This window comes from Brachionichthys hirsutus, unplaced genomic scaffold (assembly GCF_040956055.1).
Source record: "Brachionichthys hirsutus isolate HB-005 unplaced genomic scaffold, CSIRO-AGI_Bhir_v1 contig_862, whole genome shotgun sequence".
NCBI lineage: Eukaryota > Metazoa > Chordata > Actinopteri > Lophiiformes > Brachionichthyidae > Brachionichthys > Brachionichthys hirsutus.
The window spans coordinates 43,767-104,714 of NW_027180378.1; the positions used below are offsets into that span (position 1 = coordinate 43,767).

Consider the following 60,948-nt stretch of genomic DNA (forward strand, 5'->3'; position numbering starts at 1 on the left):
CCTCGGCTTTCTCTTGGATTCAGCGTTGCGTAGCCAAATGGTCGGCTGGGCTAAACCAAACAATGCATTCTCACTCCGTTCACTCTCCTGTGCTCGTTTCGATGCACACAGAAGCACGATTTCTCCTGACCAAAAAAAGAAAAAAAGAAAAAATGACTGAAATGTCTTGCGGAATTTGACCTAAATATTGTTTGATGTCGAGAAGTATAGTGAGCTAGTTCAATTTGACAATATTCCAGCTGATTCAGCTCGCACGTATTTGCATTTTGAAACAAAGATGGCACGTTGTGTTGTGCCAAAGTGTGAAACAATACTGATATCTGTATAAAAGCTATGTAGCTACAGATTTGATTTTGGCTACAATCCAAGTCACGTGTGATGCTACATTTCACTGAAAGGACAATACTAGTCGAAGATTGGATGTTTGTGTATTTCTCACCAAAGATCTGTGTGTGTTTTTCTTTTTTACTTTAAAATATGTAAATAAATCCTCACATATTGATATTATTTGTTCGTAATAGCTGTGTCTCTAGAGGTTTAAAATCTGACTTTAAAAAATTGTTAGAACCCTGACATACGTTTACTAAATTGATTTATATGTAAGTTTATTTTCATAAAACGTAACGGATCAATGCATAAATAAATAAAATCTGATCAATTTTAAGTCCTCTGCTTTGTTGGCTCTAAACACCTTTTTGCTCCTTAGTAAAACGGATTAATTCCGGGTTTTTTTTTGGTCTGGGATTTCCATTTTTTGTTCAGAAAATAGCCTTCTGTAGCGTGAACGCCTTTATTGAAGATGTTTCATTTTTCTGTGCCTGCCTCTGCTCTTGCCCTCATAATCTCAATGAGGAATATGACTAACAAGGTCGAAGCACCGCTGACAGAATGCTGCTCTAATAATGGCTATTGGCTATGATGTTTCATTCATGTATGCAAGCACAGTGTCTTACATAAAAACTGAACTTGTTCAGGCTTGGAAGGAACCTATTTTGTAGTATATTTTGGAACTACTTTGCATTAATGGACTTTTAGCATCACGACAGTCAAACACCAGATGCCAAAAAAAACATCCATCAAATCGTAATTCCACCTCCTCCATTTATCAGTGTTGGACAGACCTTCTGGGTTGGATTATCCACCTGATCTACACAGACAGCATTGTGGAGCAGCGGTACACAGCTAAAAAATCGTGACTGCAGCCATTGGCGTCTTTTTCAAGTGTATATGACATGCTGATTGTGAAAGAATGTAAGTTGTGACGTGCTAGAAAGATGTGCTAAAGGTCGGATGGCACTGATTAACTGGAATGTCCAGTTTTGCCGTTTATTTGTAATTTACATTAAATTGAGTTTTTTTGTTGTTGTCAGTGGTTTATAAAACATTAACAGTATTAGATTTACAGCATTTTTGTCCAAGTGAGATATTTTCAATTCGAGACTTATTTGTTGACCGGTGTAAATTGTCTGAAATCATGAATGCATTTGTTTTTTGTCCTCTTTCAGGATATTCTCCTTCATCTCTCTTTAAGACCGGCTGGCTCCTTCTTCCCTGCACAAGGCAAACCAACCAACATGAGTATTATTCAAGACAAATTAGGAAATGAGTTTTTGCGCAACGGTAGCATGGACCCCAACTTTGCACCAGGTATGCTTATGTTCAGCCACCTGCCGCCTGTTACCAGCTTTACGAGGCTGGCCTCCCAGTCTGTCATGGGTGAGATTCCTCAGGAGATGATCCTGAAGAAAGAGCGCGACTCGCCCCCAGAACACCAGGGCGCCGTCGCCGCCAACACAGGGGGCTTCCTTCATAGCATGGGCATTAAACAGGAGCGGCTCAGCGAACTGGATTACCGTATGCCCCTCTACGGTATAGCTGGAGGAGTAGGGGTGAGCTGTGCTGCAGGGGGCGTGGGGAAGAGCGGCACTGACATGCCGGACATGTCTTACGGCAACCACCATCAGAATCACCAGAGCATGCTTCTGCATGACCTCAGCCTCAGCAACGTCCGGTCCCTTGGAGAACCGGTGAGAGGAGCGTGGTGGTTCTAAATATCGTTTCTTTTGATAAATTGAGATTTTGTTTAATGTATTCATTTGACGCTTTTTTTTCCCCCTTTTCTGCTTAAGCATGAATTGCAATGTGTAAGCTTTTTATTTATAGACATTGTGTTTGTCTGTAGATACCTGGTAGACCAGGTAAAGAGACAAAGGAGCCCTCGGGAAGAAGAGGGCGAAGAAGCAATGGGGATGGGCAGGGAGGCAAAGCGCGAAGGAAACGCAATGATACTGCAAAGGTTAATCCCTTATCTGTTTTCATCATCTTTCCCAGTACCTGAGAAAAATCTGTCTCAGTAGAAAAACGTGCGCTTTTTGAAGATAAATATATTTCAAGCCTGAGCTGCGTGTGATGTGGACAAGTCAGCAGTGTTGAATTTTCTCTCCTGGTCCTCTTGTAGGCGATGATGTTGGATGCAGATGGAGCCTGCATGTCCCCCAGCTCAAAACCACATATCTGTGAGCACTGCAGTGCTGCCTTCCGCAGCTCCTACCACTTGCGCAGGCATGTGCTCATCCACACAGGTAGGAGACTTTCGCTGCTTTTTTTTGATTCGTACCGATCGCCCTGAGAGACGGGGCTTTTTATGGTGCCAGTCGATGGCCAGAACCAGGCATGACTCAGTTATTACTCATGTATTTCCAGACGTCTTAGTCATTCTCTTTGCTGGGAATTCCTCGTGTGGTTCTTGAAAGTTGATCTCATAAAAGATTCAAAGAAAATTCATTTGTTCTATGAGCCGAGGCATCGACAGGCTATTACTGGTTATAGAGACTTGACACTAGATTGTGTGTGTGTGTGTGTGTGTGTGTGTGAGGGTTAGGGTTATTAACCCTTGTGTTAATTTAAGTACATAAACACGGGTTCTTCAACATCTGCTGTGTTTTCTGTCTTATTTTGTGCATCCTGTGTTCGACCCAACATGGTCTCATTGTCATTGAACACGGTTATGTGACAAGATGGGCGTTATTTAATGCGGGGGGGTGGATGGTTGTACTCTTGATTGCACAGGGGAGAGGCCTTTCCGCTGCAGTCAGTGTAACATGAGCTTCATACAGAAGTACCTGCTCCAGCGACACGAGAAGATCCACAGCGGTGAGTTTCTGGACTTGTATTTATCGTATCACCTGCATGTCACCTCAAGTTCTAACCTGGATGCTCCTGTCTCGCGTAGGAGAGAAGCCCTTCAGTTGTGACCAGTGTAACATGCGTTTCATCCAGAAGTACCACATGGAACGACACAAAAGGACACACAGTGGCGAGAAGCCATACCGCTGCGATACCTGCCAACAAGTGAGCCACGTGTATTCTGTTTTAGTACCTTGCCCCCTTACTTTTAGCTGTAAAGATCTTACTTTGAAGAGCATTTACGATTTAAGTTACCCTTATCTATCAGTACATAACGGAATAGTCTGCTTGCGTCTCTAGAGTCATTGGACAGAATTCTGTTAATGTTCTCACATGAAATTCACTCGGTGTATCGTCTTACTTCCTTTCTGCTTCCTCCTTCCTGTGGAAACTAAGCCTTTGCACCCTTTTTTTCCCCCCATCCTTCTGTCCAGTTTTTCTCAAGAACAGACCGGTTACTGAAGCACAAACGGACTTGTGGAGAAGCCATAAAGAAAGGCCTGGACCCAAGCATGCTGGAGCTCAGCGAAGCAGAGCTCGGCCATGGCAGCTATTCACTCACTCAGGGAAACTCCACCACCTCCGGACGCAAGAGGGCCAAGTCCAAAAATAACGAGGGTGGCGAACGCAAGAGGAAGAAGAATGCCTCTGCGACATTGGCCGCAGCCTCGCCCTCTGGGGAAATGGTCCGTGATCTGGGCCTACAGGACTTCAGCATGGAGCACCCCACAGGTTCTGGCCCCGCCTTGCAGGGACGTAATCCCAAATTGGTCTTTAAAAAGGCTGGTCGTAAGTGCCAGGACAAGGGCCTACTTTCTCTGGAAGATGGTGTCAATGGACAAAAAGGGTTGGCCCAGAAACCTGACCCCATGGATCATGTGGAGGGTTCTGGTCTTGATAATTTAGGTCTACTCCAAAGCACTGGAAACAACAAGCAGGGGCCGACCACCAGCAACTATGACGATGCAATGCAGTTTGTGAAAAAGCGGCGCTACCTCCATGCAGTTAATGACTATGGAGCCGGCTCACTGCACATGGCATCCCAGGGCGGCGGTGCCATTCAGGGCTCCCTTGGGCCAGAACCCACTCTGGCCATGCTGGACACCTCACCTTTAGAACTAAAGCACGACAAGTCGGGCATTCCAGACGAGGTGTTACAAAGCCTGCTAGACCATTATAGCCATAAACCAGAGGGGACACATCACCACGACGTGACCTTTGACCTGTCGGACCATCCGCATCACGTGGACCTACAGCCAGCGGCCCCTGTTACGCCTGAGCTGGAGGATGACTCGCCCAATGGCGGCGACAAGACGGCAGTGATGAGCGAGTACTCAAAGTTCCTGCTGCAGGCGCTGGAGCGCACCAGCCATAGCGGACCCTTCCCCAGCCTTGGCCCCACCGGTCCGTTTCCACTCCTGTCCAGCAGCTCCAGTCCTACAGGTCCCATGTTCTCTGACAAGCACGCGTATACTTCATCCCCACTGGATTGTGGCTACCCCCCTACAGTTTCTTCCCCTCTTTCCATCGTGGCCCCTTCGTCAACCTCCTCATCCTCTTCCAAGTCCCACTACGGTATGCTCGTTGGCTCCCCCTCCCAGGCAGGCTACCATCTCAGCTTAGAATCTACAACTCACCAGCAGCTGACTCCATCTCAGGAGCTGACAGAGCAACTGGAGAAGCAGCACTCGCCCGGCGCCTTCAACCTACCTCCCCAGGATCTGACTGTCTCGGCAGAAGGCTCCAAGGGGCAGCAGCCCAAGGTGGGAGGGAACGCCGCGCCCACCAACGGCTCAAGCTACCCAGACCTGTCCCCACTGAATCCCCCTAAAGAAACCACCTATCAGATTGAGAACTTCGCTCAGGCCTTTGGCTCCCAGTTCAAGTCAGGGCGGCGGACCCCTCTGAGCTACGGCAGCGATCCTGGATCAGAGGTTGACCACCGGATACGGACTCCAGTGTCAGAATTCTCAGGGTATACCAGTTTGTTAGCTGACGTCAGTGAGCCAGTGAGCACAGGATCAAAAAACCCGACACGCCAAAGTTTCAGATAAGGGTCGAACGAGGTGATTTCTGGAATCGGTTGTTGCGTTGCTGTCCATATGGTCCCTGTACCATCCTGATTTTGTTCTTGTAGCATTTTTTTTAACACTGCCATTAAATATTGACACAAAATGACCAGGGAGGGTCTTACATGGCCTCAAATGCAATTTTTAAAAAATATTTTCATTTATATTATGTATTTAGTCACTCAATTTTTTATTTTTTTTATATGGGTAGTGGTTTTGATATGAACGTGCCGTAGATTGAAATGTAATTTAAGACATTTATAGGGTAGCTATAAACTTGCTTGATTTCTTTGCTCTCTTTTTTCTGGACTGTGTTTTACCAATCAACATACCATTGTAAAGTAATAATGTATAATGTTGATAATTTCAATAATAACATTTGTGGCAGGGAAAGGCCCAGAATTCAAATGGCAAAAAAAATAAATATATTGTCTGTTACAAGAAACTTATTAACTCAGGAAAATAGGCAAAATTGTGTAATGAGACTTTGTATTATGAGATGCAATTAGCACAGTTTTTACAGGTGTACATTGAGCCTACAGAGCTTTGATTTTGTTTTTGTGTTGTGTTTTTAACTCGGAACGGCAAATTACAATACACGATCATGTTTGGTTTCTGCTGCGCGTAGCTTCGTTGAGATTATGGACGGTACTGTTGTGTCAACGTGAAGACATCCACATCTTTCCTGAGAGCCACGCGTAGACGAGGTATTTATACATTATTGCGGCGTTCAGGCCACGGCACGCACACAATTTATTCTGAAGGGAAGGGGCTGTTTGAACGGAACAGACTCGTTTGTCCACTTGAAGTTGTGAGTCGGTGAAGCCGGTCTAACCACGCACTCATCTGGTTTGTGCTCGCTTGTAGAAAAGACACAATTTAGACAACAATGCGACCCGTGGCTGATTGTGTTGTATCAAACTGCAATGACGTCAGTCTGCAAGATTCATCAACTGTTGCTGCACTAATGTGTCTTTAAACAAATCGCCACTCCTTGCTGTTCTTTTGTGTCAGTGGAACCAAACAAGCACTTTTTAAAATAAAAACTACAACAAATCATTGGAAATGAAAAGCAACCCATTCAATTTGCATATGTAATAAGTGGTTATTATTGTTAATGGTTATTCATGTTTTAAAAGGAGAAAACTGTGAACAGGGATTTGGTGGGTGGGTGGGCGGGATGGGAAGGTTTAGAGGGAAGAAGTGAAAGGCTGGATTATAAAATGGGATTTGTTCGGCATGATCAAGGGCAACTAAATGTTTGTTTGTTTTTTGATGGAATGGTTAGAATTCCATTCAAGGTGGGGAGTTCTTTCTGAAGGTTCCTCATGTGATGTAAAAAGACAATTTGCCATAATTTTGTTATACAATATTTTAGAGTACCTCTTTGTATTTAAGTGTTTTGAGTGACGGGCTGACATGCTGGAACCCCTTTGTCTTTAGACCCCAGGTTATGTTGGATGCATACCCAAACCCTTTTATTTATTCTCCACTAACTGCAACGCAAGTCTGTAACACATTTTTCTGCAAGTGATCAGGTGTTTTAAATCCTACTGTTATTGGTATGTGCAAGGAAATGTGTCCATAATTCAGCTAAGAAACAGAAAAGTAAAGTTAAACCTGCAACCCCTCCCCAAAATGCAGCTGTGCACTCACAAGAACAAACAATGGCCTTCTTTGTCTTCCATGGCTAAAGCCATTCTATCCCGGCAGCCAGGGTTGATATTTAATTTAGTTGATTTCCTGTGAACCGTACCCCCCCCCCCCCCCCCCCCTTCCTTTTCCCATGTCTGTGAGCTCCACAGCTAAGAGACTTTGATGCTGCTCAGATCACAGGGAACAAAGACTGACCAGCCGCCTCGCTCCAAACAGACACTATGCTTTTAAAAGAGACGAAAAGTAGAGACGGAGAGAAAAAAAGACAATAAGATTGACCTAAATATACCTCATATCAATAAAGCGTAAGAAAGCAGGGACATGCGTTTCATGTATGTAGTGGAAATATTTGTAGTATAGGTTTGACATGTTGTATAATCATTTGACACTGCCTGTGTTTACAATAATAGAACAAGTGACTCGTCAAAATGCAAATGTATGTTTTTGTTTTCTGTAAAAACAGCCACACCAAGCAGTGTTGCATTCTAGATGCCTCAGAACGTTCATGTTTCTCATGTTATATCCCTTATTTTTGTTACTTGCCATAATGTGTTTGATATGATCTCTAGAAGGATATTGTTTACAAAAATGTACAAAAACACTAAAATTGTGTGTCAAGGTTTTTTTTTTTCTCTCCAGTATGCATGTTAAAGATTTTTGTATGGCTTTTTTTCCCCCTGACAGTCACCTCAATACCAAATTTTGTAGCAGAAGCCTCCCCGATTCCTTTGTCTTATTTGTTCTAGACTCCTTGTGATATGATTTCCCAGGCTGTACCTGTTATTGAGATGATGAATGGATTAGAGAAGCCAATAAAACCTTTTGTTACAAAAATAAAAGTGCATGTGTGGGGTTTTTATCTCAATAGCAGAGCTGAAAATCAGATGACCTGATCACTAAATATAATACCAGGTAAGTCACCTTTCTAAATTGTCTCTTTCACTGTTTCTGACAGGGGCAGCAAACAAAAAAAAATCTTGTTTATTTGTAGAATTAATGAGTCAATAAAGTCTCACTTTTGTCCTGTGTTTTAGAGTTAAAATACATATAAAAGTAAAAGTAGGCTACTGGCCATCTAATATATTTTTTATTGCTTTATAACCTGTTTAGTAACCATGATACGTTATTCAATCTAAATTGCCCTTCTACGAACTGAGGAACAGAGAGAATTTGTAGTGGCATTAGAAATGCTCAAGTGAATTGCTTCAAAGGTTGGCAGGTTAAATATTATATACTTTGACATGTAAACTATGTCTTCCTGTTGTACCGTATGACAAATGAAATCTAGATTTGAGCCTCTCTAAAGCTTTCATCCTAACAGCGACAGACTGATGCATTAAAACACTAGGGTGGCAGTAGCTCAGGCTACAGGTGACATCACCTTACAGTGGCACAGACCCTAAAATGATCAAATGAGACCCTGCCACCAGAAGATGGGGTTGTTACACTGACTAACTGCAGTAGCAAAAACTAGTTCCTCAAAATGTTTTTGCATGTCATACAAGCAGCCCACAATGTACTGTAAAGGTAATCTTTATCCGTTATATGGAATAAATATGAATACACGTTGGATTAATTAATATAGGTTCTTCCCTTCTACGTGTGCACCATCCTTTTCAGTTGAATCCAAATATGTGAGTTGCTTACACAAATTAGTCTAAAATGATGACGAAAAAATAAAATAAAATCCTTCCTCTTTGTGTTCAGGAAAATGTAATTAATTCCTGCATTCACCCCTTAATCCTGATGCATTCCAAGATTTAATGGGTTCTTCTCTGCCAGATAATACAATAGAGCTGAATTTGAATCTGCCAAAAAGGAGCATATAAAGAATGGAGAATAGTGAATTAATAAGAATCCAGTAATACACCTGATTCTGAAGTGAGAAACTCTACATAACTACTGAGGAATGCATAAAAACTAAAATCTGCTACACTTGATGTGTTTATTTTCTTGTTAACAGTTTTTTGGGGGGGATACATAAATGGATGAATGAACCATTATGCGGAAGCAGACGTTTTGTTCCTTCTTTTCATACTCTGTTTGGTTTGTTCCTTTTCTTGATAAAGCTTTGGAGACATCATGTCATCTGTTTTATTAGCTGCCTTTTCTTCCTCCACCCCCTCATTAACTTTTTATGTTGACAGAGCAGGGTGGAGTTGAGTTGAGGATGGCCATAACCGTGTGTGACTTTGGACCGACAGTCAACAAAGGGAACGAGAAGCAGTTATTGCTCAGTGATCTACGCTGGTACTCCTAAAAGCAATGTGTTCATAAAACCTACTTGTAAAAAGAATGCTTTAAAATGTTAAGCTTTTATACTCTGTTTTTTTTTTTTTTTTTTTTTTAGATGAGCACATACTAGTGAGCTATTTCAACTACACTGAAAAAAAAAGACATTTGTCACACTGATTTATACGTAACTGCATGATATGTACTCTATGGGTGGCGATGCATGATAACTCAGAGTTTACCTTCCTGTGTCAGTTCTTTTCAACCACGCTTCCTTATTATTCTATTTTTATCTCATATTTTATGATGTCTTTTAACCAAAGGTCATATTATTATATTGTCCCACCCAGTTCTATTTGCCACAAGACTTCCAGGACAGAACTTTAGTCATGGTTTAAATTGGCCTTTGAAATGATGCCTAAGTACTTCTGTTTTATGTGTTTACAGCTATAGAGATAAGTTCAGCCCCCCCCAAAAAAAAAAAAATATGTGCATGACATCACTTACCAGAGATGTTGATCTGATTTTGAACCCTGATAATGATGTCTGTCAGTACACCTCCCCGATATATCACATCCACCTACGTAAATATAGTATAATGTACTGTATGTCATTATGTTTATTGGTCTTCATATGGTATCATTAACTCCTGACGAAGTCTGCAAACAAACAGTTTAGCGCCTTAGACTCTGTTATCCGTTTTCTTGGAAACCAACTAATGTGAGCTCAGGCTCAGGCATTCAAACACTTATGAGTACAAAGGCAATTAATAGAATAAAATAATCATCATCTCCGGGCCAGTTCCTTTGGGGTTTATATTTAATCATTGAGCATGTAAGGCTTGGATTGTGGTATCATTTAATGATATTTTCAGGGCAATTTGATTATTCGCTATGTGGCTGATTAATCTTTTCACACTACAGCCTCCCCTGTTATAGCTTGGATTGGTCAACTCTCAGAATGTTCTCTGGACATAAACTAGCTGCCAATCTATGGGTGATAAACAGACTTTACTGGGTGGGAAATGTGGGTTACTTAGTGACACTCTGCTGCTTTCGGAGGAGTGGCTTATAAAAATTGTCATTGCACGACAACTGAGCCTTCATTATCCAGGTCTTCAGGGCACTAAAGCCTCATACACGAATATTCCTCTTTGATGTTCTTTCTTGGGACGGTTTTTCAGTAAATGACCTTCCGATGGCTCTACAATTAAAGCACCTCTTTGTCCTGTGGCTTGTTGCAGCCTGTCTTGGTAAGTTACCGAAGTGTTTGTTAAAATTAAATTCTAACCATGAAAAAAAACTCATCATTATTAAATTCTGTTAACTAGGATGCTTATAGGTCCAATTAACAGCATAACTTCATAACAACGTTTTATTTTTAAATCTGATGTATTGATTTATTATTAAAAGAAAACTTTTTTGTATGTTAAAACTCAGCCTTTTAGACAGTCAGAATATGAGTGTACATTATATTTTGACTATTAGTTCACCATATATCAGGTAATAAACAAAAGTTCATTCTGCTGGCATATATTTCCATCAAAGCATATTATTTGATCATTAAATACTGACAATCATATACTTTACCTGAATACGTCTTATAACGAATAATTTCCTTTCTCTCATGTAATCAGTCCTTCTCTCAGCCAGACATTAGAAACTGTGGAGCTCATTTCAGTAGAGTTGTTCTCCTTCATGTCTGTTGGTCTTTAACATTTTCAGCTTCAGGAAAAACAGCAGAAACAATTCCAGCGACAACAACAGTTCCGACTGAAGGAACAACAACAGAAACAATTACAGTGACAACAGCAGTTCCGACTGAAGGAACAACAACAGAAACAATTACAGTGACAACAGCAGTTCCGACTGAAGGAACAACAACAGAAACAATTACAGTGACAACAGCAGTTCCGACTGAAGGGACAACAACAGAAACAATTACGGTGACAACAGCAGTTCCGACTGAAGGGACAACAACAGAAACAATTACAGTGACAACAGCAGTTCCGACTGATGGGACAACAACAGAAACAATTACAGTGACAACAGCAGTTCCGACTGATGGGACAACAACAGAAACAATTCCAGCGACAACAACAGTTCCGACTGAAGGAACAACAACAGAAACAATTACAGTGACAACAGCAGTTCCGACTGAAGGAACAACAACAGAAACAATTACAGTGACAACAGCAGTTCCGACTGAAGGGACAACAACAGAAACAATTACAGTGACAACAGCAGTTCCAACTGAAGGGACAACAACAGAAACAATTACAGTGACAACAGCACTTCCGACTGAAGGGACAACAACAGAAACAATTACAGTGACAACAGCAGTTCCGACTGAAGGGACAACAACAGAAACAATTACAGTGACAACAGCAGTTCCGACTGATGGGACAACAACAGAAACAATTACAGTGACAACAGCACTTCCGACTGAAGGGACAACAACAGCAGTTGTTCCAACAACAGCTGGAACAACCAGCGGAAGTTCAAGTGCACCTTCTTCAACACCTTCAGGTAATTCCACTTAAGGTCAACTTTTTTTTTCCTTATTTCAGAGATGCCCACACAATGTTGTAATTACATATTCTGTTGCATAATTTCTTCACTTTGACCTAAAAGATCCTTGCGGAGCAAATCAGTGTAGCCGCGGGAGCACCTGCCAGCCACGTGCTAATCAAACCTTTGTGTGCTTGTGCCTGCCTGGTGATTTCTACAATAACATTAGCAAAAGCTGCGAAAATGGTGAGTACTGATGTTTAAGTGCATGCCACCACTATGTAACTGTTACTTCATGGAACTTTGTGAATATAGTTATAACTGTACTGTCAGGCCAGTCACCCTTGTAAGCGCTTTTAGAGGATCAGTGCTAAAAGCATAATACCTACAGTATATAGAATATAATTAAGAATTTAAATAAATGTTTGAAATGGCCTGTTATCACATCATATTTTTCTGTTTTAGCCAAAGTATTTCCTGGACAGCTAACCCTGCCTAAATCAAAACATTCTGACAAAATATACGACAAAACATCAATAGAATTTTTGGAGGTTTCAAAACTTATTGAAGATGTGGTAAGAACTCATGTTTCTCTTGTTATTAGTGTGTCTTGATTTTCATTTCATTTCATACTGCTTGTATATTTACACCGTAGCGTTTGATGCCTCATCGCCTTCATTGACTGTGATATTTAATGCTGATTTTCACCTTTTACTTTTTCAACAAATCTTTGACTCCACATCGAGCTGTGGTTTCCTACTGCAAACATAGAGTTTACAATCCTGCTCTGTAATGCACAAATTAGAAAAGAAAAAATATTTGTGCTTATTTCGTTCACTGGAAACAACGATAGCAGATATGTGTAATTGTAAAACTACCTAGTGCTGTACCTATTTTTCAAACATTCCTGTATTAAGTTTTAGCCAAGGAGTATCCCAGTAAAATAAATGCATTTTCTTTCCAAAACAGCTATTGGCTATTTTTTCCAACCCTGATTACCTTGACTCTACATTGTTGGAACTCAGGTGAGTCTCTGGGTGACAATGTGCTTAACATTCTTATGTCTCTGTCTTAAATTATACTTCCTCCACATATCCGATTTACAATAAAAAAAATATTATTTGAGCTATTTTTTTTCTTATACAGGCCCATGAAGAGCAAAGATCGGTCAAGCTCAGAAAATTGGATCAGTGCAACTGTAGAGATCGTATTCAAAGCATCCGCTTCCATCAAAACAGTGGATGTTGAGGCGAAAATTGAGGAATATATTCGCTTAAATTGTTCTGAGTGTATTCTGTCAAATGGCAGTTTTTCAAGTAAGAATATTTCTGTATATTTTGTGCCGCTGCGTTCATTGCTTAACCATGTTTTTTCCCCTCATTCAAGATGTAAGCCTGTGCAACATGGAGGCCTGTGATGAGAAAACTATGCAATGCAACTCAGAAGATGGATCTTTTAACTGCACCTGTTTGGACACCTATGCTAAAACGAACTTCAGCAGCAGAATATGCACGTGTAAGAGTGTTTAACCTGTATGTGTGTGTGTGTGTGTGCGTGTGTGTGCCTGTGTCAATCCGCACGTCAAATTAATAACCTCAAACCTTTCTCCTTTTCTAGCTTGTCCCAGTGGCCAACGAGCTGTGGATTTTGAATGTGTTGGGTAAGTGCTTAAATTTCATCACATATATTCAGAAAAATATCTATCAATCAATGTATTAATTAAAAACTAAACAACATTTCATGTGAATCATCACGGGGAGGGAAAAGCTGTGGGTATTGACGATAAATGTGTGTCGGTAAACATGTTGGATATTAACAAAAATTGGAAGTTGAACATCGTCTTGTCTTTCAGTTGTCCGTACGGTTATTCTGGTTTCAACTGCATGGAATGTGAGTATAGATCATGTGTTTGACAGTGACGGCGACAAAAATAAAACTATAAAATGCATAATGGTCATAGTTTTTCTAAAGAGTATACGAGCTCTTAAGATTAAGATACTGTATAATGCTTTTCATCAGGCAAGTATAAATTACAATATTCTTCATCTTCAATCCAATTTCTGCTCATATACAACATCCTAATATAATTTTGATATACATTATGTTCTGGCAAAAATATAATCCTAATGACAGTAAAAGTTTAAAGACAACGTGTAAGACTAAAGTGTTTGTTAAGTGTGCCGTTCAACCTAATTACTTATTCAGGCCTATTGATTTAATAAATAACATTAAGCTATGGACTGCAGTGGATTTTTATGCTTGCCGTAATTCAGGAAGTAGGTCGGCTTAAATATTTCTAAGGCAATTTTAACTGTGTTATTGTCTTTGTTAGCCTGGAAGCTGGCGGTTCTAGTCGTTGGCACCATCTTTGGGATACTGGTGCTCCTCATAATCATTATTTTGCCTATAGTGGTGTGCAGGTGAGTTTCTCGTCTGTTCCCCAATACACTTACAATTTAATATTGCCTGTGCCAAGTATTTGCAATGTTTCCCTGCTTGTTAGTGTCACACATTCATCTTTATGCCCGGTATATTTAACCTAAATCCTTTTTAAAAATACATGTAGACGATATAACAGTATCGACAGTCACATGAGGTACCTTCTTTTCAGGATTTCAAAGAAGAGCAAAAATGCAGATGAAGTTCCATTGGTTAGTAACCGTGTCTCCAATGGCCACGCAGCCTTGGCTGACGCCTTGAACAAGACTGGCGTGCCTCGAATCCCACGAGCTGCAACCACCATCAGCTGGGACAATAAGAACAATCTGGAGATGACTCAGAGCAATGACCAACAAAACTACCTTCCTGTAAGAAACCATCTGTGTTTGATGTGCAGTGAGATTAAGTTTAAGAAGCATCAGTAGATTCGGGATGAAAATGAAATGAAAATTACACTTTTTTGGCCATTATGACACAAGGAAACGTCTTTTCATTCTAGCGAATATACGAAGACGAAGATGACATGACACCATATGCTCGATCCAAGAGCGGCCTCCCTAGTCAACGATCGATCAACCCATATGCCCAGGATCCATCCGAGATGAACTCTGCGTCAAGTAACGGCCAAAGCAACCCTTACTACACGCACGACAATGGAGGACGATTCTAATAACAGGAATCCACAAAGGACACTACCAGAACCAGAATTTACTGGAGACACCTCAATTACCATTAATAATGCTTACATCTGCACACCATTAATATGATATGATAATCAAAGGCATGAAAAAAGTACTAATTATTTGCTATTTACTGTTCTAGAAAGTAACCCTTAATGCTCACACTTTAAATTCATCTCTGACCAATAATAAGCTGTCATGAAACATATCTGTTTTGCTTTGACTAATCCTTGTGAAAGGTTTATTTATGAGACATCCTGTAAATCTTTTGAAATTTGGTTTTTCATACAATCTCTGATGTTCTGCAGCATCAAATCAAACTGGATCCACTTGTAATATGTAATATACAGTTCTCGGATCTGAAAACAATTTTGATTTTACGTTTCTTTATTTTTTTGTTCATGGGAAAAATCAAAAAAAATTGAACATTTATATAATCAGTGTCATGTCAATAGGCTAGTGTGTAATTTGAGTGAAAATAGGAATTTTCCCACGAGGAATAATTAACACTGGTAATCCTTCTACTTTTAATGAGGATGAAGTCCAGATATGAGGATGTTATGTTTCCATGCCAGTTAATGTCTTGATTATATGTAAAATGATTTTAGTTTATAAAGAATTACACTTATTTGTGAATGAGGTGACAATCTTTTATTATATTGAGTTACTGCATTCAATGAGTACCGATAATTGGTGTTTAAAAAAATCTACATTTATGACCACTTTCACATTTTATTGAAAATAAGATGGTACTTGAAGCTGAATTTAAAAAATAATGCTTAAATAAATGAAATACTATACCACTTATTGTATTGTATTTTCCTCTAACACACACAATATCATATAATTCATTCATTCATCTTCCAAACCGCTTCGTCCGTTATCGGGTCACGGGTCATGCTGGAGCCTATCCCAGCAGTCAATGGGTGAGAAGCGGGATACACCGCGGACGCGTCAACAGTGCATGTTTTTGGAGGTGGGAGGAAACCGGAGAACCCGGATAAAACGCACATGGACACACACAAAGTCCACACAGATGGGATTCGAACCCAGTACTTGCTGTGAGGCAACAGCTTATTATCTATTACAACTTATTGGTGATTTGACCACCACAAGCAAAGTACAATCAAGTTCCATTATATTCCACAGAAGGCAGATATTTCAATCACCAATTTCTCCAAAATTCAGCAATCGATACCAAAACCATCTTGAAATAAAGACTTGCACCATTACAGTTGACTTTAGTCTCAGCTCTTTCCCTCTGCTGTGAGAGAATTCAGTAAAGACCATGTCGTAATATTTCACCAATAGTATTTTCTTTTCAATTAAATGTTGAATTTTAATTCTGAACTTTAAGTGTGAATTTATGCAGCCAGAAGATGGAGCTGTGATACTGGCAATATAAAAGCAGTTCCCGGATATTTTTCGTACAACTGGTCGTACAACTGGCTTCATCAGTGAGCGCTGGGGTGACAAAGGTGAACATGCTGGCAAAATTTGTTTGTTTTGTCACTGACTTCACGCTCTTGATCTTAATGGCTGTGTAAAAAATGTGCCTCAAATGCAGAAAGGTTGTTATTGTGGTGCACTGTTCCATGGTATTTTGCATTTGTATGAAATTATGTACTTTTCTTCATAAAACACACATTGTAGACACATTAAACTCAGGTTTGTTTGTCTCCTATATTGTAATTGTAATATATATTTATATATTTAATCCTTTGTCACATTTACAATGAAATAATCCATTTTGAATAATGAGTTGTTGTTTACTACATCTGATTCTAATTGCATATTTTTGAAGGCAATTCACATTTGGTCAAATTTATATGATCCAGCTACTGAACGCTTTCGTTTATCCTTTTTCGCCTCTTATCGTGATACAAAGTGGATTTTGGAATCAAGATTCAAGTGACAGACAAGGCTTACTTTGAACTTGTCGGCATAGATAAGACACTGTTGCCTTATCTATGCTAACACGTCTCAAGGCAGTATAATCTGTAAATGAATATAATCAGCGTTTCAGACAAAACATTATCCTTGTGAAAGTCATCTTATGCTGTATAAAGTAAAGGTTATTCATTAATATTTAAAAACTTAAATTGTGGATTTTAATTATGCCTTTCCATGATTTTAATTCAAGAGATTGACACACAACTTGAAACCTCTCGGTTCAGCTCCTTCTTCACCACGACGCACCAACACAACTGCACCGATCCGTGTGTAGTGATTGAATTTCAAGCCAAAAAGATGATTACACTGAAGTGGTGATAAAGTTCGGTTGTGCAATTTAAGCTGCCCAAACAGGATCTCCGTCACATGGCAATAATGTAATTCTAGGGGTGGTCATGGGACGATACCTCATCTAAACTGTGAAATAATTTTAACATTTCAAATATAAACATCAATGAATGGAATGTTTAAAACACAGAGTATTATTATCTAATTCTTATTTGCTTGCAGCAGGATTGTATGATCTATCATGCTTCATATGTCATAATGTCATTTGACCCACCCTTTGTTATACGTCGCCTAGATACGCAAAACAATCATATAAGTGGGTTGAGTCACTCTCTGTAACAGTCATTTTAGATTTTTGTTAGCGGTTTAATTTGCTTCAATAGACACTTCTGTGTATACATTACCATTTTTAATTAGACCAGTGAAGAATTAATGTTATAAAAGTTCTTATGGTTTTATGATAACTGGTTGAACTTCTATCAATTAATTTATTCACTTGTGTAATGCTTGACCTTTCTGTTCATTACATCATGCAATGTTCAAAAGGGTGTAGGAAGAAGCCAGGCTTATTTAAATCCTACCCCTCTTTTACAGCATTTATAAATATTAGCACTCAGCCTAATTTAACAAAAATAAATAAAACAATGATTACATCATGATTCCTAAAGACAAGAAATTAACCAATCATTTCACAAAGATACAAGTCTAAGATATGTTGTTTGTATATGCTTTTTTTAATTCATTTATATGCACACACCTTTTAAGCTTCACTTCTAGCCCATTCCATAAATTTACTCCGCTTGTCAAAACTCATTTGTTGAATTGTTGTTCTTATTTTTATTTTCTGTGAGCTAAATAACAAAGAAAACAAGAAAAATGCACTTCATTATACTGTCAATAGTGTGCCGTACTTGCATAATTTTAAGAGCAGTTTGATGATTCAGTTTTTGTCAAAATTATTTTACACACCACTTCCCAAAGATTGGCAAAACACTGGAAAACAAGCTGATCCAGTTCTTTTATCATAGATCTCGTAGTGAATTTTTTTTAATGTTTTTTCATGTTTATAGTCATGATAGCTATTCCTGTCTTAGCCTGGACAGACCTGCTCTTAGCTCTGAGATTTAGAAAAAAGAAAAAGATCTAGACAATTGATAATTGACGTGAATGATTTGACTTGACTTTCCATATTGGGAATGTACTTTAACACAATGTACCACCCTGTGACTCGTGGCTAATGATTAAAACAACTTATGACCTCTGAGGAAACATCATCCAAAGTTTCAGGGCAATAAAGACTTGTAGCTGGGATCTTTGACTGGCATTCGTTCTTGCGCTGACTTGCGCTCCTTTGGTTCTTTTCCAATGGCTCAAAAATTCAAACTCTTCTTTGTGCTGTGGTTGGTCGCAGTCAGCTTTGGTAAGTTCATATTAAATTTCAAACAAAATGATCATTTGTTAGTTTTTAAGCTATTTATTTATTTTTTCACATATTTTACATTGCTCGTATCTTCAATCTGAAATCACTGGATTTTGTTTTAAAAATGTTGCCACCCAAATCAAATCTATTATTAATACAGCTAATGTGTAAATAGTATATAAGTAAATGGTATTAAAAAGTATTAGCTATAACAGTAATTATTTTCAGCAATTGTCTTGCGATTCATGTTTTAATCAACTGATACCTTTAGTGGTGGGATATGAGACACTCCCGAAGTAAACCTAAACATTTGTTTTGAATATTAACAGAATTGTGTGTCCATTTCACAGCAGCAGCCTTTTGTTGTTACGGCTATTTAATTACTATTTGAATCTCTGTATGCATCTTTTTCATAATGTTATAACATATGAATTCCAGAGCCGTTTGAAGGGCCCAAAAATAAATGCTTTTAGTGAATTTAAGTGACAGTTAAATTTAGCTCAGAGGTTGATGGCCATCATTATCAACCAGATTGTAACTTTTAGTACGTATTAGTCATTTCCAAAACAAAACAAAAGATCTGAAATTATTGGAATTCCCCTTTTAGATGTAATTTTTATGTGAATGTCTTTAGTATCGTAGTTGAGTAGTAAGGAAAATGCTGCATTAACTCATTTATTTTCATTGAACAACAGGTTCATCTAACTCATCAACAAACGAAAAAATCCCACATCCTTCTACCACGACCACTACGCTGACACCAACAACCGAAAAAACCACACATCCCTCTACCACGACCACTACGCTGACACCAACAACCGAAAAAACCACACATCCCTCTACCACGACCACTACGCTGACACCAACAACCGAAAAAACCACACATCCCTCTACCACGACCACTACGCTGACACCAACAACCGAAAAAACCACACATCCCTCTACCACGACCACTACGCTGACACCAACAACCGAAAAAACCACACATCCCTCTACCACGGCCACTACGCTGACACCAACAACCGAAACAACCACACATCCCTCTACCACGACCACTACGCTGACACCAACAACCGAAAAAACCACACATCCCTCTACCACGACCACTACGCTGACACCAACAACCGAAAAAACCACACATCCCTCTACCACGACCACTACGCTGACACCAACAACCGAAAAAACCACACATCCCTCTACCACGACCACTACGCTGACACCAACAACCGAAACAACCACACATCCCTCTACCACGGACACTACGCTGACAACAACAACCGAAACAACCACACATCCCTCTACCACGACCACTACGCTAACACCAACAACCGAAACAACCACACATCCCTCTACCACGGACACTACGCTGACAACAACAACCGAAACAACCACACATCCCTCTACCACAGCCACTACGCTGACAACAACAACCGAAACAACCACACATCCCTCTACCACGACCACTACGCTGACACCAACAACCGAAACAACCACACATCCCTCTACCACGGACACTACGCTGACGACAACAACCGAAACAACCACACATCCCTCTACCACGGCCACTACGCTGACAACAACAACCAAAACAACCACACATCCCTCTACCACGACCACTACGCTGACACCAACAACCGAAACAACCACACATCCCTCTACCACGGACACTACGCTGACAACAACAACCGAAACAACCACACATCCCTCTACCACGACCACTACGCTGACAACAACAACCGAAACAACCACACATCCCTCTACCACGACCACTACACTGACACCAACAACCGAAACAACCACACATCCCTCTACCACGGACACTACGCTGACAACAACAACCGAAACAACCACACATCCCTCTACCACGACCACTACGCTGACACCAACAACCGAAACAACCACACATCCCTCTACCACGGACACTACGCTGACAACAACAACCGAAACAACCACACATCCCTCTACCACGGCCACTACGCTGACAACAACAACCGAAACAACCACACATCCCTCTACCACGACCACTACGCTGACACCAACAACCGAAACAACCACACATCCCTCTACCACGGACACTACGCTGACAACAACAACCGAAACAACCACACATCCCTCTACCACGACCACTACGCTGACACCAACAACCGAAACAACCACACATCCCTCTACCACGGACACTACGCTGACAACAACAACCGAAACAACCACACATCCCTCTACCACAGCCACTACGCTGACAACAACAACCGAAACAACCACACATCCCTCTACCACGACCACTACGCTGACACCAACAACCGAAACAACCACACATCCCTCTACCACGGACACTACGCTGACGACAACAACCGAAACAACCACACATCCCTCTACCACGACCACTACGCTGACACCAACAACCGAAACAACCACACATCCCTCTACCACGGACACTACGCTGACAACAACAACCGAAACAACCACACATCCCTCTACCACGGACACTACGCTGACAACAACAACCGAAACAACCACACATCCCTCTACCACGGCCACTACACTGACAACATCCACCAAAACAATTGCTACGTCCAGCCCATCTCCAACCCCATCAGGTAACTCCGCCTCCATTCATTGATCTCCTATTTGTCCCGTGTTTCATTTTTTATACACACCGATGGACATGCTTATCGTGTTGTGTATTTTTCTCCCGTTGACGCTGAAGACCCTTGTTTGCAAAACCAGTGTGGCCATGGCAGCACCTGTCAGCCTCGCGCCGATTACACCTTTGTGTGCTTGTGCCTCCCCGGCGAATTCTACAACGACATGAGTAAAAGTTGTGAGAAAGGTGAGAAAACTAGCTATAACACTGGTACTCACAGATTCCTCGCTAATAAAGGCGAGAAGACTAACATTGAAATACATTTTTAAAATGGAGTACATACAACCTTTCTGCTGTTTTTTTGTTTTCCCCCCCCTTTTTTAGCCAAAGTTTTCCCCGGACATCTAAACCTGCCTGAATTATCCTATAATGTTAACATGAGCATCAAGTCATCCAAACAATTTTTAGAGACTTCACAAAAAATTGTTGCTGTGGTAAGCGTGTCATGTCTCTCGTCTTTCTGTGTTGTCTCTTATTCATTTTTGTAAATAAGGGATAAATGTAGAAATGAACACATTGCATTTATATTTGATGTTATATGCAATATTTGTCACCCATCTTCCCCTTGATTAGGTGTGAAAATAGTTAATACTGATCTCCACACTTGCATTATTACTTAGATCTATCAAAGCAAAAAATTATCCTCGCAAAAAACTTTTCTGCATCCCCAGTAAATATTGTTTTCTTTCTGAAACACAGCTATTCGAAGTTTTTAATGAAACACCTGATTACTATGGATCGGAAGTTGTGGAACTGAGGTGAGTCTGTATTGTAGAGTATTAACTACAATATATTCCATTTGCTGACAATATAAGAAACATTTAATGTGATCTTTTTTTCTTTATATAGAGAGAGTACAACAAATGCTCGGTCAAGGTCAAAAAATAATGTCAATGCAACTGTAGAGATCCTATTCGATGCAACCTCTTCCATCAAAACAGCAGAAGTTAAAGCTACGATTGTCTCATTTGTTGAGAATAACTGTACTAATTGTCTGCTGGAAGGCACACATTTTTCTAGTAAGTTTATCTAGCATGACCACATTCCAAATCTTAATGGAATATATGATAAATGTATTGTATGCACAACTGAATATGTTTCTTTCCATCATACATAAAGACACTTCCTTGTGTGCTATGGAGGCTTGTGATAAGAAAACTATGGAGTGCCATCCAGAAGATGGATCTTTTCAATGCGCCTGTTTGGAAGCTTATGCTAAAGCGAACTTCAGCAGCAGAATGTGCATTGGTAGGAGTTTTAATTCAGTGTGCGTGTGTGTGTGTGTGAGTGTGTGTGTGTGTATTATGTAAACTGCAGCAAATCTCAAACTTTTCTCCTTTCTCAGCTTGTCCCAGTGGCCAACAAGCTGTGAATTACAAATGCGAAGAGTAAGTGCTCAAATAGCATCACATCTTCTGAAACAGTTTGCATTACATCTGGGCAGTAATTATGTTTCAACTTCATAGAGCTCACAACAGGGAGGGAAAAGCTGCGTGCATAGTTAGTGTAAACGTGTGCTGTTGGAGAGCTTGGGTATTTATCAAAATGTGTAATCAATTTGTCCTTGTTTTTCAGCTGTTATTTTGGTTATTCTGGTTTCAATTGCAAGGACTGTGAGTATATATATAAATATATGTGTTTTCACACATACCTATTGTATCACTCAATCTGTCAATGCCTTTCACTTGTTTTCATTCAGGATGCACGTCTGCACGTCTACATTTAAATCATATGCTAAATGTATGTTTCTGACCGCTGCTATATATACAGCAGATCGAATTAATGTAATTGTTAAAATACCTGAGTCAAGACGTAAAGGATTTGCTCACACATTTGTGATTCAAGAGATATTTGAAGCGGGGGGGGGTACTAAATTAATGGCATAGAATATTTGATGGTAACGGGGTCAACATTGTGCGCTTGTAACTGAGAGTCTTTTCATTGGGCTTTCTTAGCATGGAAGCTGACTGTTGTAGTCATTGGCTCCATCTTTGGGGGATTTCTGCTCATCGCCATGATTCTTTTGCCTCTAATGGCACGCAGGTGAGTTTCTCATCTATTTATTAACCGATTTCCAACCACTCATCATTACCTCTGTAAAGATTCAGCCTCAGATATCTACGTTTTTGGTTTAGATTAAAAACAAATTGTAAGACAGCCAGGTGTTTTTACCAAACAGGCAAAATTTGAATCAAAACATCTAATCTAACTGTAATAAATTAATAATATAAAGCAAATCAAAAAAGAGTAACAGTCAACAGCAACAATAATTTGTTCTTTTTGTTTTATAGATCCTTAAAGAAGAGGTCCCAGAAGAAGGAAAATGTAGATATTGGGAAGCCTCATGTCACCCACTCTCTTCCTGAGCCAACATTTGTTAACAGCTTGGCCAAAAACCAGGGAGCTGGGATACCTAAGATTCCCAGAGCAACAATGAAAAGCAACTTGGACCGCAATGGCCACCTGGAGATGACGCCGACAAACAGCTGGCAAAACCTGGTCCCTATCGGAAAGAAGCCAGTAAATGTCCCTTTGTGCATTTGACTTATTAGTTTAGGGAACTTAAGTTGAAGAAATACATTTAATTTTTATTTTAATTTATCTTGGTTAGAAGATTAGAAATGGCTTTGCAATTCATTCACAAATAAATTATCTTTCATTTGCAGCAATTGTACGAAGATGAAGACTACGTAGTACCAATTGCTCAGACTCGACCCCAGGACAACATCAATGCTAGGACTCCCCCAAGCAACCCCTATGCCCAGAGTCGACCCCAGATCAAGCCAAGCCAAGGCTGGACCAACCCTCACTATGCGGATGATGATGGAAGACGATATAATTATTAAGGAATCAAACTTTACACTGTAAATTTACAGTAAATGACTGGCAGCAGATTGCTGTATTTTTGTAATAACAGCACAATACTATAATCAAAGTTTTGTCATTGAATTCCTGTATACTTACAGAATGTTAAATGTATTTACATCTATGCATCCTAGATTTTTACGTTCTTTGTATGGCACTTTACTGGCACCTTTTCATTTGGAGCTATAGCCAACGCAAGCGTACAGTGCAGGGACAGGGAATCAAACCACCTGTCTTTAATAATAATGGAAAAATGTAATAGTTGTTGTTTAAAATGTAATAGTAAAATAAAATATTTGTTTTTGATGAGTAACAATACATGTTCAAATTTCATTCACCAGCTCCAAATACGTTACATTAATGTTTTATTATAATTTATGTAAAATAGTTATTGCATTGAAATCTGAAATTATTGAGTGTACTTTGTGTATTTATGATCATAGTTTTGATATTTGATACCAGGCTATTTCAAAAAATAAATAGGTGCAAATATGTCTGATTGTATACATCCGGCTTTCCAGGAAACAAATATCACATTTATGATGTATCAAATATGAATATTCTTGAAGTACCAAATGTCGATGTACATTTTACACAGAATTGCACAATTCAGAATAATGGCAGGTTACTCGATAACATTTTGTAATGGTCACTTTTGTTGGTAATTAAATTAGACAGTCAAAAGATAAATGTGTAAACTACTTTATTTTGTTCATAAACTGGTGCTGTTTGTGGATAAAAACAGATTGTAAAATGTTCTAAAGAAGCAGCATGATGACAATTATTTAATTATTTAATAGCAGTAAAGCAACCCAGTATCACGGGCAAATTGTGAAATATACACGCCGGTCGTATCTGTGTCGCCCGTGTCAGTTATATTTCACAATTTGCCCGTGATACTGGGTTGCGTGACCCGGGATGATTGTGGGGGTTCAATCTGACGAGCCGCTTGAAATCTGCAGTAAGTGGAACAAGAACAATTTATATCCTTTTGGTGATGATCCAGAAGAGATCCTGGATTCTGGATCACGTTGAAATTCACGTTAACATTACAGTCAATGGAGCTTCAAAGTATGTTCCTCAATATCTCGGTTGATTATTGACTGATGTTTATGGAATTTGACACGGTCATGAAGGGTGGGGATCTCTATTTTACCACCGTATTTACGTAATCTGGATTGGATCCAGAATGGAATCAGTAAAAAATATTTAATTTTAACATTGAAAATTCCATTTACGGATGAAAGAATCTGTTAAAAATCAACTCCGATTCACCGAATGAGCCGCTCGGCGGAGGTCTGTGTTCTCTGAGTGCTTTTCTATAGTTAAGTTATTGCTTTTATATGCATATTCTCTTCATCATCATCATCATGTTTCTGAAAAACTAATGTCGACACTAATTCCTCCTGAACCTTCCTCTAGTAAAATGGAAAATCCTAAAATGACATCAGTGCATCTGTGCAGACAACAAAGCCTGAAATGGACAAGGTAGAGGGGAATAGTTTGTTTTATGACATTGTTGCATAATCGGCTTCTACGTCTATCTGAGCAAATTATTCTGAGTGGAGATTAAATTGTTTTTGGGCATTGGCTAGCTCATCTCATCCCTTTTCTGGGAAGAGGCAAAGGAAAGGAAAGCTGTGGATTCAGCTGAAAGGTGTGATTTAGTATACGAGTATTTTCCTACAAAAACAATCAGAATGCTTGACTGTGTGTGTGTGTGTGTGTGTGTGTGCGTATGTGTGTGTGTCTATTAATAATTTATTAAATTATGCAATAATTTATTAAATTATGATTTTAATAAATGTAAATGTTTTCCGATCTTTCCCGACTTTACCACTGAGCATTTTCGTTTTGTTGACTGGTTTAACATTAAACCACTTTCATCGCTTCTTTCTTGTGGTCATTCAAGGTTGAAAACCCAGCATATCCCATAGAAGTCACAACCTCTGCTCAGCCAGCTACATCAAACGCCAAAGTACCATAAAAACACGTGTCAACATGTTGCTGAAGGGATAAAGCTCAACGTCTGAAAGCGATAATCACAATTTTGAGAATTTGCAGCTGAATCTATTTAGCAGCGAATTGGAAGCAGTGATATTTTGTGTATTTGTTGTTGAATTATTTTTTTCACCCTTAGCAATGTGAACCCATTGGAGATGACATTTTTACAGCTTTTTTACAGGGGGGGGGGGGGGGGGCACACAATAGGCCGGGGGATTGTAAAGGGAGCTGGTGACTGGTCCAGAATGATTCCTAGTTCCTGTTTTCATGGAACTGGTGTCCGACTAGGTGTCTCTGATCCTAAGACAAAGCATGCATTGGTACAACGCACGCATGCGGCGCTACATACGTGCACACTGTGCTTCCTTCAGGAGCCGTCGGAAAGATGCAAACCATGAATAACCAAGTTGGTGTTCTGCCCGTGGATGTTCTCCAGGTTCTCTGGGTTCCTCCCACCTCCAAAAATATGCAATTTAAGTGAATTGATCGTAGTGTATGAGCGTGTGCGTGATACCATCCGCTGACGCTGGCGATGAATTCGGGGTGTGCCCCCCCCCCCCCCCCCATAGTAAGTTTTGATAGGCTCCAGCAACACCCGTGACCCTGCAGTTCATATTATGACACAAGTCATGCTTCACATCATGTGAATCAGCTTTGGTGTGTCAGAATTTTAACTACTTTTTATTTGCAATGCTTTCATATCAGAAATAGTCTTTCACATTTTTTGCACAAACAATATTGTAGTTTGAAATTTATTTTGTGCCATTTTAAGTTGATACCTAATAGACAACAACTGTCAGGGGATAACATTACAAAAAATGTGCTGGTAGGCAATTTATGACTTCCTAACTCCCAGGAAACACTCAATATTTTTTAAATGGCTTCCAAATGATATGTTTAACACAAAGTCCCTCAGCAAGACAGCTGCAAGAGATTACATTTGTTCAATACTTTGGAAATGCACCACACGCATTTGTAAATCTATATTTATGGCACGTTTGTGTTGATATTAATTGAAGATAATCAAGAAACGTTGATGAGATTTTTTTGTGTGTGCAAATTTCGTATTACAAAAACTTCGTATGAAAGAAAATATGAAAGTAACGCATTTCTTTGTTGTTTTTTTAATCGGCGAGTTTTAGATGTGGAAAATTACGAGGCTTTCCTGAACGCAGCAGAGAGAGAGAGCGGACTGAGCGGCTGAGGGGGAAGGGGAGGCTTTCTGAGACATTAATTGGGTGAAACGGGAAATAAAACCTTCGTGTGTGGCAGAACCGAAGACGGAGATAAATACGGAAATTAAAAAAAGAAGGAGAGAGAGAGAGAGAGAGAGAGGAGAGGTGTAACAGCTTCCGTGTCGCGTTACAGAGGGACAGCACGTCAGAGACGCGCGCGCTAGCAGGAAGCGCCGAGGTGAGGTGATTTAAACTCTGCAGCTCTTTATCGCGTTGTTTCTTTATGTCTGAGAGTTTTAGCCCGTGTTTTTTTGAACACGGGCTAAAACGCGTTTCACGCGCGTGCTCATTTCGTTCTTTTAAGGTTTTCGCAAAGCAATGTGGGATCTGAGGTTGATGTATGCAAATTAAGGCTGAGCCTCACCTGTGGTTGCCCCGCCCCCCCCCCCCCTCGTGTCCCTCACACATCATCACAGACTTCATTAATAATTAAATGTCAGAACATCGCCCTGCTTTATAGGGCGGGATGCTGAATGTATTCATCCAGAAATGTACTTGATTAAAACGTGGCCAAGCTATTTAAGGGATTAAACGAATGAACATTCTTTACAGCCTCTTAAATTTGGCCCCTGACCAGCAAAGATGGGCAGAAATAAATATCATATTTCTGTGATGTTGCAGCCTTTAAAACTCGGAACGCAGAACACCTGTATCGCGATGCCTGAAGTGTCAGACGGTGTCTCATATCACAATATTAATAACGTAGTGATTTAATTACCTTCCCTCCTGACCAGCAGGTTGATTCTCAGTGCTGGGTCAACAGAATGATCCACTCAAGAACGATGCAGACTGAGTTCATTTAGAGTCCATCCACCATTTCCGCTGTGTACTGTGTACTTTCACTATTTTCTCAGTGAGTAATCCAGTTTGCAGGACAGAGTACTTGTTTTTACCTTTTGTATAAGCGGATAGGGCGCGTTTAATTTGAGATGGGGAAACTAGTTTGTGCTGTGGATTATCTAAATATGTACTTTTTCCCCCCCAAACATGGTGAAATCTGTCATATCTAAATATATGATGTCAGCGATGTGAATGGATACATGCACACACACGCACACACACACACACACACACACACACACACACACACACACACACACACACAGAGGAGGGCAGATGGCGTCAGCAGTGTGTCGGCGACCTCGCCCCACTCTGTCTTCCTCTTGGGACCCCTCCAACAGCAAATGAGTCTGGCAAACAGGTGGTGTGTGTGTGTGCGTGCGCGTGTGCGCGCGCATGTGTGTGTAAGAGAGGGGCTGGAGAGACATAAAGTCATCCACAGTGAGACGTTACTCTCCTCATGTTCAAAAGCAGCACAGTGTGTACCTGAGGGCCGCCACTGGTCTGCAGGCTGCAGACTGAGAAGCTATGGCTAGCGTTAGCATGCTAATATTTGTTTATCACTGCAACTTTTAAAATCTGAATAAAATACTTATTTTTTTGTATATAAATGCAGATTAAATATTCAGAATGTGTTTTTTTTCTATTCTCAGCAACATTTTTCACCAAAAAAAACAAAACCAGGGGAGGAACATTTCCAGCTTTGTTTCCCTCCCTCATCTGCTCCTTCCTGCCTTCTCTGAATGATTGAATCCCTGCCCACCATGTCTGCAAGCACAGGTATGGCAACGCAACACTTTATATACAGTACCTGCATAGACATTGTGCAAATATTGTTGAAAATGCAATATTTTTAATTTTTTAAAACCCTGATGTGCAATAAAATGATTTTCTTTCGTTGATCTGATGCATTTCTAATGATTCATTGCTTTCGTGGTCCATGTTAAACCGTTTTTAATGATGAGCTGTTGTTTTTTCCTGATCTTTAGGGCTGCATGAGACTCTGGCGCTGCTTACCGCTCAGCTGCACCCTGATGCCAACCATAAAGAGGACGCCGTCTTCCTCAGAAGTGTCTTTAGCGAGAAGAGCCTCAGTTACCTCATGAAGGTACAAGAGTTCGTGCCATATTTGACCTCGTGCCATATTTGACCTTTGCACAAACACGAACGAACGCAAGCCTTGCTAAAGCGTGCAGCACAATGTGTCTGTATCTAATGACGTCTTGCTCCCCAGATCCACGACAAGCTGAGGCAGTATGAGAAGCAGAGTCCGGCTCCAGTTCTACACAGCGCCTCCTGTCTTGCAGATGACGTAGGCGCCGTCTTTCCTCAATAATGTTAAACACCAAGTAGACGTTCATTTTTTATTCAGCTATGGCAAGTCTTGTGAAGTAGATTCGGATGAACGTTTGGGAATGCTTTTGTGTTTTTGAATCTGTTCTGTAGCTGGCTGAAGAGCTTCAGAACGGAGCGCTGAAGGAAGCGGAGAGGGAACTGCTTCGCTTGCTGAGCACTCCTCACCTCAAGGTACACACACTTTGTACGGTTGCTCTTCTTCTTTTACAAGCTCTTAAAATACCTGCCCGTCTGTGCGCCGGCCCATGAAGGCGGTGCTGTCGGCCCACGACACGGTGGCTCAGAAGAACTTTGACCCGGTGCTGCCGCCGCTGCCGGACGATCTGGACGACGACCTGGAGGAAGAGTCTGTGAAGATTGTCCGCCTGGTGAAGAACAAGGAGCCGCTGGTGAGGCTAAATAATAGCTGCTTAGCTTTCTGGTGCGGTTTACCACGTTTAAAATCGTGTGGCAATTAAATGGTCTAAATAAATATTTTTATATTTTAGAAAAAAGAATTTGGGGGGGCTGGATGAGATCATTACAATATCCTAGCCAGGCTGGGTGTTTCCCCTATTGCTAGCCTTTATGCTAAGCTAAGATAACCACACACCCTTTTTAAATTAAGCATACAGATAGATGTCGAACTTCAGCTCTATTGTGTTTGGAAATGCAATGTTGATCTTTTCCACCAGGGAGCGACCATCAGGAGAGATGAGGCAACCGGAGCCGTCATCGTGGCCAGAATCATGAAGGGGGGGGCAGCCGACCGCAGTGGTGAGACGAGCAGCGCTCGCCCAGATCGCTTGTTATGTTACTGGGGGAGAAAAAGGCAAGATGATGAAATGGCCCAGCTGCAGCAAGATGATTAGACCAAAGTGAAAGCATCTGTTTCATGTTGACGTCGAATCGTAACCTTACGCTCCAAATGGACCTTCCTGTCTCGATTCATACACGGAGGAGAGGGATTACGTCGTGTAACCTCATGAGATGAAATCCTTCAGATTAGTGCCAAAAGATTTCATATTTTGAGATTACAAACGAGGCTGTTTGCCATGGAGATATTATTGACTTCGTGCCAATGGAAATTAATTTTTTATCCATATATTGTACTTCATAAACCAAAAATACTGTTAGTTGTACTTCCTTTACTGTAAATGTCACTGCATTTGTGTTTTTCTTGGCTAGTAAACTTGCTTTCAGCACATTTGTGGGTATGTGTTACGTTTGTGTCTCCAGGTCTGGTGCATGTCGGGGATGAGCTTCGAGAGGTCAATGGAAATCGGATAACCCACAAGAGGCCCGACGAAATTAGCCAGATTCTGGTAAAGGAAAAAAAAACCGTGTCGTACTCGAGACGCTGCAGGATTAAATCCCCGATCGTCATGGTGATCATGCTCTGATGTCTTTCATCAGTCCCAGTCACAAGGCTCCATCACGCTGAAGATTATCCCAGCTGTTGCAGAAGAAGACAAGCTGAAGGAAAGCAGGGTGAGGAAACTTTATCCAAACTTTATCTAGCCCATGTTTCAGAGGCGATAACGACCAAACTGGGAAAGGATGTGTCGTTTATTTATTTATTAGATCCAATACTCGATTGAGATCTCCTCTGCCGATGATATTCCTGCTCCCTGAAGGTTTACCTTCGGGCTTTGTTTGACTACACACCCTACGAGGACAAGGCCACCCCGTGTCAGGAGGCAGGACTGCCATTTAAGAGGAGAGACATTCTTCAGGTTGTTAGCCAGGAGGATGCCACCTGGTGGCAGGCCAAGAGAGTGGCTGACTGTAACCTGCGAGCTGCCCTAATCCCGTCCACACAGTTCCAGGAGAGGTAGCCACCATCGACTCCGTTGTCAAATTGTAACAGTGTGTGGGATTTGAAAATGAAAAAATAATGATTGCGTTCTATATTTTTCCCCAGACGCCTGAGATACAGGATGAAAATGGGTCCTTTTCCTGCCCCCATGTCCCCAAAAGCTCCTCCATGTAAGCCCATTTGACTTCTGCAGTCTAAAATACAGGATACGCATAAATGCACAATGAGCTTAGACCTGCAGATGCAGCGTGTATTGGCTTACATCTCATTTGGCCAAGGAGATAAAGAAAGAGAGATTATGGAAAGGGAACAGGGGATTTAAGGTTAACCTCTAAAAAGAAATAATCCATCGCCTTATAATACAATGAAATAAAACGAGGTGGCTTGAAAAACAAGACCCTCGACGTAGTAGAAATGCTGCAGAATGTTGGGAAATGTTTCAGCACTTTAAATTAGTTTTATTTTTATAGACGATCAAATAGAAATTCAGATGTCTATAAGTAATTTTACTTGTTAAACCTGTGAAGTATTTCCATGCGCTGTCTCCCTGTGACCATTGCAATAAATAAAAAGAGTTTGACAGCAAGAACTCTTTCAGAGTAAATATACTTCAGAATCATGATAGTGGTAACATTACAGTATCGCTGTACTCTGTTGCTCCTTTATAATTTTGTGTGTTATTCCTTGCAATGCTAACCTCAGATGATTGTGCTGAAAGAGGTATGTATTCAAAAAACATGTTAGAAATCAGAATTTCTAAATCAAATTAATTTGGCTCTCCACCTAAAACTTCATAAATTAATTTTGGTTCCCTAATTTGCCGATTTTTTTTTACCTTTTTATATCCCCAAATCTTAGTTGTTACTGCATTTACACTTCCTCTACTTACCCTGCCTTCTCTCCCCGCATGTCGTCCTGCAGAAGACGTTGACGGTACGCTGAATGGGAAAGACATAGGTGAGCAGGCGCCGTCAATGCGTGGACACAGCAGCATCTCATTCCTGCTCGAGCCGCGTGTTCATCCATCCCTTCTTTCTTACGAGGCTTTCTAAAATGAATGCTTTGGTTTGGTGAGGAAAAGTTGCTTTCAAACGCAGACACCAAATCACATAAAAGTTGAGTTTGTTCCTTGATCTGAATCTGATCTCGTCACTGGTCAGATCGCTGCACTCTGCCCGGCTTACATTTGCATGTTTTCCCACAGCTGGCCTGCGCAAAAACGTCCACCTCAGGAAAGATGGGCAAAGTTCACCAGGAGAGCCTCGTACTCCGGATGCCAATCGCACTGCGTTCCTGATTTATGAAGAAGTAACACAATATCTTCCCCGCCCCGGCGAAAGGCCTCGCCTCATTGTGCTGATCGGTATGGCAACAGTGGGAGTCGGGGGGGGGGGGGGCTGCCACGTTAAAAATAAAAATACTGCAGAGGGTAGAATCAGTCCTCATCACATGATCGGTGATTATGTGTTCACAGGTTCCCTGGGAGCTCGGATCAGTGAGCTCAAACAGAAGGCGATTGCAGAAAACCCTCGGTCTTTCGGTTTGGCCGTACCGCGTAAGTTTTTGTGCCTTGACCTAATTTTTTGTGTGACTTTTGTACCCTCTTTGTTGTATTTGTGATTAAAACGCTGTGGCAGTCACCGGAGGGATCCAGTAGTAGACGTAATCCTGGACATACAAGATTTAAATTCAGGGTAGCTGCATTTGTTTTGTTTTTTTTTAAAAGAAGACATTTGCTTTAATGAAATGAGACGAAGCACCGTCAAGCGTTTCCTACAAGTTGACTTTATTCTCGATCTACCATTCCCTGCATGCCCGAGAACCTCCACATATATCTGATAATCAGTTCAAGTAAACACACAACACTTGCAATATTTATGTACATATTTTATAACTGGTATAAAATCATAGACACCACTCGAGCCAGGAAGTGCCATGAGAAAGAAGGAGTCGAGTACCACTTCATCTCCAAAGCAGCATTCGAGGCCGACGTTCAGAACGGCAAGTGAGTGTTGGGACGGCCTCCGCTCTGTTCATGAGCGTCTCTTTGTGATTCTGTCTGATGAACTCATGACGGTGTTGTATCTCAGATTTATTGAGTCTGGGGAGTACAACGATAACTTTTACGGCACCAGTTTGGAGTCCATCCACAGAGCTCTGAATCAAAACAAGGTCTGTCTGGTGGATCTACAACCAGAGGTCAGTGTCCCGGCTCTTTACGTCCATCACCTGACGGGTACGAAGGCTTTCATTTAATGCAGCCATGTCTTGGTTTCTTGTTCAGGACGGACACACGGTCAGAATAGTTATAAAAGGAGGATTTCAAATAATCCATCACTTCCTTTCTTGGTTCTGCTGCCATAAATCCATTTACAAGGATTACAGAAACAGAGATTATTGCAAATCATTTTACTGGTCTCAAAGACCCAGACAATTAGTGCCGATGCCTTGCATATGAAATTTAATAGTCAAGATCAACATGACAAAAAATCCTAACTCAGTCTAGATTTAGCCAACAAGTCAGGATTTAGCTGAACTGATGCTTCTGTCTCCTGATTTCTGGATCAGGTTGAATCTTGATGGAACCGTATTAGTGTTCCGGCTGACTGAATGCATTTATTCTCCGCATGCAGGCACTGAAGACTCTACGGACAGCAGAGTTCAAACCTTATATCATCTTTGTAAGGCCTCACATTTATGATCAAAGGAAACTACTCTGCTCGTCTTCCTCCCTCAGCTTAGGGGTGACGGTGAGATGAATGAACATCACGAGTATGATTTTTAAACAAGTTATAAGAACTGTAAATTATTAAATGCGTTTTTCTTTCGACCCTGCGCCGTTCTGAATCTCTCCTTTGCGCCAACCAGGAGGAGGACCTGCAGGAAATGAAACATTCAGCTGAGAAGATGGACGAGTGTAATGGCCACTGGGTGGACTACGTTCTGGTGAAGAAGGACCCAGCCAGTGCCTTGGCTGAGCTCTTGGTCATCCTGGAGAGGGTGCAGATGGAGCCTCAGTGGGTGCCTGTGTCCTGGGCGAGGCGCTAACCCGGTTGGCTGTACCGGACTGACTCAGCGGACAGAAGATCGCAGGAAGCCTGAGTGTATAACCGCTCTGCCAGGTTTGTAGTACGAGACTCCTGAAGCAGAGATCCGTTACGAGACGTCGGCTGTAACGGCGACGACGACGTAAAGTGCCAAATCCAGAATTAAATACGACTGAGAAAGAAAACAAATGAGCCTTTCTGTAGTATTTCGGGAAACCATTTACTGCAATAACGATAAACAAAAGGAAAATATACATGTTTGTACTGTGCGTGGGAAAACACCTTTACTTCCACAGCTTTTTGATTGACATGTTCTTCTCGCTGTCTTTCTGCATCACCTGAAGAAGAGGACACAAGTCTTAATAAGCAGGTAAAGGTAAAATAAAATCACTGCGTACCGTCACAATGTGAGCACTTGGGATTAGAGGAATCACTTCACAACTAGATGAGATTCAGTCGTGTCTGAAATCTCTAAAGTGTAACTGAGTACAGGGATGAGGCGGAACACGGGTTACACAAACCTTTGCCACGGCCATCTCAAAGTCCTCCTGGGTGACGTGAACTCTCCTTTCTCTCAGAGCATACATTCCCGCCTCTGTGCAAACACCCTGAAAGATACACCAGAGTCCGGTCAGCCGTTTTCTCTCTTTACCGACTGCTCCAACTCGATGGCTTGATTCTCACCTTGACCTCGGCACCAGAAGCTCCAGGCATCAACTCGGCAATCTTCCTCAAATTAATGCCACGCGTCAGGTTCATCTTCCTGGAGTGGATTTTCAGGATGTCCAGACGGGCCTATCGACGTAGATTTAATATCTTCAGATACAAAACAAAAATGCATTTAATGCTGGTATTTCTCAAAGCCCTACCTCTTCGTTCGGAGGAGGGAACTCAATCTTCCTGTCAATCCTGCCTGGCCTGAGCAGAGCAGAGTCCAGGATGTCAATACGGTTGGTGGCCATGATGACCTAAAGGAGTCAAGTTTAGACAAATGAAAGAACGATGCGTAGGTCATTGAGCATTTAGTTCATTGTGTGTGAATAAACCCGTTTCGCAATACCTTGATGTTCTTTGTGGCCTCAAAGCCGTCCAGCTGATTCAGCAGCTCCAGCATCGTCCTCTGCACCTCACTGTCGCCGCCCGAGCCTCCCTCCAGGCGGGACGACCCGATGGAGTCAATCTCATCCATGAAGATGATGGATGGAGCGTGCTCCCTGGCCATGACGAACAGCTCGCGCACCATGCGGGCGCCTGGAACGAGAGCGGGACGCGTCTCGAGTTACACAGCCAGGTATTTGTATTCAGGAAGAAGAGATATCAATACGAATGTTGTATGGAGAGGAGACTGAAGCATTCACCCTCTCCAATGAACTTCTGGACCAGCTCGGAACCAGACACCCTGATGAAGGTACAGTCGGTGTGATGGGCCACAGCTCTGGCCAACAGAGTCTTGCCTGTACCGGGAGGACCGTACAGCAGCACGCCCTGCACAGACAAAACGCATCGGTATCTGCCGCATGATGACGGGCACGCTTTAAATCTGAGCGGAGTCTCCCACCTTGGGCTGCGCGATGCCTAAAGCCTCAAACAGCTCCGGATGCTTCACAGGCAGCTCGATCACTTCCTTGATTTCCTTGATCTGCTTGTCCAAGCCGCCAATCATTTCGTAAGTGGAATCGGGCACCTTCTCTACCATCATGAGGGAGACCAGAGGGTCCACTTTGTTGGGCAGGATCTTGTGCAGGGTGTAACTGTCGTTACGCAGCGCGACGCGGCAATTTGGAGTGACCTGGTGAGAACGAGATGAACGATTATTTAAGGATTCTTATGTCCTGATTTCGCACGCTAGGAGCGAATTTAACTTCTCACTGCTATTCGGTTTGCACTGTGGTGGCTTAAAGGCTAGTTCATTTTTGTTATGGAAATAAAAAGTTGAAAACAATCCAAGTACCCGTTATGTGTAACCGTAATTAAAAGACAGCTACAATACTAACATCGTTGATGTCAATGTTCTTGTCCACATCCACGACAAACTTTCCTTCTGGATGCACCTAGGATTGATGAGAACACCTGTATATGAAAGCTGAAACTGTCAAAGAGATCATTTGTGTGCCAATGAGTACAAGTACACAGAATACCTTAACCAGCACTTTCTTTTTGTCCATGACCCTAACCACTTCTCCTACGTAGGAACCTTGCTCCTGCAGCAACTGTAACTCCTCACGAAGAAGACGCACTAAGAGAGACGTGAGGGATGAAGTTTCTCTATGGATTTATACGATCAAGCAGGAACATAATCTAAAGTACACAAATGCTGAATAAAGTACCTTTGGCATTAAGTTCATTTCGTTGTGCCTGAAGACGCCTGAGATTCTGGCTCTTATCATTCACTGTCAACTGTAAGTTAAACAACAGTTTAGCATGTACAGACAAACAGAAGTGTTACAATCAGAGACATTTCCATCAGGCTTGAGGACACATTATTCCCTTACCTGCAACTCTTCTATCTTGGACAAGTAGTACTGCCGCAGACCTGAGCCACCTTTACTCTCCCCCATCTCCATCTGAAGAAAAAAGAAATTGTTTAAAAATCCATTGCCGATTTCTTTCCACATCCACTGCCATTTCCCAAATGAACTAAAACCAAATAATATTTCGAGCTTTCAAAATGGAGAATAAAAAATTGCCGAGAAATAATTTTCAATTGGTCAAATTCATGAACGAAATAATTCTAAATCAACTAAATCGCTGGGAAATGGTGACTGACAGACATATCATTGAGCCTAATTAGCAACAGGAGATGCAAATTACGCACAAATTCGATCCGAGCAGCTAAATGCACGACATTTGAACTGCAACAAAACGCCTCCTTTACTTCGAGATTAGCGTCTTCCATCGTAATAGTGAAAATAAAGATAACTATTCATTCAATTCACAGCGAGTACTAGCTTAGCGAGGTTAGCTACAATGAGACAGCAAACCGGCAGCATATACCAAGTTATTGTCTGGAAGGAGTGACATTTGAAAGATAATTCCTCAATTAAATCCATGTCGCCAACTTAAATAAAGAATACAAATTAAAGAGCATTTGTAGTACCGCTTGGTAACATATTAATAAAACCAACAAAACGGCAACAAAAAATACTTACATGATCAATAACCTCACCGTCCATGTTGGATTTTTTTACTTCCGTTTTGGGGTACTGACGTATTTCCGTAGAATTTCTTCTTCGATATGATAGTGACGCACACATCGCCACCTACAGGTATCATTTAAATAATACACAGAAATGTTCGGCTGTAACGTTCTCTCTCAAATTAGTCTGAAGGCCTCGTGATCCTGGTTAACAAAAAAGAACTATGATGCAAAAAAAATAAAATGGTTTTAACAATTGAGACTACACCCTCCGGAATATTTTACATGAAATATATACAACCTTTGAAATAGATTGTGAAAAACATTACAAGAAAATAATAATAAAACTCCAGTGCAAGACAGTAAAACTTAAGCAAATTTATTGTTAAAAAAAAAGAAAGAAATTCTCAAAAACTTTAAAGGCCTCTGATTGATACATAACATGCAAACATTTTAGAATGAGGCTGTACAAAAACAGTTTGTACACATTTCTTAAATTTGAAGCGCTTCCCACAAAACAAAATGGCACACCGAAAACTGATAACAAGGAATGTTTAAAAGGAAACCCAGTCCATCTCATGGAGAGCAATTTCAACACAGCATTTCAATGAAAAGCTAACAAATGAAACTTTATAAAGAAGTTTTTGGTGCATTTCTTAGTTGACATACTACGATTGTTATATGTATTTTAGGCTGGATACATCTCTTGGAAGGACGGAGCCTTCAATTCAAAGAATATGTCACAGTTCATCTTCCAGACATTAAACTCAAAACAAATGAAAAAAGCATGTAAACATTCAAGATGGAAATAAATGCGAACTTACAGCTCGACATTGTATTTGTATTAAAGGAATCTTATATTTTATAACATATCCACCCCAAAAAAATACCCCACACACACAACCACTCCAAAACAAAATATAATTGATAAAATGACTCTTTTGATTCATAATAATTCCTGTGTAAGTTGTAAGGCAGTTTAACAATTGCAAACATTTTTGTAGATGATAGTTATTTTCAAATTTGTATTTTTGCCTGAGACCAAAAATCAGATATTCTTCTTTTCTAAAAGAAAATATGGCTTGAAAATATAAAGGTAAACATAAACCATTTCAAAGTAGCACACAACGCGATGGTGGCAAACACCTGGACAGCACCAACGCTTAATATGTTTTACACATATTGTACCAAAATATTGCAAATAATAAAGAAGGCAAAGATTACTCAAAGAGGCTCAATATAGAAAAGCAAGGCAAACAAATGATTAAGAACATATTCAATACCACTTTGGTCCCACCTATGTTGAAGACTTTAGATTAATACGATATAATCATGTGGAATTAGACATACTGTGAGTGGACCTTATATGCATCTCGCTTGGAAGTGGGTCCCTCTAACTCATTCCACTATTAACTGAGCAGACATCAGCTTTTGATGCATGAACTCGAATGGCTGAGGAACACGTCTTTAGGTTAGTCGGATACCGAAAACCTGCTCCAGCTCTTGTCTTCTCTGCTGCACCTGAAAGGAAAACGAAATGTCAAAGTTGGAAACCACACAATAAAACATCAAGTATTTACATTAAGCAGTGTATCAGGTAGTTTAATTCCTTACTCTGGAATAAATGTATCTGCCCACTGCCTCTGGTACCCAGGGCCCCTGGTAGAACTCGGTCCGCCTCTCCTCTTCTGGGTTTCCTGTCACATCTGTCATCAGCTGTAAGAAAAGGAACGAGTCATTGAACACGGGGATCACCTTCATGAACACAGAAAATCAGGATGGTGTTGGCCAGGCGATCAGCAGCATATCGTCTGATTCTTGTGATCGGAGCATGCTTTTATCAAATACCGGAAAAGCAACAGTGAACTCTGTGACTCATTTCTGAGAAACAAATGTTCCGAATTAATTCAGAAGGGGGGGGGGGGGGGGGGGCATGAAAGAAACTAAGGAGAAGAAATTCAACAATAACTTTACAGTGCACTCTACACAGGTTGACCTCAGTAGTACTTTATACATGTATTGTAGTATTTTACCATCCTATAAAGACTCCTGATTTGAAACAGGTGACGTTACAAGTGGGATCAAACATTTACTTTAAGATCTCTGCTCTGAGACTTGAGCCAATCTTGGATGAAGTCCTGTGGATTATTGCTGAAGCTCAGCATGAAGTCTCTCTCAGTCTTAAGCTGGTTGATGTACTCGATGGTCTCGTGGATCTGCAGCGGATACAACGGGGACCGAAATAGATGAGACATTTCAAAACTATTCTCCAAAAACGCCATTGAGGCGCAGTCAGACTTACCTTCATCTCCAGCGCAGCAATCTCCTGCTGGTTGGTTGTGGAGGACAGGAAACTGTTCATCTGGCTCTTCAGCGGGTCGTCAACCTCCACATCGATGTCGTAGCACGCCGTCTTCTTCTGATCTGTGGGGTCCACGCTGCTCGGGGGGGGGGGCACAGAATTCAAAAAGATGGGCAAAGATCTTTAGAATCACCTGAAGAATACACACAACACATGCACATGCACGTGCACATCCCTACCTAATCATGTGATTGATAATGATGGGATCAGGGTGCTGCAGCAGGCCCGCCAGTTTCATGGGAATCTCAGAGAACCTCATGCGAGGGCAGCCGAAGATCTGAACAGCATCGATGTGGAATTTAGTATCACATGCTAACAAAAAAGTTAATTAAACATAAAAAAAAGAATACATTTGAGCTGCACATTCATCCAATCCAGTTGATGCACAATTTATAATTCATGAGTAACTACACATTTTAAATTATTGCTCAAATAAATACTCTACGACTTTACATGATGAATCTTGATCCTACACAAAAATAAACTTCATTCTCATTCAACTAGGCTCATGCATCAGTTAATAATGTTAATTTGTGGAATATAATAAAACTAAATGTCTCCACATTTAATTTGATCAAAAGAAAAAAAGATGTTTAATACATTTTTACTGCCAAAGGAACACTCTAATACATTGAGTTACTTTGGCACCGCATCAAAATGGCTCCATTACCTGTCTGAAGTAGCGGTTGCAGTTAATGTACTCCTTCTCATGACAGTCCTGCAGTTTGTTGTTCTTGATGTAGAGCCAAAGAGCCTGCATGATGTTGGCCCGTGTCTGCGTGTGAACGCCCAGCAGACGGGCCAGACGTGGGTCCAGTTTGTACTGGGGGGGCTTGGAGAAAAAAAAAAAAAGAAGAAGATAAAAATGTGTACGAGGAAAAAGGACCAGAAAGCAGTTCAACTGTTTGCCTGGCAGCGATTCAGAAAGAGGGGGAGGCGCACCTGGTGGTCGAGCATGAGCAGGAGGGTGCATTTAACGTTCACGTCGCCGGGCCTCTTCACCTGGAAGCCGTCCGTCTCCTGAGTGGTGGGCATTCTGTGCCACTGCAGAGAAAAGTAACAGAAACATTCAAGTTGAGCCAGAGGTGAGAACTCAAACTGAAATATTACAATAAACTTACAAGGCCCATGGTCAGTTTGGTGTTTATACCAATATGCCAATCATACTGATGCTTCGAATAGGCTGGTTTGACCCCATCCGAGAGATCAAGACAATTGACCTTGAAACTAAATCGCCGAGTTTCGACATCAATCCTTTGTATTCAGGTCTAACACGGCCATGTTGTGACAATAAAGGCCTTCTGAGCGTTTCGTGTCCTTCATGTCTGCACCTCCATCCCTATCCAAAGAGCACCTCCAGCAAAGCCAATCCAGGAGGTCCTCCTATCCGTGCATATATATATTTCTTTGACAATTCAAGGTAGGTCGGACTGAACCCTCTCCTCCTTCTGTTTCAACTTTGAATGCTTCCAGCTGAGCTTCATTTTCTGGCCAGGTGCCGCATGGGTTTGGTGAGCTACAATGTGACGTCGTACCTCGACCAAGTGGTTGTCAGGTCCGTAGAGCTCCTTGTCGAGCTCGATCACGAGGCTTTTGAAGAAAGATGAGAACTTTTTTTTCTGCTTGCCAGGCTGGAAACAAAAAAGGCAAAGCATGTGAAAAGAAAGCAAAAAGACTTTATCTGTCCATCTCTCTCCGCCGTCGGCCCCCGCCCTCCCTCCAGCCCTGACAAAGACAGATTGCACAACACAAACGCTTTTTCTCTTGCTCCATGCAACACTCCCACACATGCCTGTGGGGAAACTAAGACAGAAAAGAGCCCCCCCCCCCTCCGCCGTGTGGCCCCGGATGACACAATGTTTTGGGTTGAAACTGATGGAGGGAGGGGAGACATGTCAGCGTATGATATGTAACAGCCAGTGGTTTCAGTTCCCCGTTCCAAAAGAGAACATGTGTGTGTGCGCGCCCGTTAGAAGATGCTGGGTGGAGTGAGCAGAGAGAAACAGACATCTGGCTGCAAGCTCTTTGCCAAGGACCGGAGCCAACCGGCGCCGCGAGACTGAAGTTTTCAGAAACACAGAGGCTGACGCACTTGGAGCCAGACCACACCGGAACAACGGTGAAACGGATCAGGAGGATTCGAACGGAACAAGAAAGTTATTCGCTTACTTCCTCCAGAAGTTTGCCCTCCACTCTCAGTTCCCACGAGGACACCTTCTCTGCCTCCTCGCCCTCGGGCTTGCTGGGGTTGTACGTGTTGGAAATGTAGATCCTGAGCTTGCGTTTTTGCTGTCGTAGGGATGACCGAGCAGATATAAGAGGAAGTCCAGCACAGCCATGAAATGTAATCATGTTTGTTCATTTGGTGCATAGATTGCTTTTGCTTCAAAGAACAAATCACACTTGGGTATTGGTGGAGAAAGAACGCTCTTCACGAAACACGTGGAATCTCCTCCTGCAGCCACACCGAGCTGGAGTCGACTGAGATATTCAACTACTATGAAACGCGAGCTGCTTTTAGAGTCAAAGAAACGCGCCAACTCGGTGGCCATTTTATTAGCTACACTTTTACACTGTAACCGGATCAAACAAAACACCTCTGCCATATATTCTACCCTTATGCAGATAAAAATGTTCCCGGTTTTAGAGTTGATTTTACCGACGTCTAAAAGCAGAAAGGGGCTTGTCCTCGTTTTCATCTTGCTACTAAAGCCAAGCCACATTCCTCCGATCCCCTCCTCAGGGGAAGGCAGCCTTGGCATATGGAATCTGTTATCATCTCATGTCTTTAATGTTAGTAGAGAAGAAAGTTTAGTTAAAATGTTGCACTTTTCTGCTTTCAAATCCATGACTTGCATGTTCTTATGCGTTCATTTGAAACCTGAAACCGCAGCTAGGAACTATTCCTGTTCTGTAAAACGCATCTTATTAATTTTTAGAACTATTTACTTGTTAGTGCTGCCTGAGGGTATAGGCCATCTAATTACATACTTAAATGCAACCCGTTTTAAACCTCTAATTGGTGCAAGTTTCATATGCAAGTCTATACTGGAATGAAGCGTTACTGTCAACAGGTCCGCCTCAAGAATTCACTCATAGCTGTCGAGTTGAGCATCATCAGGAAACTCACGGATGTTAACACCCTGAAATAAAGCTGGGGAATAATGTTACCACGGTGACGAGGCCTGACAGTAAACACCCCATTTCGCCCCGTCATTAAGAGATACCATAATGGGCTTCTTGATGGCCTCCTGAATCTCCATACGCTTTCGGGCAATGGTTTGATCCAGTTTTCTCTCAAAGGCCAAGAGATCCATGTAGGCCTGAGACTCCGGGACCAGGTCTCGGATCTAAGAGGGGGCCAGGAGCAGGACGTGAATGTCGAGGAAACGCAGCCACATGTGAAGCTGGACGTGTTTGAAGCATGATTAAATACTTTCTTACCCTCTGTGGAAGGACCTTGTCAGCCATTTTGCGTCTTTTTGGTCTAAAAACATCCACAAGAAAAAGGATGGTTGTACAAGTATGCATGTTAACTTTATTTAAAATTAATAAAAACAACAACAAACACGCAAAGGACGTGGTGTGTACTATTCATAAAGTTGTCTCATCTCTTAAAATTCACTTGTGTGTTTCTTTAATTAAATTCATCGGGACTTGAGGAATCTGCTTCGGGCCCTCGGGCTCATTGATCCCGCTCGATTTAGAACCTTGTTCCGAGACGAACATTTGAGAACAAATGCTCGATTGTCAAAGAAAGAGAAAAAACCTGTAAATCCTGCTTTACATCACAACTGCCCACATTTAAGAGCGCGGAGGTCGACGCGGAGAAACGGGCCATCATGTGCGCCGCTTCGTAAGCAGAGGCCGGTCATGGGATTGTGTCTGCGTGATCTGGGCCGTGCTCGTTGCAGCTCAACTTCACAAACAGACCGCCAACAGCAAATGGGGGGGGGGGGGGGGGGAAGAAGCATTCCTTCTTCGGCTTCTCTACAAGCTGAAGAAAACATTTTATTGTGTTGTGAAAATGGGCTTGTGCATATTTTGTTTTTTATTAAAGTACAATTCAAGTCTTTGTAAAGCACTTTCAAAGTACCATCATCAAAGTGTTCATCGGAGAAACAGCTTTCAACACTTTACCCTCGTCTTAGGCCTCCCAGCGCCTCTTGCTGCTGCTGCTGATGATGAAGGAACCGCTTCCTGGAGGCATCCATGCTGGGGGGGCCCATGCCCGGCCGCATGGACACGTTCCCACCGCCGTAAGACGGGCCAGGCAGCTGGCCCCCCATCGACCCCAAGGGGGGGCCCACTCTGTTGGGTGACATCCCCGAGCGCTGGAGGAGAGAAAGAAAGGAAGCTGAAACTGCTCCAAGGTTCATTAAATACTGCATTAAAACAAAAACTGCTGCGTAATAAACGTGTTTGTTCCTTTTCAAATTAAATGAAGCGAATTATAATGCATCTGTTTACTTTTAGGAACATATTCATCCGACCGCACAGTTAACAAAAGACGGGGTTTGTGCTCCGAAAGCGATGCTGATCGATATTTACTTTGATTGATAAACACAAATCCAGAGTGAACCGTGTCTAATGGCTGTTTTCATTTCTCTTTTATCTTCTTGCACAGATGCACACGCAGCCCGAAGTTTCACAAACTAATTGATTCCTCTCCTTCCTGCTGATCTCTTTGTTTGGCCCGCAGTGACAAACCGGACAGCTGTCAGAGCGGCTAAAAGCAGGAGAATGGACGCGAGGCAGCTCTGATCGATGGGTGGATCAGAAATGTTTCAGGATCTATTATTATTCGCGCATTAACACTGTTTGCTAAGGAATTGCACACCGTTTTTTTTTTTTTATGCGGAAGTAGAATCGACATTTTGACGGTATGACAATAGAGAAAACTAACAATAATAATGTTTCCTTTAACTTCTTTTCCGCTTTTGATCAAACCCAACTCTATTACTTTGTTTACTAATTAAAGCACACGCGGAAGGAGACTTTCAGCTGAGCCGAGTGAAGGCAGACCACGCCGCACGATGTTCAGCGACACTGTCTATAAAGTTAATTTAAACGCGGAACTAACCTGGGGGTAAAGGGGGCAGCTGTTCACGCTGCGCGGGGGGTATCCCATCCGCATGCCCGCGGCGTGCCCGACGCTCAAACTGTGCATGTTGGGATTCATCGGCGAACCCGAGAAACCTCCTCTCGATGCCATCTTCTGGGTCCAGAAGTGGTTAAAAGTCTCACGAACTTTAGTGAATGTCGGTTCGACTGCGAGACTATTGATCTATCGATCTGCTCAACGGGGGGGGGGGGGGGGCGTCACGAGCGCGACTCAGCGAGCTCGCAGACCGCGTTAAAGGAGGTCAGCTCCTTGTTTGACGTCCGCACGCTGTCAACAAGAAGCTAGCTAGCGGTAGCTGCTATCCGTTCGTTTCAAGTTCCGGCATTTGGCTCTTCCCACAGCCGCTTGTTTACCGAACGCCCGGCTGCGGCTGTTGTCTGTCACCCCCTCCCGCCGTTCTTGAGTATTCGCATCGCCAGATATTACTTAATTTACAGCGAGGCTAATGAAAATCGTGATACGGTCTAACTTGTGACAAAGTCTAAGTACTCTAAAAACTGCCTCCCCGCGATACGAAAGTGCTGCCTTCAAGAGTGTCGGTAATTCCAGTGTCGCCACACGTTTACGGTTCTCACTCATCTCACGGAATTTATTTGTGTGTTTTATTAAACAAGACGTTTCCCTAGATGTTCCTAAATGTTTTTCTACCTTTCGATTAATTAAATGTACATTTTATACATGAACACACCCGAACTATAATTATTAATACAGAATGGAAAAGCCTCTATTAATCCATTGTGTAGCACTCTGTCATGTTGTTTGTCAAATGAAAACATTAATTTAATAATTCCAAGCATTTAAAACATGTTTTATGAAACCAATTCACTATTCTTAAAATAAAAACTATTAAAATTCACTGACCTAACTTAATTTCAAACAGCACAAATCATGTACAAAGCAATAATCAATCATGTGTTTCTTTACTCTATTTAGTATTTTTTGTAGATATGTATTATATGTATGTTGGGGAAACTTTTTTTCTGTCATTATGTGTACTTCTCACAGCCTGCATTAAAGACTCCAAGGTTTACTTTTAAGGCCTGCTAATCAGATGAAAGGATATCCGAGTTTAAGAAGAGCGTTTGAACGCAGCATCGCCATCAGTTCTGAGAAGATAAGAGTTGCGTGAACTTTGTTGCGATTAAAATTTCTCAATTCCAGTAGCATGAGACCAGTGTCTTCCTGGGTTAGGGTCAAATTAAACCTTTAGGGAGAAACAAAAAATGTTTCAAGAAAAAGTGCATAAAAATGAACTGATGCCTCTTCCCTCGAACAACAGCGCCCCCTGTTGGTCATTACTTATAAATGCCAAAGTCCTAACAGGTAACAAATCATTTATTATGCTAGACAGATGAAACAAACTGAGCCATGATAGCAGCAATTCAACTATTGGAATATTTACACTATCACTTCACACCAAGGATATATGTAACCCTTTACAATGTAAACACATGATATGTAGACAAGAAACAAGCAGATCTATCCACAAAAAAAAAAAAAAAACACTTTCTGTAGCAAATGCCTGCTCGTACATTTAGAGGTTCAATGATTTTACATTTTTAAAACATGTTTCCACAGGTGAATGTCAAACTGAGTATCTTTCTCTCTCTCTCTCTCTCTCACACACACACACACACTTAAAGTAGCTCAACTGGAGAATTATGGGCCTGACAGTGAGTGTGAAAATAAAAGCTAAGACATTAGATTGTCTCTGATATTTTTTTAAAGAATGTGATCTTATAGAAATGTGAGGAAATATAAGTACGTACACCTAATGGCTAATCCTTTCTGCGTATGCACACTTTCACACTTCACACAGCTTCCTCTGCATGGCCACCGAATTACTCCAGAATCAACTTCTGCGCGTTGAGAATCACATACGATGATACAACCCCCCCCCCAAAAAAACCTGAAACAAAATTAACAAAAAAAAAGAAAAAGAAAATGAGTCTCAGATGATTTTATGAAAGAAAGAAAAATCTGTCAAGTATAGAAAGGGAGGTCTGGACCTGCTTCTGCGGCGCAGGAAAGCATCATAAATGTCACCTACAACATCAACGTCCATCGATTTCACATAAAGACCAAAGGGAATTGTTCTCGGCCTTCGTGTGTGTGTGTGTGTGTGTGTGTGCGCGTGTGTGTGTGGGTACGTTTGAATGTACACACACACACACACACACAATGGTAGGACAATGTTTGTTCGTGGCAGAGAGCCTCATTGAGGGAATGTCTCGTCTTTCATCAGCATGCGAGGGCTTTCCTGGTTGTCAATGCGACGTCTGGGACCCATCATGTCTGTGGGAATAAACAGGGGGTTGGATTTCACAAGATGAGTACAGAGATTCAGGGAAGGCTTTCTTGAAGTTGATGTTCTAAATATTTGAAGTACATAAAGTACAAACTGCTGAAAAGACAAAACAAAAAATAAGGTTAAGGATTCTTTAACTTACTGTTCTTATGCTTGAATGATTTGGATCTTCTGGGCGAGTTTGGGTTCTGAGATGGGAAATCAAAATGTTTTCTTTCGTCGAGTGGACAAATCAAAATGAATGAATATTTTTTTTAATGCGTTTCTGACAATTAAACAGCATAAAACTCCCCACGTTTGTTCTGCTAATCATTTTTGATTTTAATATTGAGAATAGGAACGTACCTTATCAGATTTTCTTTTCTTTGCTTTAGAAAGAAAGTCAGAACATTTCAGGTTACACTAATCTAACGTGTGCTCAACTTCATTTGATCGCGTCAATCGGCATCGAGCGTCCCGATGAAGAGGCAAGAAGCTGCATCAATACCTTTCTTTTCTGCCCCGTAAGACCAGTCGTTATCATTGACGTCATCGTTGTCCTCTTGGTCGCTCTCCGACTTGTTGTTGGCGTTGTTACCAGTGACTATTCTGTAGGAGATTACACAATGGTGCTGCTAATAACGGCTGGATTATAAAACAAATACTTTCTTTGTTAAAACTGGATTTTGAGATGTCTGTTGCGCTTACTTTGTGTACTATACGGACAAGGAGAATAACGTGATGATTAATGTGCCACCACAAGATTAATACTACAATTTACAACAAATACTTTCATAATTGTGTCATCATGCTCGTTGTAAAAGGATGAGTTTTATTGCTCTTGCAGGACAAATGTCAAAAATCCATCTCTAAGCCGTCTCACCTGCGATTGGCTATGCGGCTGCTGTTGCGTCCCATCCCGAGGCATTTTTCGAGGTGCGGGGCAAAACGCGAGGCAGCAATGCTTCGGTTGCAGTTCGGACACACGCACTCCTTGTTCTTCCACTGGTTGTACACCTGGCCAAACACGTCCAATCCTGGCTGGTCCACAATTTCTGAAAATGTCAACAGATGAATCGACTGTCCTGCTTCATAATCACCAAGGAACAGTCCTGGAGCTCAAAATACAAACTTCTTTCCACTGCTGTCATTAATATGAACCGATCATCACCAAGTGGGTAAGGGTGGTTGAATTGTATTGTGTTTTTAATGTAGACTTTGTCCTCACCAAAGCCTCTCATGCTTTCTTGGTCCGTGTCATCCAGGAAGAAATAGCCCTGCTTGACAGCCCTGTGGACCTCAAAGCAGAGACCCAGGCACGCGTCCTCGACCAGGTCAGACAGGATGTCCTGCGCCAGGCCCTGGCAGGGACAGGGGACAGAGAGACACCGGTCAGACCACTGTCTGCAGATGCAATCTGCATTTCCAAAGCCACGTACTTTGCTCAACTGTACCTCCAGCTTGCTGTTGTCCAGGCTGGACATTGAAACCTCCTCCATTTTCATTTGCCAGAGCTAGCAGACGAGCCGACGCTGCTGTGGTCGGTCATGCTGAAGCGTCGGACAGAACAGGGCTGCAAAGAAAAGGGGAGGAAAAGACGTTTTGATTCTTGCCGAGGCGCTTGATGCCTTGCGTGCGGTGTGGCTAGTGCGCGTTGGAACGCTGCCAGGGAGACGCGTCCCACGTTTATAACCTGAGAATAACACACAATAGAAAGAGCGAGCGTTCCCGTCCAATGAAGAGTCGCTGAGCTCAGACCTGGCCGGAGAAAACAAAGAGCGCGGCTATGACTGGAGGAACTGAACGTGCCAGGGGGGGCTCCAACAGAGGTTAAAAGCCCCCCCCCCCCCCCCTCCCGCGGGTAAAGCGAGCACATTACCGTCACAAATACGCAGGACTCGGCTCATTCCACGCCCGCAGGTGGGTTAAGTTTCATTTTACTAACGCTCCGGCGAGCCTGGTCCCTGAACTCAACACCGCGACTGCACTGCGGCTGTTCGCCTCTCAGCGCCTCAGACGCACCGCGAAGGACGCAGAACTAGCCCCGAAGTCCCGGAGGAAAGTCTCCTGTCGACGGACGCCGCCATCACGGCGCATCGAATGGCTAATTGTGTTTATTTACCTATTTGGGAAGGCATCCATCTTTACATCACAGAGATCAGACAGTAACAATCGATCGCTGCACCGGGTTTCCGCCGAGCGGCTACTCATCGATGTGAACGCGCGTCACCAGGGGCGCGCAGGCAGGAGGAGGAGAAGCAGCCTTCATAATCTTATTCCTGATTAATGCCTGAGAGGAGCCTGGACTTGGTTGTTGGTGCGAAATCAAGGTGAAAGACATTTCCCAGGGAGAATACGAATAAGATTTGAAACTTATTTTGGTCACGTTTCAGACAGAGAATTGCCTCAAACATTTACAAACTCAAAACGTGGCTATTAGAAATATGCTTTAGGCAGCAGCCGTTTGATGTCACTCTGATGTTCACACCTCAGCCAACACCCATAAATATCTCAAAAAGGAGTCCTGATTCTTCCAGAGCAACAATCCTCTGTTCTGCTCCCATTTTCCATTTCATCTCATGTTACATTACAACCCTTTCCAATTTGTTCTTTGTGTTGTTCGTTTCATCTCGTCTCTTTATTCGTTGCCTTGGTTATACGTTTCCCACCCCCCCGCCCTCTCTTGTCCACAGTAACCAACCAACAGAGGAAGTACACATCAGCATTCATACAGAAGAGATGACACAAACAGGCACAAACTAAATATATCGGTCAGGGCTGATGGTTACTTACGCTTCCTGTTCTTCCTCTTCATCAGACAAACCTGTTACTTGGGACCTTCTTCCAGATTCCTGGATGCTCCCAGTTTCATTCTGAATGGTAAATCCTACATTACTTGTCTTTGGATGTAACCACTATGCACTAACGTCTCAGCATCAGACATCAGTGGCATCTACACCCTCAGGCCTGCTAACTATTCCAGGCGTAACTAAATGCTTCCACGTAAACCAACACAGATTTAGATGGACTTATGAACAACATTTGAGAGAAATGTTCTTTTGAATATGGAAAAAGTTTCAGCTCTTTGAACGCAGCTGATGAATAATGTGAGTAAAAACAAAAATGTAGCGTTTTCAAATTTTTTTAATTTTCTTTTTATCAGGATAACAACAATAATAATGTCATTTTCAAGCAGATGAATGACTGAGGTCTGAGCGCTTTCTGTCTCTGCTCCTCTTCCTCTTCGTGCCCTGCACAGAAGCAAACATGACGTTTCATCAGATCTCAGCTCAAGACAAACGGGGATGTTGTGGAGCACGAGGCGCGCGTCTCTGCTTACATAGTTATCGCTCGCCGACCATTCTGGGTGCTGCTGCTCGTGGAGTTCTTTGTCTTGTTTAGCTTTTGTGTAATATACATCCTGCTGCTCCTGCGACAGCGACTTCCACTGCGGACAGAAGACAACGGACAAGTCAGTCAGGACGCATCCCGCACCCCGGCGAGATGTTTTAAATGCGAGCGTAAAAAACATCCAGAAACTAAAGGTTTCACCTTCTGCCCCAGAGCCGCGTTCACGGCCCCGTTCCCCAGGAGCCGGATGCTGAGGTCCACGTGCGGCCTTTGCTCATTCAGGAACTGCATGAAGGCGTTTGGCGGCTTCTTCACGTACGGATGACAGCCGTCCGACTTCTTGTTGGAACGATTCCTGCGACACACGAGAGAGCTCAAGTTACCAGACGGCAGCGGGATGAAAACACGGCAGAGAGCGAACTTACGTTTTTGACTTGGCTTTAGCGGGTTTTGCTGGAGGAGCAGCAGCAGCAGCAGCAACGGCGGGAATCACAGAATGCGGGACAAAGTAGAACGGCTGTCCATTCCTTCACGGAGACGACAGGCATTAGAGCAGAGAAACGAAGCGAGGCCATCTTCTGTCCGTTACTTACAGCATGACAAACTGAACGTCTCCACGCTTTTCCACCCTTTCATGGACGCTCACCGCCGGGAGCTCCTGAATCTGGATGTACGAGCAGAACAACGTTATTGCCTTAAAGAAGAAAAACTCTCTGAACAGGCGCTTTGTTAGCAAACTCAATAAAGGAAAAAGTACTCGCTCGGGGCTCTTTCTTATATATTGTATATATATATATATTTCTTGTATATATTGTACTCCCTGCTGATATATTTAGTGTAGCCACCTCGATTCTTTTTACTGAATGGAGTTTAAACGAGTCACTCACTGAAGCGAATCGAGTTATTTCCATCTGGAACAACAACAACAACAACAACAACAACAACAAACACAAGCTGATGTCCTCCGTCTCCGAGCTTCCCCTCTGCGTGGATTTACCCTCCATCATCGGCTTCTACCCTCACCGGGATGAAGGTGCGGCGTTTACCTTCATGGGTCTGACGTCACGTTCAACCGTCAAGTCGTCTTCGGTCTCCGTTTCCACTTTGACAGGAATGACTTCCTCTTTTATATACAATGGCCCGTTCCACGTGTCCTGCTCCACATTGTTTGTTATTAACTGTTCAGCCTCTTCCTGTTTGACATCAGCCCGGAGGCCATTTCCGGACGCTGGGCAATGTTTACGTGCGTGTCGGGATCCACATCTTTCGCACGTAAACTCTTCTGTGCCTTCCTGTTGCTCGTTTATTGATTTTCTGTACCTGAGCGTCATTCCTGACACCGTTGCCACAGCGACGCCTCCTCCTCCTCCTCCTCCCCCTTCTTCTTTCCTCGGCTCACCGAGCGTCTTTTGATGTTGCCGAGCTAGCTCGTTAGCATGGCACATTTTTATGGCACCGGCTAAAGTAAGCTCCATTTCCAGCAGCAATCTCTCCCTCACTCGTTCGTCGTTTATTCCGAACACAATCTGGTCGCGGATCATCGACTCTCGCAGCTGTCCGAAGTTACACGCCTCCGCTTTCAGCTTCAAGTCCGTCACGAACGCGCCGAAGCTCTCCGCCGCCCTTTGTACGCGCGAGCGGAACACGTACCGCGTGAACGCCTCGCTCTTCTTCGGCGACCAATGTTCGTCGAACTTCGTCACGACCGCGTCGTAGTCCGCCTTGTCCTCTTCTCTGTCGAACACGAACGTGTTGAAGGCCTCCACCGCCCGAGCCCCCGCCACGGTGAGAAGCATCGCGATCTTCCGCGCGTCGGGCTTGTCGTCCAGCCCGACGGCCTGCAGGTAGAGCGTGAACCGCTGCTTGAACGTTCTCCACTCGCAGTCCATGTTTCTAGTCCAATTCAGATGTTCAGGCGGCTTAACACTTTCCATACTTGAGTTTGAACACTCCCGGTACCATGTTATGTTAGTAAATTCAAAAGAAACTGCTCCTCATTAGCAAACTCTTGAATGAAAACTTCCCCGGTCGTAGCTTTTCTCTTAGTCTCCCTTCTATATATTGTACTTCCTGTTGATATACTCACTGGTGTGTCCGCCTAGTGGTTGGAGTTGGTATTTCACTTTATTGTGTACTATCATTTCGAACAGGCGATTAGATGAACTGGAAAGGTGTCACCTGGATTAACCCCCCCCCCCCCCCCAACCCGCCTGATAATTTAAATTTAAGTAGATAAATACAAAAATGGGTTGATCTCATATTAAATATTATAAAAAATAAATACAATAAAAAATATAATGTATGCAGGGCATGATTCAACATTGCATTCATAGTAAGGTTACCTGGAAATACATGATTTTTGCACTACCCTACAACCTTAAGCATTGTTTTCATTATTTTATTTCATGATTATTTCATGTATGTTTCATGTTTTAAAAAAAAGGTATTCAAAAATCATTGTATTTATAATATTTGCATTTTCATCTGTAAATTTGCAGAACATTAAATTCCTGGGCATCCACATCTCCTCTGACCTCTCCTGGGCACTCAACACCAGACACCTGGTGAAGAAGGCCCAGCAACGGCTCTTCTTCCTCAGGAAGCTGAAGCGGGCTGGACTCTCCTCTGTGCTGCTTGCAAACTTCTACCGGGCCACGATAGAGAGCATCCTGTGTCTCAGTGCGACCGTGTGGTACGGCAGCTGCACGGCGCAGGACAGGAAGGACCTATCCCGGGTGGTGAGGACAGCTCAGGATTGTGGGTCACCGTCTGCCTGATTTGGACTCAGTTTACACCTCCAGAGTCCAGAGGAGGGCCAGACGCATCTCCACAGACCCCACCCACCCGGGCCACAAACTGTTTGTCCCGCTCCCATCAGGGAGGCGGTTCAGGACAATAAGAAGCAGCACTACGAGGCTCAGGAACAACTTCTTCCCCAGCGCGGGGAAAGCAGTCGTTCCCCTGTGGTGATCTGGGACTCGGAATGGACGCTCTGTGCCTGTCCCACTGTGCTGCTGTTGCTGTTTTGCACTGTTTGCTTGATTCTCTGTCTCAATCTCTCTGATGTGTATATATATATCGTTGTTTTAAGAGAGATTTTGTATTTCCTTTATGTACCTATGTGTGCCTTAAACCGTGGGCCTTCACACGATTTTATTATGTTAGCATAATGACAATAAAGAATCTGGAATCCTGAATCTTTTCTTTATTTTTGTTCAGTTTTGTAAAAACATGTTTCTGAATAGTTCCAGCTTTAGTGATGTAAAGCACAAGGCATTTGAAACAATACAACATGATGAAATAAACAACAACAATGTGTAATTGCTGGAAACTCCTCAGGAATGTTTGACAAACAGTTTTTACTATAAAGATGTAACATCTGTATCTTCTTCAAAAATACACAATCCACACCTCTACCCATTTACCTATGAGCACAAATCTGTGTTTTGAACAACAATTAAATATTCTTTGTTCAAATAAGATGACATCTACAATGGCATCTGAGTTTCATAGTATACATCCTGTCCCGGTTTCTCCTCGAAAGTCACTTTGGCGTCATCAGAATCCAACTAAAACAGATAGAAGACAATTAGTGGTAAAACGCACACGTTCCACGCCCCCTTTCAGAAATGAAATGAATTAACCGCTTACACATTTCATTTCCAGCTGAGTGAAAAGACGCCCAGTCATGAGCACGCGTAGAGGGACGGTGAGGATGAGGATGAAGGGAAGTGCCAGGGATGCTGGACTGGATTTTATAATCCACAGAATGATTAGGCACACTATCTGGATGAGCGTGAAGAAGTGCATTCGTCCTGTGCTCACCTGAAGCCAACATGTAGATGTGTTAGTTGTGTAATTACAGAGAACTTCACAACATTTTTGGTTTGTGATTATTTTAGTGACCAGCGCTTGAGACAATAATAAGATTACTAATATTCATATATTATATGAATGAAATGATCATATCACATCATCAAGTATTTTTTTTATATGCATTTGTATTTTGTTTATCCTACAATCCTGAGAGTCTTACTCTGGTCGCGTAGGGTTCATCAGGATGGTATTTCTTTGGGATGAGCAGAAGCAGCATGCGATCCCACAGCTGGATGCCACTGAGTGAGGTAACTCCCATGTAAAGAAAGATCCCGAACAAAGCCGACATGGGAATCAACTTCAGGATCGGCTCCATGAAAATGGATACACCTTAAAGCAGATGTGGAGTCACATGGTGAGGACACACCTTTAGATTTCCAGACATGCAGAGAAATGATGGGATAGGATGGGATCGTTAAATAGCACGTACCGACCAGCAGTGCCACCAGAATGCCACTGATCCTCTGCTCCATCACCTTCTCAATCACAGGCTTTGGTCCTTTGCTCATGACGGTGAGGGCATTGGCGTGGGTGACGGATCGAACCGTGGCAGCACTGAGCCACGGCAGGCCGAATATTGCACTGAATCCTCCCATGGTGACTAAAATCAGCAAATCAAAGTGGAATCCAGATCCTTTGACCATCTTCCTCTCAGGTTTGCTGATAATGAGCCTGTTAATGGATGCAATATGAGTCAAAATGAGTTAACCCGGGAAATATATCTTCTGGCACTGACAAATGTGTATGTGACAAATCACCGAGTGAATATTGTTGACGCACGTTGTAATCTGAGACTCCAGAAAGATCAGAATGAAGACGAGTAAAGCCGGGACACAGGATGCAAACATCAACCACACAGGGAAAGTCTCATGCTCTCCAAAGGGGTTGATGAGCCAGCCTCTTTTGGCTGGGTTGGACACCATCAGACCTTTGGGAACCACTAGTTTCTGTAAAATGATTTTTTTTCAATCTTTAATTCTGGTTTCATAATTCTTCAATGGCCATCTTAAAAATAAGATTCCATAAATATGCTGAACATGTTTTGAGAACAGTAATGCCTCATGAAACAGCTTAAATGGGCACTTGATAATTGATTAAAGTCAAAATACAAATGTCTACTTTAAAATGTAATCAGAAATATTTGCATGAACTGGGCTTTGGAAAATGAGACTAATGAACTAACCTGTGTGTAGGCGTCCTGAATGCCGTAGTCCACGACAATCATGAGGAAAATGGAAATGGGCACACCAAAGTCCCCAATTAAACGTCTGATCTGTTAAGCAGCGACACAAAGAAACATAATTTAAAAGTTTGAACTTTGAATGAAATGGCTGGCAAATGAGGATCCCGAGTTTCTGCGTAATTAGGAAGAGGTTTTTTACATAATCTCCTACAACTCACCTTTCCAGGAAGGAAAGTGCCGTTTTTGAACTGTCGCAGAAAGAAAGCAATAAAGAAGCAGCCCAACATGAGGCACATGGACAGCAGGGCTGTGTTGGGGTAAGGCGGTTTAATGGTGTGGACGACAACTGTTGTGTTGCTGGTGGCATTGTCATACACGAGTGTCTCCACCACCTTTGGGTGCCAGGGGTTTTCTAGAGTTGAATTCACGTGATCATAATTCATGATCAATGGGTGGGCCTGAAATGTCTAAAGAGAAAAACAGGAGAGATGAAAAATGGATATGAGAAAATGCAATATAATGACAAACATTTAATATATCTATTATTTATTCGGAGGGATGAAGTATGTGAATTGGGTGAAGATGGGTTTACCCTTGCTAGCTTGGCAAAGGTTTCGTAGATGAAGATGAGGGAGATAAGGATGGAGAAGATTTCCTGCGTAAAGCGTGACATGAAACGCACCAGGAAGCTGCCCTCAAAGGCCACAACCACCACAACTATGACAACCAGCCACACTCCAACCCAGACCCTCCCTACGATATACTCAATGCCCTGAGTCTGGCAGAACTGAATGAAGGAAGAAGAGGATGGGTTGAGTTCAGTGTGATCATATGGATAAACCAAGCACAATTATAATTGACGGACATGCGGATACGGTTCACTGCGCAACATACGGCGAAGAAGGCCTCCTCAAACACTAAGAGAGGACCGGAGAAGCCGATCACCAGGATGGGCTGGGCTGCAACAAAGCAGAAGATGATCCCCTGAATGCTGGTGGAGATCAGGAGTTCTGAAACGCCCATCATACCGTCCACCTTTTCAGCTGTAGTAGCAAAGATGAAAACAATATTTTATTACAGAATCTGTCACGTAAAACAACTGTACCACATCTGAAAGAATTTAGCACACGTACCGAGCAATCCTCCGAAGGTGATGGCCGGTGACAGGGCAGCAAAGTAGATGAAGATGACGGCAGCGAGGACTTGGGCATTGAGAGCGTCTGTGATGTCAGTCTTGTAGTGCTTGTAGCGTTTCTTCATGTCTCGAATCATACCGCCAAACGGTCGACCAGTCCGGGACAACGGGTCATCAGGTGGAGGCGCAGCAGAGTCGGAAACTGGGGGGGGGGAGATAACGTCAATGCGACAATCTAATCAAAAAAAGGGACCGTTTTTAGATGTGTAATATTCTCACCCTGATGAGGCTTGGATTCCTGGCAAGGCGGTGGACTGGAAGATTGCAGCCTGCCTTTCAGCAGCTTCTTCTGGAATCTGATTATAGAGGTGAGCGTCTCTTCGTTCTGGATTTCAGTCGGCGGAATGACGACGCTGCAGTCCGTAAAGTCGGCCACGGCGTCCGTCAGCTCGCGGGTACTCTTTGCCTTAGAGGCTGCTTGATTGAACACCTGGGATGGACGTAGTCCAAGTGGTATAGAAACTTGATGACTGAATTTATACCAGACAACAGTAGTTAAGTTTAACTACATTTAGCTCATCTTACATTAACAAAGTATTAAAATTGGACTAATTTGTTAATTAGAATCAGAATATTTTATTGATCCCAGAGGTAAATTCTATTAGCGATAGTGCTCCACTCAACAAAACATAGATGCATTAATAGAAATGTTTATTATTATTAATTATTAATATATTATTAATTTGTTTATTAAAGCTACTCAGGTTTAGTCTCCACATGACTTCAGACTCTTGGATTTCTGCATCAAAAACTGAACATGAAAATGCAAAATAATAGTTTTGAGTTCTGTTACTGTGTCGCTGCTCACACATATCCAGGCCTGTAAAAAAGAAAGAAAGCTGACTCACTTTATCCGCCATTAGGGCGGCCATTGCGCGGCCAGTCTCGTGGTAGTTCATGTCAGCCTTGCTGGGGCCCACCATGACAAAGACAAAGCGTACAGCCATTGGGGTCTCCAAGGCAGACTCGAGAACTGTAGGTTCCTTCAGGTGCACAAATGTTACTGTGGGTCTTTCCAGGAAGTCCAAAGCTCCTGGTTCAAACAGACAGAAATGTCAAACTCTTGAATGGAAAGAAAAACATGGAAACATTCAAGCAAACAATGCAGACGCGAGCTCACCCACGAGCACCATGGAGGCCTCCACACGGTCGGATTCATCCGTCTGAAGGAAAAGAGAATAAACAGACGCGAGTAAGACCTTCCCATCCTCACATTACTGAAGCATCTTTAAAAAAATAAAACAGTTAAATGTGTTAATTTATATTAAATGGTCAAATTTAATGGGATTTTTTTTGTGTTATGTTGAGTCAATGTGTTTAAATTATATAATAATAGAGCATTTAGATGACACTATGTTTAATCGATTTGATTTATTCACATTAAAGTGACATAACCGAAAAAAACCTTACATTAAATGTGCAACTTTTCATCAAACGTTCATCAAATTTACATGCATTTAAAATACTGAAGGTCATTGTTTGTATATCATTATATAAGAGCAGCTGCAGGTTTAGATAAAGTATTTAAATATTTTGCATGTGTGAAATTACAATCAGTAAATAATATACTGTTTGTAAAAAAGCAAATTTATTTTTCACTTTGTTTTTTGCAACCTATAAAGCTGAAAAAAGATCCAACATGCAATTTTTCCAGTATTCAATAATTATTAGAAAGTATACATGCATCACAATCAAATAAAACAAACATAGGAAGCCCAACAGAAACCCCCAAACAACAGTCTCTAAAACAAGTTAAGTTCTCTCATGTCATTCTTGCAAAGTTGCTTTCACTTCACGATGACTGCCATCATCTCAGCATTGCAAATATCAGATCGTGACATCGTGACAGGAGAGGTTCACACATGAGTGGAAAATGTTACCCTTTCTTTGACTGAAAATTTCTGCAGGTCGGCCCCTTCAGTCAGAGCTTGGCTCTCCGGGTCGTCTGATTTGCTGGGGGGGAACGACACATGTCACTGGCTGTTACACAGAAATTACGCATTCACAGATGATCTATTCCCTGCAGTTTTTCAACATCCTTGGTGATTATTAACAAATTAAATACCTTTGAAATGGGCTTCATTTGACAAAAAAAACCCAATTTGAACAAGCACATGCAAATGTCCTGACCGAGTTCACTACAAGACAGTGTTCACCTTTAATAAAGACCTAAGCAGACAGACAGGGTGGTCAGAGACAGAGGTTCATAATTACTGGTTTGATGCATTATGTTCTGTTCAGCTTTCTCTGAGAATGACACTGAAAGCTTCCAGTGTCATTTGCAGCTTTGGATAACAGCGTCGGCTGGAAGCCTAAATGTAGGTCATTTATGATTGAGTCAGTGTTTGGTGATGTCTCAGAAGATACCTGCGGTTTTGAAGGAGAGATTTGAGCACGCCTTCCCGGTCGCCGGGTCTGATCTCCTTCTTGTTAACCATTTCATTGACCATCTTTTCTACCATGCTGGCCAAAGTCCGCTCTTCAAGATCGAAAATTGTCACACCTGTTGTAGAATAATAGTAAAAAAGAGAGAGTAGTTTTGTGAGTTTTTATATAGGTAGACCTTAAATATCAAAGCATTAAAGTTTAAGCATCACTTAAATACTGGTGAAGAAAGTTGGATGAGATTTGATTATATTAATTTGTGGCAATGCCCCTTGTATTTATTTATTGTACTTTAAATAATGGCAATCATAAAATAACAGTGAACTCAATCTGTCGGGTTTTTGTAAATCCAATATTTTCCTCTTAAAGGAGTACAGTAGAACTCCAACATTACAAAATAGACGGACTCTATCAAAGTACAAATACTTAATCTACTTTATGAAAAATAGTTGAGTAAATGTACTCTAATGTGCTGACAATGATTTGATCGACCTGTGTTCATGCTGCGACGCAACTGGATGAGGCTCTTGAAGGTGAGGTAGGAGATGTGTGAGGAACCCCACACCCCATCCTCGTGTCCCTCCCATCGGTCCTTCTGGTCCTTCATCAGCTCCTTCGGGTCCACGTCCATCTGAAAGCACAGAGACAAACACAAAAATATTGAGATGAACACAGGCACAATCATGCTTGTGTCCTCGAGGCACAGAGTGAAAATCTGGAAGGAGCAGGTGGAAAAATCGAGCTCGCACCACCCACAGGTGTGACGTAAGTGTGTGTTTATCAGCTGCTGCTTCCTAGCTGTCAGTGAAAGTCACTATTGTAGCGAAGCACTGGGGCAAATCTCTAAATACTTGGACTCCAAAGTGAATTTAATGCTAAAAATACTCATATTTTCAATATGTATTTAAACTTTTGCAGTACTTATGAGTGTTTTTTCAGCAGCAACCCAAAAAAGATGTCAACATGCCCTTTATGTCTGGTGACAGTATCACTGCTGGTCACCTCCAGATGAACTGATAGTTCTAATGTAGATAACTCAATGAGGGGATGAGACGTCAGTTGTGCAATATTTTATTTGTAACACATGAAATGTGCTATCCATTACGCACTTCTCCGGTAGTTTACAGAATTGATTTCAGATTTTAATGTTTGTTTTTAATGCTCTTAATTGTGTTGCTCCAACATATTTGTCTGACTTGCTGTCATCATGGGACCAAAACCGATCAGATTATCCAAAGTCAAAATATAAACATTGGGGTGATCGAATATTTTCTGCAGCTTTTCCGCTGAGAAATGAGAAATTTGTTACAGTAAAGATGGAATTTATCTTCTGGCCCCTTCATGATTGGATCAGATAAGATCATCCTTATATTTCAATACATCACAAAGACACTTCTATTTTACATGAAGCAGTTGTTTCCATTCCTGTTGCTACTTGGCTTCACTGCTGCTCTGGATATGGATCAGAATCAGGTGTGAGGCGACATCCAGGTGATATTTTGTGTCTATAAAGGTAAACATGTCACTTGTTCTGCGTCGCCGCCCACAGGCTCCAGGCTCTGGGCCACTGATAGTTTCCAGCATGGACATGGCTGATGGCTCATTGTGGACATGTTTGGACTATCAATACATGTCGTGTGCCTGGAGTGTGTGTCTCTGTGTACGTGTGTGTGTGTGTGTGTGTGCTTTTACCTGATGCTCTGCACTGGGGTTGGTGTTAGTGTTGATGTTTCAGGCAGCTGGAGCACAATGGACCTGGTTACAAACCAACGCTGACACACTTTAAGAATAACACAGTAAATAATGTTAAATACGAATATATTCCTTGT

At 42.0% G+C, this 60,948-nt stretch overlaps 8 protein-coding genes across 8 annotated transcripts; 3 read left to right on the forward strand and 5 right to left on the reverse strand.

Moving 5' to 3' along the window:
• The first annotated feature begins 1,574 nt into the window (after positions 1–1,574).
• LOC137914304 (zinc finger protein 281-like) lies at positions 1,575–5,240 on the forward strand. The gene is made up of 7 exons (XM_068757909.1): positions 1,575–1,883; positions 1,920–2,006; positions 2,183–2,296; positions 2,459–2,582; positions 3,070–3,153; positions 3,233–3,351; positions 3,621–5,240. The coding sequence occupies exons 1-7, from the start codon at positions 1,575–1,577 to the stop codon at positions 5,238–5,240; spliced, it is 2,457 nt and encodes an 818-aa protein (XP_068614010.1).
• A 14,637-nt stretch (positions 5,241–19,877) lies between these two features.
• LOC137914288 (mucin-13-like) lies at positions 19,878–23,920 on the forward strand (the record flags this gene model as incomplete). The annotated part of the gene is made up of 9 exons (XM_068757892.1): positions 19,878–20,126; positions 21,158–21,260; positions 21,399–21,508; positions 22,217–22,322; positions 22,420–22,462; positions 22,650–22,687; positions 23,030–23,117; positions 23,366–23,594; positions 23,741–23,920. Coding segments are annotated over 9 exons (1,146 nt in total), but the record flags the coding sequence as incomplete, so codon positions are not given.
• A 4,784-nt stretch (positions 23,921–28,704) lies between these two features.
• Positions 28,705–34,390, forward strand: LOC137914297 (MAGUK p55 subfamily member 3-like). Its single transcript, XM_068757902.1, has 18 exons — positions 28,705–28,798; positions 29,008–29,126; positions 29,253–29,330; positions 29,465–29,545; positions 29,626–29,763; positions 30,049–30,130; positions 30,593–30,678; positions 30,770–30,844; positions 30,991–31,187; positions 31,278–31,342; positions 31,875–31,892; positions 32,094–32,129; positions 32,377–32,535; positions 32,647–32,727; positions 33,084–33,177; positions 33,263–33,371; positions 33,806–33,922; positions 34,041–34,390. Exons 1-18 carry the CDS (start codon positions 28,762–28,764, stop codon positions 34,218–34,220), a joined length of 1,752 nt encoding a protein of 583 aa, XP_068614003.1. The 5' UTR covers positions 28,705–28,761; the 3' UTR covers positions 34,221–34,390.
• A 30-nt stretch (positions 34,391–34,420) lies between these two features.
• LOC137914300 (26S proteasome regulatory subunit 8) lies at positions 34,421–37,421 on the reverse strand. Its single transcript, XM_068757904.1, has 12 exons — positions 37,369–37,421; positions 36,712–36,783; positions 36,547–36,616; positions 36,358–36,455; positions 36,214–36,270; positions 35,778–36,008; positions 35,578–35,704; positions 35,280–35,470; positions 35,089–35,187; positions 34,904–35,014; positions 34,741–34,827; positions 34,421–34,557 (listed from the first exon to the last, which is right to left on the reverse strand). Exons 1-12 carry the CDS (start codon positions 37,390–37,392, stop codon positions 34,504–34,506), a joined length of 1,221 nt encoding a protein of 406 aa, XP_068614005.1. The 5' UTR covers positions 37,393–37,421; the 3' UTR covers positions 34,421–34,503.
• A 298-nt stretch (positions 37,422–37,719) lies between these two features.
• LOC137914299 (SWI/SNF-related matrix-associated actin-dependent regulator of chromatin subfamily D member 2-like) lies at positions 37,720–44,932 on the reverse strand. The gene is made up of 13 exons (XM_068757903.1): positions 44,801–44,932; positions 43,858–44,051; positions 43,162–43,204; positions 42,945–43,067; positions 41,887–42,006; positions 41,253–41,348; positions 40,660–40,761; positions 40,388–40,549; positions 39,897–39,994; positions 39,658–39,793; positions 39,449–39,571; positions 38,970–39,071; positions 37,720–38,876 (listed from the first exon to the last, which is right to left on the reverse strand). The coding sequence occupies exons 1-13, from the start codon at positions 44,930–44,932 to the stop codon at positions 38,823–38,825; spliced, it is 1,485 nt and encodes a 494-aa protein (XP_068614004.1). The 3' UTR covers positions 37,720–38,822.
• A 2,125-nt stretch (positions 44,933–47,057) lies between these two features.
• LOC137914308 (ataxin-7-like protein 3) lies at positions 47,058–48,634 on the reverse strand. The gene is made up of 7 exons (XM_068757913.1): positions 48,584–48,634; positions 48,358–48,490; positions 48,013–48,184; positions 47,638–47,738; positions 47,496–47,518; positions 47,293–47,338; positions 47,058–47,137 (listed from the first exon to the last, which is right to left on the reverse strand). The coding sequence occupies exons 1-7, from the start codon at positions 48,632–48,634 to the stop codon at positions 47,058–47,060; spliced, it is 606 nt and encodes a 201-aa protein (XP_068614014.1).
• Positions 48,635–50,255: 1,621 nt separating this feature from the next.
• Positions 50,256–52,369, reverse strand: LOC137914289 (uncharacterized). The gene is made up of 6 exons (XM_068757893.1): positions 51,527–52,369; positions 51,074–51,144; positions 50,906–51,007; positions 50,682–50,835; positions 50,470–50,577; positions 50,256–50,380 (listed from the first exon to the last, which is right to left on the reverse strand). The coding sequence occupies exons 1-6, from the start codon at positions 52,367–52,369 to the stop codon at positions 50,318–50,320; spliced, it is 1,341 nt and encodes a 446-aa protein (XP_068613994.1). The 3' UTR covers positions 50,256–50,317.
• A 1,521-nt stretch (positions 52,370–53,890) lies between these two features.
• LOC137914290 (band 3 anion exchange protein-like) lies at positions 53,891–60,732 on the reverse strand. The gene is made up of 17 exons (XM_068757894.1): positions 60,646–60,732; positions 59,612–59,750; positions 59,102–59,237; positions 58,615–58,687; positions 57,855–57,897; positions 57,583–57,767; positions 56,954–57,164; positions 56,673–56,876; positions 56,434–56,582; positions 56,132–56,326; positions 55,758–56,006; positions 55,540–55,629; positions 55,137–55,303; positions 54,787–55,028; positions 54,517–54,686; positions 54,132–54,305; positions 53,891–54,049 (listed from the first exon to the last, which is right to left on the reverse strand). The coding sequence occupies exons 1-17, from the start codon at positions 60,730–60,732 to the stop codon at positions 53,969–53,971; spliced, it is 2,595 nt and encodes an 864-aa protein (XP_068613995.1). The 3' UTR covers positions 53,891–53,968.
• Positions 60,733–60,948: the final 216 nt, after the last annotated feature.

Bases quoted from the DNA above. Each gene is read 5' to 3' on its own strand.
- LOC137914304 (XM_068757909.1), top strand. From the start codon at position 1,575: ATGAGTATTATTCAAGACAAATTAGGAAATGAGTTTTTGCGCAACGGT. The intron at 2,297-2,458 runs GTTAATCCCTTA...GTCCTCTTGTAG, and splicing joins AACGCAATGATACTGCAAAG to GCGATGATGTTGGATGCAGA. The intron at 3,352-3,620 runs GTGAGCCACGTG...CCTTCTGTCCAG, and splicing joins GCTGCGATACCTGCCAACAA to TTTTTCTCAAGAACAGACCG.
- LOC137914297 (XM_068757902.1), top strand. From the start codon at position 28,762: ATGATTGAATCCCTGCCCACCATGTCTGCAAGCACAG. The intron at 29,764-30,048 runs GTGAGGCTAAAT...CTTTTCCACCAG, and splicing joins TGAAGAACAAGGAGCCGCTG to GGAGCGACCATCAGGAGAGA. The intron at 30,679-30,769 runs GTAAAGGAAAAA...GTCTTTCATCAG, and splicing joins ACGAAATTAGCCAGATTCTG to TCCCAGTCACAAGGCTCCAT.
- LOC137914300 (XM_068757904.1), bottom strand. From the start codon at position 37,392: ATGGACGGTGAGGTTATTGATCAT. The intron at 36,617-36,711 runs GTAAGGGAATAA...TTTAACTTACAG, and splicing joins CCAAGATAGAAGAGTTGCAG to TTGACAGTGAATGATAAGAG. The intron at 35,705-35,777 runs GTGGGAGACTCC...TTGTCTGTGCAG, and splicing joins TAGGCATCGCGCAGCCCAAG to GGCGTGCTGCTGTACGGTCC.
- LOC137914299 (XM_068757903.1), bottom strand. From the start codon at position 44,932: ATGGCATCGAGAGGAGGTTTCTCGGGTTCGCCGATGAATCCCAACATG. The intron at 41,349-41,886 runs GTAAGCGAATAA...TTTTGTTTCCAG, and splicing joins AGGGCAAACTTCTGGAGGAA to CCTGGCAAGCAGAAAAAAAA. The intron at 40,550-40,659 runs GTGCGCCTCCCC...TTTTTCTCCAAG, and splicing joins TGCTCATGCTCGACCACCAG to CCCCCCCAGTACAAACTGGA.
- LOC137914308 (XM_068757913.1), bottom strand. From the start codon at position 48,634: ATGAAAATGGAGGAGGTTTCAATGTCCAGCCTGGACAACAGCAAGCTG. The intron at 47,739-48,012 runs GTGAGACGGCTT...AATCTCCTACAG, and splicing joins AGCCGCATAGCCAATCGCAG to AATAGTCACTGGTAACAACG. The intron at 47,339-47,495 runs GTACGTTCCTAT...TTCCCATCTCAG, and splicing joins AGAAAAGAAAATCTGATAAG to AACCCAAACTCGCCCAGAAG.
- LOC137914289 (XM_068757893.1), bottom strand. From the start codon at position 52,369: ATGGACTGCGAGTGGAGAACGTTCAAGCAGCGGTTCACGCTCTACCTG. The intron at 51,008-51,073 runs GTAAGTAACGGA...GTCTCCGTGAAG, and splicing joins GACGTTCAGTTTGTCATGCT to GAATGGACAGCCGTTCTACT. The intron at 50,836-50,905 runs GTAAGTTCGCTC...CGTGTGTCGCAG, and splicing joins GCTAAAGCCAAGTCAAAAAC to GAATCGTTCCAACAAGAAGT.
- LOC137914290 (XM_068757894.1), bottom strand. From the start codon at position 60,732: ATGTCCACAATGAGCCATCAGCCATGTCCATGCTGGAAACTATCAGTG. The intron at 59,238-59,611 runs GTCGATCAAATC...ATTCTACAACAG, and splicing joins GCGTCGCAGCATGAACACAG to GTGTGACAATTTTCGATCTT. The intron at 54,687-54,786 runs GTACGTGCTATT...ATCTGCTTTAAG, and splicing joins TCTGGTGGCACTGCTGGTCG to GTGTATCCATTTTCATGGAG.